Raw genomic sequence first — 66,654 nt, 5'->3', positions numbered from 1 at the left:
TTCAAAAAATGCGGCTCCTGCCGAGCCGATCTCAGCGACAGGGACCGCCACATCCTGTGCGTTTCCTGCCTGGGACAGACACACGCGGACCACGCGCTTTCCCTGGGCGGCTGCCCGGAATGTGAAGTGATGTCTATGGCGACCCTGCGGGCTCGCCTAGCATCTTTCAGCGTGGATCCCGCCCCTCCGCTTCTCTCTTCTGGGCCGTGCCGTAAAAAGCGCCGTTCACAGAGAACGCTGGAGGCATCTGCCGCGAGCGCTTGCATGCCGGATCTCTCCCCGTGTGCATCGCTCTCTGCATCCCCCACCTCTATCACGGCCGGCCAGCCGCCCGCTGTGCATATCGAGTCGGGGGGAGATGACGCAGAAGGGGACAGCTGCTCTCTTCTGGCTTCTGACTGCGAAGGCTGGTCGGGCTCCATTCCGGACCCCGCCCCTTCTCTTCAGGAATCGAGCGGTGTGCGGTCTACGTTTGACGCCGAGCTTCTTCACCTGCTTACGTAGGCCGTGGAGGACCTCGGCCTCGATTGGTCGCTTCCTGACGAGCCTGCACCCAGCAGGCTGGACGGTTGCTTTCTGCCAGGCCGCCGCTCGACGCCTCACACGAGGCCTGCCCCCTTTCTTCCGGAGCTCCACGAGGAGCTCACTAAGAGCTAGAATGCGCCATTTTCTGCCAGGCTGCGCTCTACTGTCTCTTCGACGCTCTCTCTAGTAGACGGCGCGAAAGACAAAGGCTATCTCTGCATTCCTCCGGTCGAGGAACCGGTAGCCACGCACCTCTGCCCACCTTCCACCGGATGGCAGGAGCGCGACCGACTTAGCGCTACGAGCCACTAAGTCCGCTGCTCAGGCCATCGGGAGGAATATGGCGTCTCTCACTGTCACCGAGAGACACTTGTGGTTGACGCTGTCCGACATGAAGGAGTCCGACAGAGCCACTTTCCTCGACGCGCCCGTGGCGCCATCCGGTCTCTTCGGCCCGGCTGTCAAGGGTTTTTCGGAGCGGTACTCCGAGGTACAGAAAACCTCCCAGGCTATGCGGCATTTCTTGCCGAAGCGCTCCAGTTCCACTACGGGCCGCTCTAAGCAGCCGTCCAACCGGAAATCAGCGCCACAGCCTCCCTCGCCGTCAGCCTCACAGCGCCGTCAGCCGAGGGATTCCCAGCAGCGCTCACGCTCTTCCAGCCGCCACAGACCGCCTCCCCCTCAGGGACCCCGGTCCAAGATTGTGCTGAAGGCAGAGCCCTCAAAGTCTTCCTGACCGTGTTAGGAAGACGAAGATGGTCGAGTCCCGCTGCGGCCGGACCGCCATCAAAATCAGCGCGCCTCGCTCTCACAGTCCCCTCAGCAGAGGTGACTGGAGATGTGTATTTCACAGTCAACGAGCCCGTTACACAACACGCTCGCCTGTACCCAAAGGCCATTTTTACGGCCGCCCAAATATATCACAGAAAGAGCATTCTGTCTGTTTATCCGGCTCACGCCGATGGTGTTATAAATGTGGGTCATGTGCCCACTCCACAGTGTTCGCGCCTACATACAAACACGGCCGGTTCAGTGATTCACACTCATTCACGGCCCATATTCATAAACATATGTGTGTTTTGAATGTGGAAAAGGTGCCCGCTGTACAGCGCTCATCCCTACACACAAACACGGGCTGCTCTGTGATAAGCACTCATTCAGAGCCCCCGTCAATAAACACAAAACCTGTCCCGTGTGTAAATCACCCTCTACCAGACACGAGCTGTGTTATGTGTGTGCGAAGCGCGCGCGCCTCCATGAGCGCGCGCTCTCTCTCAGGCGCTGTGAGATATGTGCCACACACACACAGCGACAACAGCCCGCACGTTATTCTCCCTCTAGCTTTTCACATAAAGGCATGGAGGGAGCTGCCGGGCGTGTCAGAATGGGTACAGAACACGGTAGAATGAGGCTATTCACTACAGTTCGCTCGCAGACCCCCTCGCTTTCGAGCCAGGGTCGAAACCACGGTGAACAGCGAAGTAGCACACCTACTTCGCGCCGAGATTGCGAAACTGTTAGAGAAACGAGCCGTAGAAACCGTCCCTCACACACTGAGTGAGTCAGGTTTTTACAGCAGATATTTCCTCATTCCAAAGAAGGATGGCGGTCTCAGACCCATCCTAGATCTCAGACGGCTGAACAAAGCCCTTATGCAGAGATCGTTCAAAATGCTCACGACCAGTCAAATTCTCGCGCAAATTCGCCCGAGGGACTGGTTTATCTCTGTGGATCTGAAAGACGCATATTTTCAGATTCAAATAGCGCCCCATCACAGGCCTTTCTTGCGATTCGCCTTCGAGGGTCTGAGCTATCAGTACACCGTCCTGCCGTTCGGTCTGTCCTTAGCACCCCGTACATTCACGAAGTGCATGGATGCAGCACTCGCTCCCCTGAGACAACGGGGGATGCGAATACTGAACTATCTGGACGACTGGCTTATTCTAGCCCAGTCAGAGTCAGAGTTAATAGCGCACAGGGCTCTATTACTCGACCATTTACGGGATTTGGGTCTCCAAATCAACTGGACCAAGAGTTTACTGTCTCCCATCCAGAGAATCTCTTTTCTGGGAACAGACTTAGAGTCTGTGTCAATGACAGCGTGGCTGACGTCACAGCGCGCGCTGCAGATTCAGCGCTCAGCTGCAGCTTTCAGGACCGGCAGCATTTTTCCTCTCAAACGTTTTCAGAGGATGCTGGGTCTTATGGCTTCGGCCTCGGCAGTGCTTCAACTGGGCTTGCTTTTCATGCGCCCGCCGCAGCACTGCGAGCATGGTCCGCTGGCCGCGTTCGCCTCAGGGTAACTCAGAACTGTGTCACAGCACTGAATCCCTGGAAGGCGGCAGACTGGTATCAGTCAGGAGTGGATCTGGGCATGACTTCGAGACGAAAAGTAATCTCGACAGACGCATCCAACTCAGGTTGGGGCGCCCTCTACGAGGGCAGACCAGTGTTTGGTCTGTGGGCAGCCTCAGAAAGGCGCCTACACATAAACTGTCTGGAGATGAAAGCGGTCGAAAATGCCTTGAGATACTTTCTCCCCCTCCTCAAAGGCCACAACGTTTTGGTCCGCACGGAGAACATGTCAGTGGTGTCATACATCAACCGCCAGGGCGGTCTCAGGTCACGGAGCCTTCACAAGCTGGCGGAACGCCTCCTCTTGTGGGCCCATCACAACCTGCGCTCGCTGAGAGCATCACATGTCCCGGGCTGCCAAAATGTGGGCCCAGACATGCTGTCCAGGGACAACGTTCCCCCCGGGGAATGGTCCCTGCACCCTCAGATAGCCCAGTTACTATGGGACATCTTCGGCAGAGCGGATGTCGACCTCTTTGCGTCGACGGAGAAGGCGCACTGCCCAGTATTCTTCACGAAACAGAGAGATGCGCTGGCCCACGACTGGCCCAGCCGTCCGCTCTATGCGTTTCCCCCGATCGCAATGTTACCACAGGTAATCAAGCGCATCAGGGAGAGCAAATGCTCTGTGCTCCTCGTGGCGCCGCTCTGGAGGAATCAAGTGTGGTTCTCAGAGTTGATGCAACTGACGAGCACGGCCCCGTGGCCGATTCCGGTGAGGAAAGATCTCCTCTCCCAGGCCAGGGGCGCGATCTGGCACCCGCGCCCTGACTTATGGGCCCTGCATGCATGGGCCATCAACGGGTACCCGCTGACCTCCCAGCGGCAGTGTTGAACACAATTACTCAGGCTAGAGCACCCTCTACGAGAAGGCTCTACGCCTCTAAATGGTCAGTGTTTTCCGGCTGGTGCTCGGCCCGAAACTTAGACCCACAGTGCTGTAGCGTTACAGAGGTTCTCTCCTTTCTGCAAGAGCTTTTGGACGAGGGCAGGTCCCCCTCCACGCTCAAAGTGTATGTGGCGGCCATTGCTGCGTTTACAAAACCTTTGCATGGCCGGTCACTGGGTAGAGACGACCTCATTGTTAGGTTCCTAAGAGGAGCTAGGAGGTTAAATCCTCCTCAGCCCCCTCTGGTTCCAGCCTGGGACCTCTCCTTGGTCCTGGATGCCATGAAGGGCGAACCCTTTGAACCCCTTCAGTCCGTGGATTTGCGGTATCTTTCACTGAAGACCGCTTTTCTCATGGCTCTCGCTTCAGTTAAGCGAGTGGGTGACCTTCACGCGCTCTCTGTGAGTGCTTCGTGCTTGGAGTTTGGGCCTAATGACTCTAAGTCATCCTTAAACCGAGGCACAGTTATGTCCCCAAAGTGCTTTCAGATCATTTCACTGTCAGCTCTTCCGAGATCTGAGGGTGAGGACGATGTGAATTTTCTCTGCCCTGTCAGGGCGCTGAGAATATATGTCGAACGGTCTGATGCTTTCAGGCAGTCAGAGCAGCTCTTCGTTTCGTTTGGTGGCCGCACTAAGGGCTTAGCCACATCGAAACAGAGCCTGTCCAGATGGATAGTTGACGCTATCGCTATGGCTTATAGGTCTAAGAACCTTCATTGCCCTCTGGGCGTCAGAGCGCACTCCACCAGAGGGATGGCCTCGTCGTGGGCGTGGTCTCGCGGAGTTTCACTCCATGATATTTGTATGTCGGCGGGCTGGGCCTCTCCGTCTACATTTATCACCTGGAGGTGCCTGCCCTACAGGCTAAACTGTTGTCAGTCTAACATACTAGCTCTGTTCGCTCTCGCTGCAGATCGACACAGACTGTGTGTGGTTTGTGTTATACACAGGCTCCAGATCGGCAGACCAGGTCTTCCTGTCTGTGATCGATTTTCACCTGTCCTTCGGGTTCAGGTGGCTGACAGGCAGTGTTATCATTCTTAGTTCAGCCCACGGATGTACCTGGCTGTTCTACTGTATTAAGCACCCATTCCCACACTCTGGAATGGTTATCACTCCCTGGGCCCACCCCTCGTCGGCCCAGATATTACCACTTACGTTTGTCCCCGGGCACATGCCCTTGGAAACGTGCATGTGGACCTTCTCTAGCACGCACTGCGTTTTACATTGGGTTCCCGTAGCGTAAGCTAGCTTACGCAACACGAGAGTACTCTCGTAAGAGAACGCTCTCGGTTACTAACGTAACCTCGGTTCTCTCTAGATGAGGGAACGAGTGTTGCGTAACCCTGCCGTGCTTGTGCTACTTCTGGTTCGCTTCCGATTGAAAAACCAGAGAATAACCTCACGGGCCTGCTTTTATAGCCTGTAACCACGCCCATTCTGGCGGGACGTGACGCGCCCTCATTGGTCCTTCGTCACGAGCAGGCCCTGGATAGGTTGCAGCAGTTGCTGCTGAGCAACCAATAGGCGCGCGAGTCGCTCTGCCTAGGTCTGCTTATGCAGCAATGCGTTTTAAACTAATGCAAAATTCGAATTCAATTTTTGGCTTCAGTATTCTCGAGAAAAGGGTTTTTCCCGTAGCGTAAGCTAGCTTACGCAACACTCGTTCCCTCATCTAGAACCGAGGTTACGTTAGTAACCGAGAGCGATCCCCATAATGGTGACTTAAAATTACGGTTTTAACATTACGGTTTTCTCCTTCAGTGATTCTGCTTGTTAACATCAGGTGTCTTCAATGTTGGCAATACAAAATAAAGAGTTCTTAATTCATCTTTGACGTCTGTCTGTTATTCAAATATTTTTGTTTAAAAAAAATTAAATGGTTAACTTTTAAGGAATTAATTAGATTAATTGTTGTTCAATTCTAATGTGTTAAATTTAATTAATAATATTGCTTGTAATCTGCACAATTTTATTGAGTAGATATAGCGTATTCATTTTACAGTGTAGGCCTATATGGAAATTAAATTAAACTTATTTTTTTCTAATTACTTTTAATTGAATGAAATTAACCTTGTTTTAAACAAGGGCAGTGAATTTGAAAATTAATAATAAAATATACTAGATTAAAAGATTAAATAACACATTAAAATCAGTGAAATTAACCAGATAAAAACATGTAACATTTACAAGGGGTCAGAATCATTTTTTTCAGTGTATAGAGCAAGAATAAAACCACCTGGCTTAGACAAAATAATTGCAAAATAAAGGTAAACATAAAAAAAATAAAAAAATAAAAATCAGTTATAACAGATAATATGTGGTGTATGGTTATCTTATCATATAGTGTTTTTATTTTTTATTTTTTTACATTGTAAGAACAAAGCAGTGCTTGAAGGACAGGGTCTCAGAACATAAAAATGCTGTTAGAAAACAATAAGGACTATGGTGAGATATTTGCAAGTAGCCAGACAGTGTTATGGCGGCAGCAATTAAAACGGCTTTTTGAGACATTTTTGTATGTTGCACCACATAAGAGAGGATTCTTAGCCGAGACGCAGGGGTCTGCTGCAGTCCATTATTATTATTATTTATATATTTAAGTGTATGGGATTATCTTTTTTAGTTTACTCAGGGATCTCTCAATATACCTACATCCTATGTTATTTTTTTCATCTTCGTTCTTGGCTGAATTTTGTAATGTTATAAAAAAACGATATATGACTGGAACGGTAAAATAAAATGAAAGATTTTATTTTTATACAAAATCTGAATACATCAAAATGGCATAAAACAGTCAATATACAGAGAAAAAATGGAAGGCTCAACACAAAAAGGAAATAATAATAATAATAATAGAAAAAAAAAAAAAAACTACAACAGATTGTATTATACAAACAAATTATAAAGTTTTATTGCATTTTGGTTTTTCATTTTCCTGAGGGCATCTGAGAAGTATTTTAAATCATTTCTGAATATAATAAACAAATGAAGGGGATTTAAATAATCTAAATTTATGTATAAAGTATTTTGCCAATAATATAATGTTCTCCAAAAGAAGCTAGAAAAATGACATGAGAAAAATATGTAATCACCAACATATAGACTACCACAATTTTTCGAATAAGAGAGGGAACCATGTTACCATTCTCATTCATTAGGTCCAGCACAGACCAAATATTTCTACTTAACCAGTCCTCGTCTCTATGTAAAATATATTTGTTATTCCATATAGGAGTATTGTAGGGGTGTACAATTATGTGTGTGTGTGTGTGTGTGTGTGTGTGTGTGTGTGTGTGTGTGTGTGTGTGTGTGTGTGTGTGTGTGTGTGTGTGCCAATTTCCAAAATAATAAAACTTGTTGGTGGAATGCTGATAGTTTCACTGAGAGTTTGGGTAAATTCACATTTGAGAAGAACGTGAATTCCACCCAATTTACAAAACAGAGCTGAAGGCACAACATACCAAAAGCTATCAGTGTTACATAAAAACATTTGAAGTCACTTCAAATAAAGTCACAAAATATTCATACTCGAATTCAATCACATTCAAACCACCTTGGTCATATGACTTGATAATGTCAGATTTAAAAAATATATATAATCGGTTTGTGCCTCTAGATAAAGTCATAAATTATTTGATTACTTGTTTTCATAATAGCTAAAGAGGGAGCAAAAGCAGGATAAATCAATATAGATAAATATTCAACTTTGGATAAAATAATTCTTCCAAAAAATGATATATATCTCTCTGCAACCAGCAATTCAAGATTTGTTGATTCAAGTCTGTTGCCTTTTTGCATTTTATTTTCAAAATTAAACTAAAACCAAACTAACCTTCAAATCTCTGGTAATTGAAATACCTAAATATTTAACAGGCTCTTTAACCGTGATGTTAAACAAAGAAGTAACTTAAATTAAAGATGTCGGTTTTGAAACCAACGAATGACGTCATCAAAGCACGTCCAAAATAATTGAGCGACGGAAGTGCTTTTCGCAGAGTGTGTGTATGTATGTGTGTATCGTTTCTAAAGCGGGAACCGGTTTTATGGGAGTAATCAAATATTTCCGCGGCAGTTAGTGAGTTTAGATGGTTAAGATATTTTGATAGCATATTGTCAATAATTTAGATCTTGCACAGGCCTATAATTTAATTGTATTTTCTGAAGGCTAACGTTATTAAAACCCATCGCACAGTTTGTGGTTTAATGCACGTGAACATGATAATATGCTTTTTATAACCTGGCTATGATATTCATTTCAGGCACCTTCAAAATAGTAACTTAGCCGTTTGTTAACGTTACCGTTAAATTGACTTGAATCGGTGTTACGTTAGGTATTGTAGATGATCTTTGTTGTCACGTGTTAATACTATATCGCATGTTCTGTGTATAGGATCTGATTCATTGCTGTTTGATCTGCTCTTAACGGACTGAAATGAGTTTATTCGGGACGAACACGGGTTTTGGGTCCGCGGGAACGGGTGTATTTGGCACCACCACCACAGATAGTCATAATCCAATGAAGGTAAATACAGAAATATAATATCCGTACATATCTTATATTTATATTATTATATGTGCATGCTAATTAAATTGAGGTGTCGTTAATAGGATGTTGAAGTAACATCGCCACCCGATGACAGCATAAGCTGCTTGGCATTCAGTCCTCCTACGATGCCTGGGAACTTTCTCGTCGGAGGCTCGTGGGCCAATGACGTAAGCCGTTGACATAGTCATTTCTCCTATCCTAAATATAAATTTTCACTTGTGTTTCTTTCTGTCAGTATTTTTATATTTGTACCACATTGACTGTAATTTCCACTTACAAATATGTTATTGCATCTTCGTAGTTGTTGAATAACCCTTCTTTCAGCTTGCAACTGATACATTTGCTTATGTATTGTTTAACTCAGGTGCGGTGCTGGGAGGTTCAAGATAATGGTCAAACTGTCCCTAAAGCCCAGCAGATGCACACAGGCCCAGTTCTGGATGTGTGCTGGAGTGATGTAAGATCATGCGCACACATAGCCTAATTATTAGTGGGTAATTTTAACATCTTAAAGACTTCCAACATTCCAACCATCCAACATTATTCACCATAAAGTCTATTTTAAAGTAAAAATATATGGGAATCTTACTCACTGGACACATTTTTGCAAATGCACAAATCGTTCTTGTGCACAATCTCAGAAAACGAAGACATGCACTGATTTGCACAAAAACAAACTTCTCATGCTGGTTGCTCAGATTAGGCATTTCATTTACACAATAAAAGCCACAATACTGACTCAGATTAGACATTACATTTGCACAATTTAAAGACATCAAAACTGCATGTAATCCTAGGCTGTTATGCTTGTTTGCTTTATTTCTGGTTTTGGGTCAGAGCTGGCATATAATTTTACACAGAATTTGTTTTTTCACTTCGCTCTAAACTGTTCTACTGAAATGCAGAAGAATTGTTGTAATCCATTTAGGATTTCATAAATTGAATGGAGGTTCTTAATTATTCTAAATAAGAAATGGATAGTTTGTTGGACTTTTTTTTTTGTGCCTTGCATACAATTTGGTACTCCTGTCAGAAGTCAGAATCTTGAACCAACAGAGTCCTATTTTCCATATTCTTTTTATTACTAACTGACATGATACATCCTCTCACCCAATTCTGCTTCTGTGCTTTGTATTAACAGGATGGCAGTAAAGTATTTACAGCATCCTGTGACAAAACTGCCAAAATGTGGGATCTGAACAGCAATCAGACCATTCAGATAGCGCAAGTAGGAAGTTAATTTGTTCATTTTATATTCTTATGCTTCTGCATAATGGGCTAATTAAAGTCAATTATTAGCAAAGCCCGTACCATACCTTTAAGTATATGTATTTCAGTTGTGTTGGTTACATTATGATTAACAGGCTCTACAACTTTTTCCCTTGACCAGCATGAAGGCCCAATCAAGACAATTCACTGGATAAAAGCACCAAACTACAGCTGTATTATGACTGGCAGCTGGGACAAAACACTGAAGGTGCTGGAACCCATCTTTGATGAATTTAGGGCTGCACAGTTGAAATATAGTCTAAATCCTCATATGGCCTAGTGCAACTTATTACACCACAAAAAGCATGCCAGATTCACTTCTTCACATTCGCATATTTTATAATTTATTGACCAAGATGTATTTAAACTGCAATCCTTTGGTGGAACATTGTCCAGTGACAGTTCTTTTTGGTCAGTTCTGTTTGTCTTGGTCTGAAGATCATAAAAAAAATATTTTCATCAAATTGGGCTTGCAAGTGTGCTTGGATCTCTTTTAGTCCAATGTATCTTAAGTTGTAGTTGTTAGTTAATTGTATCACAGTTCAGTGTAAAATCAGATCAAAAGCATGCACATCCAAAGCAATTTATTGCTCAAATTGGGTGCTCGACAAGAAAATTAATAAAAAAGGGAAAAAAAGTCGGCACACCATGGCTCCAAAAATATGAACTTTTAATAATAGACTCCCACACAGGTGGTAACGTTTCGAGCGCGTAGGCTCTTCGTCAGACAATTAAGAGCTAAACACACTCACAGGTGACACCCCCCCCCCCCCCCCCCCCCCCCAAAAAAAATACAAATAATAATTATATAATAATAATAATAATACCAATGTCACCCAGAAAAACAAATAAAGGCAAAGGAAAAAATACAAAAGTAAATGCATATTAAATGTGAGAATCAAAGTAAACATACAAAATTACTATCCATTTAAATAATGATACCTGCATAAACCAAAATAACATCATCAAGAACGAATCTTAAAGAAATGGACGAATATCAAATTCTTCCATTTAATCCCCTAGGTGCCATAGTATCTAATGTGTAAATCCAGAAGGTTTTGCGTTTTAGAAGTAAATTATTGATGTCCAATTGATGTGACAATTTCGTGCAAAACGACTAATGTAATTTACATGCTGCGCTGCCCTTGTGGCCTTTGCTATGTGGGCAAAACGAGTAGATCTTTAAAAAACCGCATTTCAGAACATCGTTGCGCTATCAGAAATCGAGATTTCAAAAGTCCGGTCGCTCAGCATTTTGCTACTTTTAGACATTCTGTTTCTACCTTACAATACCTAGGTATAGAATTGGTGAAGTGTCCACGGCACGGAGGGGACATCAATAATTTACTTCTAAAACGCAAAACCTTCTGGATTTACACATTAGATACTATGGCACCTAGGGGATTAAATGAAGAATTTGATATTCGTCCGTTTCTTTAAGATCACTTAAGTTTCTCAAAGATTAATGTCACCTGTGAGTATAAAGGCGTGGTGTGTTTAACTCTTAATTGTCTGACGAAGAGCCTACGCGCTCGAAACGTTACCACCTGTGTGTGAGTCTATTATAAAATTTTCACATTTTTGGAGCCATGGTGTGCCGACTTTTTTTCCTTTTTTATCACAGTTCAGTGTGAAGTATCTGACAAAATCGCAAAATGATATTTCTTTGACCAAATGTTGCAGCCTCAGTTTCTGGCAGCTGTTTCTCTACCTCTCTATTTTTTTGACAGTTTTGGGATACACGTTCCCCAAACCCCATGATGTCCCTGCAGATGCCAGAGAGGTGTTACTGTGCAGATGTGGTAAAGGAGTGCGATTTGAATTATTTGTTATAGTTTCAATTTAGAAGGTTATCTGTTTCTTTCACTCTTCCAGTGTAATTGATAGCTTGAGTTAATTTTGTGTGTGTGTACTTGACTAGCAAAGTGAACCTCTTTCTATTTTAACATCTGAGTACATGGTACATAAACTGTATTTTTTCTGAAATTATTTCTTGAAATCATTTTATGCACATCTCTGTTGTTTTGTAGGTATATCCAATGGCTGTTGTTGCTACAGCAGAACGTGGTCTTATTGTTTACCAGTTGGAAAATCAGCCTTCAGAGTTTCGACGTATAGATTCGCCTCTGAAGCATCAGGTCCGTATTAGTTAATTTCTAAGCACTGAATTTTTGAAATAATTGATTAGAAAAATTCATGACTGCAAATTTTATAATATAATTTTATGAAGACAAAAGGGAATATGGTATTACCATTGCAAAAACGCCCAAAACAGCAAAAAAAAAACGTCCGAGCAAAATACAGAAGGCGTTAGTAATTAAATTATTTTGGTGTGTAAGCTCAAAAAACATCAAAGTTCAACAAGGAGAGGAGCTCGGACACATAATAATTTTCTTACAAAAAACAACAACTTTATTTAGAAGCCAAATGCAAAGATGAAATTTTTTTTATTTGAAAACATACAATACACATGACGATGTGAATCAAAAACGCCTTGTCTTCGCATTTGAACTCTAAATAAAGTATTTTTTTGGTAAGAAATCTTCTACTATTATCCGTGCGAGCTGCTCTCCTTGTTGAAATGTATTACTATAGCATAGAAATAATAATAATAATAAAAATATTTTGTATTTTGTGACAATGTAATGTGAATATACAATAAATAAATACTGCAATAAATACTGCAATATATCTAAAAAGACTGTACATTGATTAGGTCATATGCCATCTTTTTTGTCCATCTTTTTTGTCTCCGGAAAACGCGATTTCACGGCAATTCAATTAAAATATACTCCAAGAACTCATATGTGTGTGTGATATGTAACAAATGCACAAAACATGAAATCCTGAAATCTATATTTTCTGTAAAGTCAGTGTCATTTTAGTGCTTTCTAACACCATTTAAGAAGTAACTAGGGCTGGGTAATTTTATTCGATTCTCATTTTTATGAACCAATATTGATTCTTTGGTCTGCCCGATCAGTTTAAGGTGAGAATACTGATCCTTGGAAATTAACAATTACAATAGGGTTTCAGGGCTACGCGCTTGAACCCCCAATAGTAAAAATCCTTACAATAACAATAGGGTTTTGGCACTTCATGCTTGAACCTCTGAGTGAATTATCATTATTCATTACTCACCTTTTGGTTCTCTCATATCTTGTAACCACCTGTTACTTGCCAAGTTTAAAAATATGGAGGAATTAAATGATTTGTTCACTTTCCAAAATTTTTTTGCAGATAATTTACTCACCCCGATGTCATCCAAGATATCCATGTCTTTCTTTCATTAGTCGAAAAGAAATTACCGGTAAGGTTTTTCAGGAAAACATTCCAGGATTTTTCTCCATATAATGGACTTCAATGGCAACCAACTATACCAATGTTCAAAGAAGGTTCAAATGTCTGTCTCAATGCAGCTTCAAAGTCTCGACACGATCCCAGTCGAGAAATAAGGGTCTTATCTAGCTAAACATATATGTATATATGAGATATATACTTTTTAACCACAAATGCTCGTCGTGTACCATCTCTGAGATGTGCCACGCATTGCGTCATCACGTTGGAAAGGTCACGCGTCACGTCATCTATCTAAGTTATTTGCCTGTGTACTCCGGTTCAAAAAGGTAGGAAAGGGCGAAAAATTCCATCTCATTTTCTCCTCCAACTTCAAAATCGTCCGACATCTTTGTTTTATTTTATTATTATTATTATATATATTTTTTTTTAATTTCGTGACCTTTCCAACGTGATGACGTAATACGTGGCGCATCTCAGAGATGGTACAAGACGGGCATTTATGGTTAAGTGTATAATTGTTTTTGTTTTTTTAGAAAATGACCGATCGTTTCGCTAGATAAGACCCTTATTTCTCGACTGGGATCGTGTCGAGACTTTGAAGCTGCATTGAGACAGACATTTGAACCTTCTTTGAACATTGGAATAGTTGGTTGCCATTGAAGTCCATTCTGTGTAGAAAAATCCTGGAATGTTTTCCTGAAAAACCTTAATTTCTTTTCGACTGAAGAAAGAAAGACATGGATATGTTGGATGACATCGGGGTGAGTAAATTATCAGCAAAAATTATTTTGAAAGTGAACTAATCCTTTAATTAAATTTGAGGATTTTAAGATTTTTGGTGGATAACTACTTTAGTTGTTTTAGTTTTGTGTGAGGAATACTATTGTATGGCTTCAGATGACTTTGAATATAGCACATAAGCTTTATGGTCTACAGTACTTCTATGGGTGTTTTTTTTTTTTTTGGGTCGTAACATTTTTCAATTTTGGGCAGTCTCTTGCTTAAGTTCACCAAAGTCTCTGTAGTTGCCCTGCATAACTTCTCTAAAATGTTTGCTTTTGTTGTGTTGTTTTATTGCCCATTTCACCTTTTATATTGTTTCTTTCTTCTCTGCAAAATGCAGATACTGTTGCAAACAGTGTATTAAACTTGTGTGTTTTGTTTAACAGCACCGCTGTGTGGCTATATTTAAGGACAAGCAGAGTAAACCTACTGGTTTTGCACTGGGCAGCATTGAGGGCCGAGTTGCCATTCACTACATAAACCCACCTAACCCGTAAGTCTGTATCTGATCTGCTTTATACATTTAACACAGAATATCTTTTTATCTAATATATATCTTTTAACCCAGAGCCAAGGACAATTTCACCTTTAAGTGCCACAGGTCAAATGGAACCAATACTGCAACACCCCAAGATATTTATGCTGTGAGTTTTCTAGTTTTTGAGTACTTTTTTTAAATGCAATGCAAATTTTGCTAGAGTATTTCGTCTAGTCTAAGGCTGGCCAGTGTTATATCAAAGACAATATTAAAAAAATAATACCTTTTGCCTAATTTGCCTGTTGTTCAGCTAACTGAAAATGGTCATGCTGTTTGTTTCTCTGTTGTAGGTAAATGCTATCTCCTTTCACCCTGTCCATGGCACTCTGGCAACAGTAGGCTCTGATGGGCGCTTCAGTTTCTGGGATAAAGATGCCCGCACTAAGCTGAAGACCTCTGAACAATTAGATCAACCAATAACAGCCTGTTGCTTCAATAACAATGGGAACATATTTGCCTACGCCTCCAGCTATGACTGGTCTAAGGTACATTCTCAAGTAATATTTAACATTTGTATGTTATTAAACATCAGAAATAATATGAGCGTTTTGGACAGTAAAATAAAATAACTGATTTAGTTTTTTCTAACATCAGATAATTTACTTTAGATTAGATTTTAGGTTTGTTTGTTAAAGTATAAAAATGTTTAGTATAGTATTATTGTCAGTTAGGATATCTGGTAGATTAAGCTTCACTTAAGCTCCTATGGTCAATTTCATAGCAGTGTATTTTTAATATGAAGGGCAAATATACATTTATACAATATTTATGCTTAGGAACCATAATTTTTATGTAATGTCAAAAGTACAGCGCCTTTCTTAAGTTTGCCCCAGATTCTCTTAGTCTCATATGGTTGGATGCTTAACTTTGAAACTGGTTTTATAATATTGAATTCAACAACAGTGTGATGGTTTATCAGCTAGAAAGCAAACATTATTGCATTGGAGACAGAACAGTAATGCTAAAGTGATCTGGAAAATATGGCATTCATGAAAGAGACTGCAAAGGATTTGCTTTTAATAGGTTTAAAATTGACTAGTCTATGGGTTGCCTGAATGAGTAGTTAACACAAGACACATTCTTGTATTCAAAAATAGCTTGACAGTGCAACGGAATCAAACAGAATCCAAGGATCTTTAGCCACATTTTTAGAAGTTGGTCTTTTGAATTGTTGGCACACTGCCCTAATGCAGCTTTCATGGTAGGACATTAAAGGGATGGTTCAGAGTAATTTCAACCTAGCTCAAGGTCATGGTGCAAAGGACCCTAGGTTGAAATTACTCTGAGCCATCCCTTTAAGTGCAAGTAAGGCACAACGCAATGGCCAAAAAGATACAGAAAAAACAATTGTATAATCAAGTCGACTATTGTACTTGCTCCTCGTCTTTTAAGCATTTTAAGGACTAATCATATACAGAAAAAAATTAGTGATAAAATACAGCTGGACTTTTCAATCCCAGCATTTAGCATCATTGCCTTAGATGTTCACATCAATTACTATAACTATATAAGCGTCCACACCAATGCACAAGAATGTTTAGTTTATTAGTGTGTGCTACAGGCATGTCATCTGGGGGTATTCCAGATAGCAGGTTATGTGACATTCCCGGTTATGTTTGTGGATAACCTTAAAGGGATAGTTCACTTTGAAATTAATTTTTGGTATGTTTTAGCTTACCTCAAGGGCATCCAAGATGTAGGTGTCTTTTTTTCCGCAGTAGTTTCAATTTTGATATTTTTAGGTCAAACCGTTCTTGTCTGTCAGTCATATAATGCAGGTCTATGGTCATTATCTCAAAGAGCATGCACAGAGTCCAAATTAAAACAATTCCCCGTCGTCCAAATTAAACAATTCCCCATCGTAAGTACACATTGATGGCCTAAGACACGAAACGAGCGGTTTGTGTGAGAAAACGAAAAGTATTTATATCGTTTTTACCACTTATACGCAGCCATGTCCGAGTGATCTGATCTGACGTGTGCGCAGACTGGTGCATAGATATATACACACTAGATGTCGCCTTGTCTACGGCAGTTCATTGGAACGAATGTCTTTAAGGCGACATCTAGTGTATATATCTATGCACCAGTCTGCGTACACGTCAGATCAGATCACTTCGACATGGCTGCGTATAAGAGGTAAAAACGATATAAATACTGTTCGTTTTCTCACACAAACCGCTCGTTTCGTGTCTTAGGCCATCAATGTGTACTTACGATGGGGAATTGTTTAATTTGGACGACGGGGAATTGTTTTAATTTGGACTCTGTGCTTGTGTTTTGAGACAGTGACCATCGACCTGCATTATATGACTGACAGACAAGAACGGTTTGACCTAAAAATATCAAAATTGAAACTACTGCGGAAAAAAAGACACCTACATCTTGGATGCCCTTGAGGTAAGCTAAAACATACCAAAAATTAATTTCAAAGTGAACTATCCCTTTAACTTTTGTTCCAGTCAGAGTTAGTTTACTTATAACATCTTCTTCATTTTACTCCATAATTAATTTATTATATTCTCATCTCACACTTCAATGTTCATTCAAAATGTTTTTTAATAAAAACGGGACATTGTCTATATAATGTATTTCTATAATAAAATAGATATGTGATACATTTCACAACAAACGTGGAAGTAAAATGGCTAAACATAAAAAATATTTTTTTACAGCCATATCTTTGCAAGCACAGACTGTATTGATTTAGTTCAATCTTACTTTTTTTATTTATATGTATATTTTATATATTTAGCATTAAAGGTGCATTGCGCAAGTCTCTGAGTTTTTGCAGAACTATGCCCCCTCTGGCGGCAAGCGAAACTGCAGCCAGAAGTGTGCACGCTCACGGACAAAAGTTTTCTTTTTTTTATCTTACGTGGAGTTTGCGTTGGTGTTTGAAATGAACTACAAGCCGGTCTCTTAGAATCCATCTTCTACGGAGAATGGCGGTTTCTACACAAACCTGCCAGACAGCCAGGTGAGCGTGCCGTGAACGCGCATGACGTCACGCCCAGTCTAAAATTCCGGCCCGAATCCCTCTTATTTATTTTACCTTACAGGATTATAGAGACAATCTCAGTGATCAGAGAAGGGCTCATTCAGCCCATCAGGAAATTGTTTAAGCATGTATGGGTTAGAAAACGGGTATTTTTTTAACATGAAAAGTTGCTTAATGCACCTTTAAACAAACAATATAATTCGTTCACAGTAATAAAAAAACTGTTTTAAGATTAAAAAAAAATAATTAAAAAAAATGTGCACAACCGCCCAGTAGGTGGGAATATGCAATTAGAATACAAATTGTCATTAAATGGGTAGTTCACCAAAAAATTTAAATTGTCATTTACTCACCCTCAAGTTGTTTCAAACCTGTATGAATTTCTTTTTCTACTGAACACAAAAGTAGATATTTTTAAGAATGTTGGTAAACAAACAGTTGATGGGCCCCATTGATTTTTTATTTTATTTTTAATTTCCATACGATGGAAGTCAATGGGGCCTGTTTGGTTACTCATATTCTTCAAAATATGGGTAGATTCGTTTTCCTGGTATGAACTGTGAACGGGCCTTTAGAATGTTGATTTTATGATTTGGTGTTGTCTTTGTTACTTAGATACAGTTACGATAAAGGATGAAAGTAAGTTCTATGTCTTAATACTGAACTCGAGTGAAAACCAGTGTGACCTCTGCTAATTTTTTTCCCCCTCTGTTTTGTTTGACAGGGACACGAGTATTACAATCCCCAGAAAAAGAATTACATCTTCTTGAGGAATGCGGCTGAGGAACTGAAGCCTCGGAACAAGAAATGGTGAGAGCGGGATGTCCATTACTGTGGAGACTTTCTTTCACTGTGCAAGGGCCGGTGTGCTTTCTGACTTGCGTAGACTTTGTGCAGTTGTGATGCTTTCTGAGTTCTATGGTATCTCATGATGGATAAATAAGTTGCCCTTGGCTTAGTGGGATAAATTCTGAAGGAGCACAATTGTTTTTAAAATGGTATACAGAAAGGAGATTTTACTTAAGTTCAAAATTAAATGTTCAGGATTGAAGTGTATTACGCATTGAGTATAATGGTGAATCATTTGTTTACTAGTGGAAAGCCACTATATAAATCAAAACCATGTTAGGAAAGTAACTATTTACTAGGAACGAATCTTTTTGTTTTGCAGTAATATTCATAAATCTAGCTGTGATGTTTCCATTCTATTTCATAATTCAGTTTATTTTAGTTGTTCTCAGTTAGAATGCCAGGGCTGCTAGGAGCCCTCGACAAACTTCTAGTTGAGACATAAAATAACTTGTATGATTTAAAATTTGTTTTATTAAAATGAAAGAAGCTAGAAATTAGGATGTACAGCATGAGCTAACATATTTTATTTTAGCTGTCCACTCAATTGTTGTTTTACAGAAGAATACTGTTCTTGAAACTTCTGGGGCCTTGTGTGCGTGCACAGAATGGGCTTTGAAAATTGTGTATGGAATTTCCCATGCACATATTGGGATAAAAAAAAAAAATAACTTGACACTTGTTCACATAGCCCACACTCTGAACTCTGTATTGACTCTTTTACTGGTATGTATGCTAATAAGTGACTCCAGTAGCCAAATAATGAGTTGAAGAGAATGATTCAGTACTTCCACTTTTAATTTAATGCTTCAATTATTATGCATGGAGTTAAGCACTTAAATCTGATTTGTTCGTCTAGGACTAAAATCTTATGTAAATAATTGAAAAGTCATAAGATACAAAATGGAAAGATTTGTAATGGTTGCTTTACTTTTGAATGATTTTTCTCCTGGTCTTCTGTAGAGAAGTGTGTTATTCAAGACTTTGGCTTCATGGCTTAATTTTTCTGGAAAACGTTTTCAGTCTAAAAAATGTCATTACATCAATCTGTGTTGCACTTTTAATTTGATCAACGTTAGATGGCTTTGCAAGACAGACAGTATAATGACATGCTGCCGCACATGTTTGGGAGTCAATCAGACCATTGGTCTTAAGAAACGTCTGTTGTTGGATGTCTGGATTGGTCTGATGACACTGTACAGCCACACACAGTTGTGCTGTTTTGTGGTAGCATGTCCAGATCTGTTCAGTGCATTGATCTGAAAAATACCATGAAATACGAAAAAGTCAGCAGTGTTTATGCTCAAGTAGGATGCAAAGGAAACTGTATTAGTTTTAGCATTTATAGTACTTTGCATGTTTTCATTTTTTTTAAGTTCTCCACTTTTTATTTTAAAAAACATTTGTTTCCAGCAAAAATATTGAAATATATTTTTACTGTAATACAATACCAAGGTGTGATTTAAGAAAATTACATTAACAGTCTGTCTGCGTTCCTTTTCTTGTGCTGATAAATTGAATAGTATCAGGTGTTTGGATGATTGTGTGTGGATATTATATGCAGAGGAGGATATATATGAATTTTGGTCTCTGATCTACTTATTAGATAAATCTCTTAATACAAGAGAATGATCTGTAAAACTTGGAGCCATTGGAATTGGCCTGTCAGAGAATAAAGATGTTATAATTCAGCGTTATGCCTCTCTTGACCATGTGAAAACTTTACTTTTGTTCATGGGGAAAAGAAAACCAAAAATAAATTTGATTTGAAAAGCAGAATGCTGTATTGACTGACGCCTGCCCCTCCTTGTCTTTAGATTCGTCAAGCTTCACATCACATCTTGGAAGACCTGCATTAGTGTGTAAATATGGGAGAGAGACCTCAATTTGGCTAACACCTGGACCAAAGGCATGGCAATGCGTAATTTTTATGGACCAATCGGAAGGGCGCCAACTGCTCATAAGCAATGGTGATGTGAGCAGTGGCTTTTGATATGATTAAGGAAGCCATGCTTTAGCATTTCTGGTGTAATTGATGTACCTTTTTTTTTTTTTCTTCTTCATGAAGTTCTTCATTACTTGCAGCTCTTATTTCTTGATACTGCCTTGCAAAGGAAATGCATTTTCACCATTTGCTTTTCTTTCTCTTCTTGGTGTATAATCACATTATGTAACCAATAATAAATCTATCTCAAGCTTTCTCTGCATTTTGACATTGCACTTGTCTTATTGTCTTGCAGGTGGGAAAATGATGCAGACTTTCATAAATATAATTTTGTAGTTTTGCATAAACTTACTTTTGAAGCAGTAATGTTAATTGTAAACAATTCAACCACTGAAACTTGTTAGTCAAGTGGTGCAACCAACATACTGGGGGGAAAACATCTTAGAATTCCCTGACACCCTCATGACTGTCAAGATCTGTTAAAGTGCCGCTGCATCAAAGGTAAAAAAATGCATGCATTGCACTGCACATCACCTAATTTCTCAAATAATCTGAAAATGGTTTGTTCAAAGATTCAGTCTCTCCAATCCCCTCCTTTCCACCAGCCTACTCTGCTCTGGGTCAGATGGCCCTGTTGTGATTGGTCTAACTCTTTCAGCATGTGTCGGAAAAGAAATGCCCATTACCATCTCTGAATTTCACCTGGGGCGCTACCTCAACTCTTGCATACACGGTGATATGAACAGTAATGATGGCGACGTTTTTTTCTTATCAATTCCAGTACGAGTCCTTATCCTTTTAAAGCGCATGCAAAGTGGTTTTGCAGTGCTAAAACAGTGACTAATTGACATAACAGACCAAGCTCTTCCAGTCCTCAGCTACAACTACAGTGTTTGAGGGCGGGTCAAAGTAGATGTTGTTCGTGGGCAACCAATGAAGACCATAGGCTGGCATTATGCAAATGTGTTACATTATTACATAGATATGTAACAGTAAGACTGGAATTGCTGATGACTATTGGCAGTTCAGAATCGATTCTTTGTTTTAGGAGGCAATAACTTTATTTGTTGTGCACTTTGATCTTTAAATCTTTGCAGACCTTTTACATTCACAAACAGTTATATTACACATTAAGTGAAAGGCAATATTTGAAAAAGCATAATATGGGCACTTTAAGTGTAAAGATAACTATAACAGCAACTATATCCACACCAACAAACAATATCATTGTTTATTATAAGCGAGAACTGCAGTTTTGTTGTCTGCCACTTTAAATGCTAAAGTTCTTAAAGCATGATGGATTCTGACTGGCTGTCAATGTTTTTATCTTTGATTAGCTGGAAAAAAATCGTTCTGAAAGTTACATCGCTTCACTGTTCACTGCCGTTCACTGCCATTCACAATCCTCTTCTGTGGCCTCATGGGATAGTAAAGTGTCCATCGTACTCAAACTTCAGAATCTCGCCGAAAGTAGTTGGTCACCAGGGACGAGTACTCTTTTATGAGTATTGTGAATTCTGACGTACTACTTCTGACTTTTTGTCTAGTACTGTGAATACTATGAGTACTGTGAATGCAAACATATTACTTATGTCACAAGCTGCGTTCTAAATGATGCACTATGCACTTATACACTATGTTCTTATGCACTATATACTCAACTCTGTAGTGTATGAATTTTAAAAGGTTATTTTGTCATTGAGCATCGGAGTCTGAGAAGCCCCTGCTACGTAATTAAAGCTTGAGTGCATGAGGTGTCCAATATTCCATACTTTTTTTTCTTTTTTTTTAACTAAGTGCATCATCTGGTATTTGACATGTTTTTAAAGTGAATTTAAGGCCTCGGCTGGGCAAGCTGGGTCGGTGCGTACATGTGGGGTCACTTTCCCTGGGGTGTCCATATGGGTGGTTTGTGAGGAACCCACCTTGTTTCAGCACTGTTATATCCACACTGTTGCTGTGCAGAAAGTGCCCATCTTGATTCAAGAGGCTTTGTTCTTTTTTGCCAAGGAGGAAGTTGATCATGCAGAAATACTTTTTGTCACACATCCTATAAAATACAGAGAAATGACGATGGACTTCATGGATACATATTTTCAATATGTTGAAATTGCTTGTTTCTGCTAAATGTGCAAGTTCCGAGTCTTTTCTTACAGTTTTCTTACCTCCTCTCACTTTCAAGTCCATGGCGACAGTGGCTTTGCTGAGGGTGGACAAGTGATGTTTGTGTTCTTTACTTCTTGGACGACTAGCGAGAATCTGGCAAGGACTTGCAGACACTTTCTACTGGCGCATCTAGCAGGTTTGGGACTAGTAAATTGGTGTTTTTACACAGGAGGTGTCCTTTCTGGGGATATAACTTGATTCAAATATGACGACATCTTGCTTCTCAAACACATATTAAGTTCACATATGTACACCTTCTTTTAGCCAGGCCTCAGGCTGCAACTTTGTCTTTACTAGGACATCTAGGAATTGGGATCAAGTGTCCTGGCACAAAGTTGTCATGACAGCTGGGGAACTTGTGCAACGGGCAACAAGTATATGGTACCTGGCATGCCATATGGCACATAAATTGCCTAAAATTTCTGGCTGTATTCCTTGCTCTCAAGGCCTTTTGCTACAACTTATGCATGGCTGGTGGAAATGGCCTCGGGCCTGTACACAAAATCTTTATGTGTAACATCTGAACATGTAAAAAAAAAAAAAAAAAAGAAGCTTTTGTATAAATAACCTTTCGTACCTGGGCTACATGTATATGACCAAATTTAAAGGCAAATAATAACATCATGATCTTCTTGCGAGAAAGTGTGTGATGGTAGGCCTATACAACAAAAAATGGTTTTGAAATAAAAAACCTTGAATTAGTAAAACTTTTGAGGATAAAGACAAATAAAGGTTATACACCAGAATCAGAAGATATTTATAGAGATTTGCTAAAAGCACAATGATGAACAGAGAATTTTAAAAAAGTTTGCTTTTCTGAGGTTAGGCTTTTTATATCGTAACACGTTATGAAAAATAATGACATATAGCCTGACAACATCTCATCTGACCGCAGATACTAAATCAGGACAACCCGTTTTTCTCAGGCACTCTTTACTGCGTCTGACAGAAGTATAAATATTTTTTTATTTCAAAATAAAAGTCTTGCATCAGAAAGTATTTGGAAAACAGTATGTGACACAAGAAGTATGTCCGAATTCACAGTACTCATAAAAGAGTAGGCAAAAAGTACCTGGATGACCTACTACTTCCAGTGAGATTCTTAAGTCTGCAACTCTGCATATGATGGACACTTTACTATCCCATGAGGCCACAGGAGAGGATTTATGAATGGCAGTTAAGCGACCTAACTAACGCTGTTAGGTCACACGACAATGACAACATGACAAATCTTGTACGTTCAGATTACATTCATACTATTGTTTTACGGTGTGTACTTTACTCTTAACACCTTTTACCTATTTATTTATTATTCTCAGGTAAGGTAAAGAAAGTCAAATCTGACTTAAACCGTAAGCATTCAAAAGGTACTTACAATTTGGTCAGAAGACTCCTCTGTGGTATGTTCTCATTAAAAGTCTTCCAGCATCATAAATCTAAGTCTCAGTAGGCAGATTTTGTAATCAATTAAATTTCTTTTAATTGGTTACTTTTCTTTTTATAATAAACAAAAATATAAAAGGCGAAGACAACTTAATCGTTTAAGTATAAAATACAGTAGTCATGCTTTGAAACAAAGGTGTAGTAAGCTCTGGGCTTCTTATCTTCTGCTTGGGGTTTCTTGTCCCCAGCTCTGGGCTTCTAGGCGTCGGGGGCTCTGGCGTATCAGTATCCCCCGAGGCAGTCCGTTCATCAGTCTTTTATACTCCTTGTTTACAACTGGCATTTGGTTGACACTCCTCCAAAGTTTCCCAGATCCTTCTCCAGTCAGGTGCAAGCGGTCCACCTCTTCATGTCCTTGAACTACAGTAAACTCAGCTAAGATGGCTGAGTTCATTTAAAGTTCTAGGAGTCCTCTAGCGCACACACATAATCGCACTTTTCTGCTCCTCTTAACATGGGTTGGCACAGTCACATATACATACATAACCAATTACTGTACATCTATGCCAAAACAATATAAGCCATCTTTTACAAACAAAATAAATAACAACATTGAATGCAATGCATTACACTGGCTAAATATGTGTAACAAAAAGGCATCTATAATAAACAAGGAGGCAGGTAATTGCATTTTCTTGATATTGTACAACACTATATAGAACTTTTTTAATGGTTGTGAAGTAATTTCTTATTCAAAATAAGTACCTACTCGAGAGTATGCAATTTCGGATGCAGCCACTGAATTACGTTTGTTGTGGTTACTTTGACTGCACACTCTGTGACCCACTCAAAACTGTCGAGACCCACCAGCCACCAGTTGAGAAACACTGGTTTATTGGGTATCAGTGAAAGGATACAAGAATATCACCCTGTAAAAGACGTTCTTAAGAACTGCTGGGAATATGAATATTCACAAGTAGCCAGTTTCGGATTGGATGCTAATAATGATGCACAAAGAATGGGAATTTTTGATTATGAAATTAGTCTGACAGTGGCAATATCAGCTATACCTCCTTGGTTATTCCCAATGCCATTGGTCGGTCTGCACTTGCTGGAAGAAATAAATTAGCATCAGAGAATGATCTCATAAGATTTGTTGGTGAAACAATATTTAAATCAAGAGTGAACCTATTGTAAAGAAATATACTGACGGCTCAAAAGATCCTGAATCTGGGCATACACCTGCAGCAGAAGTCATTTCACTACTGGAGTTTAAAATAGGTAAAAGAACATCTAATTTCTTATCTGTTTACTCCTCAGAACTTATTGCTATTCAATTGGTTCATTTGCTACAAGTGGTTATTTGCTCTTCATTCTTTATCAAGCCTTATAAGCCTAAAAAGGAAAATCTGACGCAAGACAGGATATTCTCAAAGATCCCTGTTCAGATTTCAATATCTATGAATAAAAGTCATCTTTTGTGGATTCCTGCTCACGTGGGGGATTGTGGGAAATGAAATGGCGGATGAGTTGGCAAAAAAGGCTTTAAAGTATTCAATAATAAATGTTAATGTACGTCTGGGGAAAGCTGGAATGAAGGGGTTAATTAAAAAGATAATTAAGCATACATGGCAAGAGTTGTGGACACGGAAATTTGTGACAAAAGAAGGGATGACACAATAATGCCATGACTCCAAATTGGACACACAGCTTTGAATCAATCACTTTTTAAAACTTGAATTGTGCAGCAAATGTGGATTAGCAGAATCAGCCGAACATGTTGTTCTCAAATATGCTGGTATAACAAAGAAAGATCTCAGCTCATAGAAGAGGTTGTAGAAAAGGCTGTAATGAAAAGGCTGACATTTAAGAATTTAATTAAAAAGTGACCACAGCTTTATTAGAGTATAGAATTGAGGTGTTTTTTTTTGTGTTTGTTTTGCTTTCCTTTCTTTCCCTTCTACGTTCTACATCAACGCTTCACACTCCACCCCAGTGGGTGGCGGAAATGCACCAAAGCTGGTTTGCCAACCACCATTAAATAGAAAAGAAGTAGAAGAAAGAAGAAGAACATTTCGCACGGAGTCGGTGCACACTGTGGACAAGATGGTTGCCTCTATGTGGCGGATCAGCGGGGCAGTGAATCGAGCTCTTGTTAAAGCTCGCTACGTGAGTATTGCATGGCTTTTCATTTTAATACTGGCTTTAGGAATTTCAAACATTACATTTAAGTACGCGCATATTAAACAGTTGATCACCATGCTCACAGTGGCTGTCATTGGCCTTGTCAATGCCGGAGAGCTAGCTGATGATAGCTCCGTTACACTGAAGGTTAGATCTCTTTCTAGTGTGTTAGAGCTTCGAGGATCAAGACACGAGTTTTTAATAGTTCTGTAAGCAAGTCACTTTGTAACTCTAGAAAGTTAGATATTGCACTTTTATGTTTCTTTTTCTTCTTGGTTAGGGAACATGAAATTTTACCTGACAAGGTCATTGAAAACTTACGTCATCCTGATATAGAGAATATTTTAATCGGTTTATATTGCCAAACTGTATACCTTTATTAATTTTTGTGACTTTTCCCTTTAGTCAATTTTAATCAAATAACAAAAATACGTTAGATGGAGGCATGGAGCGCTGTCTCCTCAATGCAGCATCACACAATTACAACAAAACAGCATAGAATATGGTTTGACGAAGAGCTCATTTATTTTGATTATTAGACTATTAGAACATTCTATTATTATGTGAGTCCGTGACCTATACGAGTGTCAATAGAATGAAACTGTTTAAAATATATATATATATATATACATCATAACTCATGACAAGTTCTTAAATGCTGTTCGTTCATTTTGGTTTCATATAGTTTAGAAAAAATATACTATGATAATTTTTTGTTTTATGTCTACAAAAATTTATTCAAAAGTATTGTGTACATGTTAATCATTTAAAAATACCCCCCCCCCCCCACACACACACCACATTTTTTACATTTATAAAAAAATGTTTTTTACATTAATACATTTATAGACATAAAAGAGGTAAAAGGTATGAGAGGTAAAAAGGTGTATGGGGTAAAAATAAAGGATATAAATAAATCTGTTGCAAGAGCTCTTTTCTGTCCACTGTGTTCTGTTTCTCCTGATTATATTTTCTTTTTATGAAAAAGAATCTGAAATTGTAAGACAACAGATACTGTACACTTTTGATCTGTTCTCAGTTTATTAAACAATATATCCCACGAATGGCTAATTTACCGTACTGAAATTCCCTATGAATCTCTAGATTTTCTCCATAAATTCTCACATCTCTTTTCAAGATTTGTTTCTCCCACTTCTATTCCCTGTTTACTGTAATGCTTCTAAAGTGGTGAAGTGCAATCAGAAAACATGAATGTATGAGTACAGAAACAGCCGATTCAAATACATAAATCTTAAACATGAACATAGTATAACGTTCATATTCATGGCACATCTATATGCAATATACTTAATTTAAAAATACTTGAGTTGAATTTATATCACTTTTTCTCTCTCCTTGTACATGATTCATTTATTTTATATGACAATAAAATAATAATAAAAATTGTCATCGTGTCAGAAGTAGGGAAGCATAGCTATTTTTATTTTATCTTATTTAAAACACTTTCATTAAGTCATTGTTACATTTATAATAAAGACCTGTCTTATTTTACATTGAGTGAAACATTTTCTTTCATGTTTCATTTTAAAAGCTAATGGCTGATTTATCTTTTATCGACTTTTTTTCTTATAAAATCCTTAATTGCTTAGACACTGAAAAGTGTAAACACAAAACTAATCTCTAGCTATAGGCCAAATCAAACACTTTATTCAAATCTTGTTTTATCGGCCAGCTCTAGTTCATTGCATTATTCTGTGAATTATTATTATTATATATATTTTTCTTGCTTTTTAAAATTGATACAAGAATGTGCACCATATTCTTATGTCTGTCTTTTTATTTTAGCCTCTTCTGCTGTCTCTGAGACGAGGACAGGCCTCTGTATCATATGCTCAGAGCCTGCTCGGAGTTTCAGAAACTCGTCTCACTACCTTAAGCAATGGCTTGAGGATTGCATCTGAAGAGACCAACCAGGCCACTTGCACGGTGACTTGCTTTTTTTATAGGCTAATATAGTCTGTGTGTTCATAAAAATAACAGGAACTGAAAAAAGCCTAAGTAACTGTCCTTTTAACTTTTCCATTTACAAATGAACATGTTTAACTAAAAGGAAATCAATCTCAAAAGTACTGAGCACTGCTAACTTAATCCTTTGTGCTTTTCATTTGTCTGCCTTTTGCAGGTCGGCCTTTGGATTGGTTGTGGGAGCAGATATGAGTCTGAGAAGAATAATGGTGCCGGATTTTTCCTGGAGCATATGGCATTTAAAGTATACATGATACCTTTACTCGTTCTCTCTAAATTAATAATGTTACTAGGGCTAGGGTATTGCTGTTTCACAATACGAGTTATGATGCGTGTCAGAATTATATCATGGCATAATGCATTATAATATATTCACATCATTAAATTTTGATTGTTGCTCAATTTTTTTATTACAGTCTAAGTTAAATGTTTGCATGCAAAAGTGCAAATTCATTGAAATGACACCTTTTGAGGAATGGGGCTGGGCAAAAAAAAATATTTTGAGATTAATCTTTATTTTTATTTTTAATGTGGTCGATTCGATATCGATTATCAATAGCCACGAGTCGTAATGGGTGCTTCTCATTTCTTATTTGTGCATCCTCGTTTCCTTCCCTTGCTTCCTTTCCTTGCGCCCACCCCCTTAGGATGCTAGGGAAGGAGACACCTGTGTATCCTCGCTCATGACTCCTTAGGAAGCTTCCTCGCTCCTCAATCCTCATCTCCTCCCCTCGTTTGCATGCTATTTTAAGCATTCAGGCGAAAGAGAACTCTAGTGCACTGTGTGTGCAGTTTTGTCTGTGCAGTGCTCACAGCTGAGCGTCTCAGAGATCATGCAAATAATAAAATTAATTATTTCACGTCTCCCTGCGCTTAAAAGGACAAATTCACACAAATTTATCTCAAAATGCCCGCCTTTGCGAGTATCCAAGTAAACATAAGTCGGTTATGGCTTAAGTAAAGAGCGCATGTGTATCATTTAGGGGTGTCCCCGACTAGGGATTTTCATATTCGAATCAGAATCGTCAAGTCTTGCCTATAGTCGACTAATAGTCGAATCATGTGTATGGGGCTGGGGCGGGGCTTTAACATTTCAAAGCCACGATGTACAGAATATCACACAAAGATATTGAAAAAAATGTATAAAAACACTTTGGATCAATAAAACTAAGAAATAACATTAATAACTACAGAAAGTCCACACTGCAGACAGGATTTGCATTTCACATGCAAAAAAATAAAAATAATTAATCGGCTAAATTACCTGTGCGACAGGCTCTAAGTACAGCACAACATCGATGCACCGAAAAAATAAACAATTAATTAAATATGAACAGAATATACCTTTCTAATAAATAAAAAAACGAAACGAAATAAATCAGAATCAAGTCACAAGATGAGCAAATGTGTGCAAAATGCCTAAAGTGCAGAGGAACATATATTTAAAGCACAAGCCACAAATAGTTAGATTAGATAACCCTGACAGATCAATAAATAAAATTAAAATAAAGAAATTATAAAAAAAAACGATAGTAGCCAGATTTTTCAACTTTGTCTTTTTAACTGCAGAAACAACAATAAATGCTAAACTGGAGCGGCAGTCTTTTTAGCTAAAAATGTTCACAGCATCCAAAAATCTAATTAGAACCGGCTGAAAAGTTTTGAAACCACTTGTACCCTACCTGATCGAGAGAACAAATCCAGTCTTTCACTCTGTCTGTGTCTGTTGGAGTCTTTTGCGCGCGCGGATAAAATACATTCTAAAACACTTAACGTGAAAAAACGTTTAACGACTCAATCTCCTAAAATAGTTTTTATTTGCACTTCTGCCGGCCAACGTTAACAAGTTGGTTTTCCACAGGACATTCTAAAATGCTTAACGTGAAAAAAGCTTTTAAAACGCTTAAAAGGCACTTTAACGTGGCTTAATGTACACAGTAGCCTACACACTTTATGTGCAGATGAACCCAGAATATGAACGCAATGCGTTCCTCCTATATTTTTAATTTAGCTATTTTAGGAGATTGAGTCGTTAAACGTTTTTCAAGTTAAGTGTTTTAGAATGTATTTTATCCACGCGCACAAAAGACTCCAACGGATACAGACAGAGTGAAAGATTGGTTTTCCTGATGCTAAATCCAGCCTTGGAGAATATCCTTTCTGATGGTGTACATCCACACTTTAGATTTTCTCATCCCAGACATTAAAGATTTAAATCCTTGCCGCCAAGACGCTCCTCTGTCGGTCACGGATTGAAAGTGAAACTTAAATCTGTCACGGGGTGTTTGGATTTATTCACGCACGTTAAAAAAATATTTATTAAAAGCTTCTTTCTTTGCACATTTTTATATACAGCATTATCATAATAGGCTGAATATTAACGTATTGACAGAAAACCGGTAGTTCTATGTGAAATCAGACATTGAGCGCCCTCATACAGCCAAAGTGGCATGATCCTCGTTTCATAACACCTCTGCGAAGATTCGACCGTGAGATCGGTAGTCGAATCAGGCTCCTCCAATCGAAGCATCGAATCTTCGACTATTCGGGGTCACCCCTAGTATCATTATATTGGGTCTGTGCATTAGTCTTAAAGCAACCTAGTATTCCTGCAGCTGTCGGTTATTTAATGTTAATCAAACTACAAAAGACAAAGAACTCGCTCCCTGCTCTTCACTGAATAATGTTTTTATAACTTTAATAAGGATTAACCTATAATTAATTTGTACAGTGAAGATTATATGCAGTTATTTTACATTTGATTACATTATTCAATTTCTGTACCTGAAAACTACTGTTAGACCTACCTAAAAAAAAACTTAAAAGCACTTATTTCATTTGTACCTTTCATAAATTTTATTTATTTGTGTTATTGAATGCCTTGTATTTTAATTCTTTGTTTTTTTATTATTTTTATTAATGACTATTTACTTCTTTTTAATCTTTGAAATTTATATTTGTAGTTTTAGCTGTGGTATAAAAATTGGAAAAGAGAATTGTTAAATTTCACTGGTATCTAAAATGTTGGGTGTCATAACCTTATTTATTACAATACAAGGATACATTGCTCAAAAACAGCAAAAACAATAACTATTTTATTCATTTATTACTTTCTTTGTAGTGGGGCCAGTGAAAATGGAATGATTGAATTCAATTAATCGAATGAAAAATCGAATCGAATTGAGATCTTGTGAATCGGAATTGAATTGAATCGAATTGGGGCATCTGAATCGATACCCAGCCCTATTGAGGAAAAGCATTAAGTTAGTAACCATAATAAAAAATATTTCAGTAACTTTGCTAGCACAGTATCTCTGTGTGAACATTTAACTTTTGGAATTGCATTAAAAAGAGATGGAATGCTAAAAGTTAGTTATATTATGCATTTAAGACTCATGTTCTAAAACGGCAGCATATGCCACATCAGTTGTCAAAAGAAAAACTCTCTCTGTAATATATCTCACTAAATGATTGTTATAGTCCTAGTTGTTTCAATTTTCTTTTATGTTCTTCCTGAATGTTTTTTCTTCCTTAATGCTGATTAAACGCATTTCTACTCAACGAAAACTATAAATGCAAAACTAAAAATACAAATCTCAAGCTATTGGGACAAATCAAACAGTTTTTTCAAATGAACATGCATCAGATATTTTGTATACATTTGCAATATTTACTGTAAAAAGATTTGAATGAACAAATATAGAACCATAATTGAGGGAAAACTGCTGTGACTGAAATATTCAACCAAATACAGTAAGAGTCGGTCAACATATTATTCTAATGTGAAATTTCTGCTCAGTTCAACGTGTATCGTATACATGGGAAAGAATATGGTCAATGAAAGAGCAGCACAGGTCTCATCAGAGGCTAATGTCCTTCTTGGCCTTCCTTCCCCTCCTTTTCCTCATTCACCTCTTCTCACTTGTATCGTTGTCCAATTTGAACACTTTCTACTTGGTATTCAAAGCTAAAGAACTTTTTTGTAGCCACTTTTATACATCTTAAGATTCTAACATTTGCATTTTGCTTACTAGTTTTCACATGGTGATAACTGACCTGAGCTCAGGTTGTTGACATTTGCAATAATTAATGAATGTAGTATTTCCTATGAGCACATGGTGTATAATTCAGAATTTCTGTTTATAGTGGGGGGAAAAAACATGAATATTGTTTTGTGAAAATAGCCTTCCTTTTAGAATGCTTGCACACCACAACCCATTCTATTAGCCAAACAATTAAAAACCGTTTCACTAATTTGCATGCTTTCCTTCGTATTCCAAACTATTCTTGGATCAAGGGCACAAAGAAGCACCCACAGTCTGCTCTTGAACAGGCAGTGGAGTCTATGGGAGCTCACCTGAGTGCATACACCTCTCGGGAACACACTGCTTACTACATGAAGACCCTTGCCAAGGACTTGCCTAAAGGTTAGAGAACAAACAACTGAACTATTAAATAGACCCATTTCTCAAACAGACACAATTTATTTATGCTAATGTAAATTAAGATCTAAAATGGTATTTTAAGATCTTACTAATGATGTCTCTTTATTGTGTTGTTCCCTCTAGCGGTGGAGCTGTTGGCAGAAGTAGTGCAGAGCTCATCTTTGAGTGAGGCTGAGATGGAGCAGCAGAGGAGTGTGGTGCTAAGAGAGCTGGAAGAGGTGGAAGGTAGCTTGCAGGATGTTTGCCTGGATCTGCTTCATGCTACTGCTTTCCAGGGTACTCCTCTGGGCCATAGTGTTCTTGGTCCCTCTGTCAATGCCAGGTATGCACACAGCTTCCAGGATGCAAGATATTGTATTTCATGTTTCAAATGCTTGACCCGTGTGTCATTCAGATTGAAAGACGTCATGTAAATACCTCAGTCGATCGGATTGAGCTTGATCCGAATACATTTTTGAAAGGTGTGTGTGTGTGTAGACCTGAAATAATCCAATCAATAAGAAAAAAAACTGAGCATGTAAATGCTTGAATACAACTATCTTCTTAATCGGTTTAAAAAATACCTTGAGCACATGCGCGGTGCTGTGATGCGTATATGTTTACAAGAGCCCTTTTATAATAAGATCTGTTTACATAAGTTTGACTTTTTACGAGCATGCATGTTTATTTATGTGTTACGAATTGGTCAGTGGAGGAGACTGATTATTTCCAAAATATTTGCAAAAAATCTCTTCTGACATATTTGTCAGCTTTCCTTTAAGGCATGTCATCAAGGGCAAAAAAACGATCATGCTCGCGGTAGCTGTGGTGACATTTATCTGGCTCTCAATGCAGTGACTAGGGGCACTGTGCTGAAGTTTTTTTTCCGAAATGCATAAATGCACACACAAATGAAAATATGTGAAACTGCAAAGTTTAGGGTTCATATAAACAAAACTTTTAGTATCTGAAATCGGATTGGATTAATTTGGATTGATGAAAATAAGTGCATGTAAATAGGGTTGTCAAATGAACCAGTACTACCGGTACCAGTCGATACCGGGTATATTCGATAGATGCTGCATTCAAATACTGTCATTCGTGTTTGTTTGAGTGCTCTCTGAGCATCAAAGATTTCTATTTACAGCATGATTTTGACAAGCGTTGAGCTTTGTAGCCAATCACAATCATATTTGTTCAGACCGTGAACACAATGGCCTATCAGAGGAGCTAGTCAGTGTGTTAGTATGTCAGAATCCACTTGTTACCACTGAAAACGTACAAGTTTTTGTTCAACACGAGCCGCACACTGGCAAATCCTTTCACTTTAACCAGCAAAGTGTAAACACGTTTTTGATAGTGCAGAATTCAGTGAACTTTAGAGATTGACAACCTTATTGATTATAAAGAGAGGGCTCTTCTCTTGCTTTGTTTATTACCCATTCACAATTTGAGTTCAGTTTAGTTTAGTTTTTCATGCTGCTTAGTACATTGCAAAGTTTCTGGATTGACAACCATATTTAAATGCGCAATTGAATCGAAAACTGCGATGAAGGACAGTGATAACCATAGGATGACACGAAACGGACAACATTATTAAAGGGATACTCCACCGTTTTTTCATATTAAACTATGTTATTCCCTTAACTAAGACGAGTTGATACATACCTCTCTCATCTCAGTGCGTGCACTTAATCGCTCTGGCGTGCGGCGACACTTTGATAGCACTTAGCTTAGCCCAGTATATTCAATGGTATCTAACAGCAATGAATTTAGAAGTGACCAAACACATCAACGTTTTCCCTATTTAAAAACAGTTACACGAGTAGTTACACGATCAAGTAGGGTGACACAAAATAAAACGTGGCACTTTTCTAAGCGGGTTAAAAAGGATAACTATAATGCATGGCGGAATAGCACTTTTGGGAATACTTCGACTCGGCGCAGTAAAAAGTCACGCCTGATCCTCTTCCTCTCACTTCTGTCAATAGTGGGAAGAGGATCAGGCGTGACTTTTTACTGCACCGAGTCGAAGTACTCCCAAAAGTGCTATTCCGCCATACATTATAGTTATCTAAATTCATTGCTGTTAGATACCATTGAATATACTGGGCTAAGCTAAGTGCTATCAAAGTGTCACCGCGCGCCAGAGCGATTAAGTGCACGCACTGAGATGAGAGAGGTATGTATCAACTCGTCTTAGTTAAGGGAATAACATAGTTTAATATGAAAAAATGGTGGAGTATCCCTTTAAAATTACTTAATTCAACATTTTTGCTCTGGTACCAAGAACAACCCTACTTGTAAACATACCCAATGAAACATGTTCCTAAAGGAAATAATGTTTTTTTGTTTGTACTCTGAATTTTCAAGGACACTAACTCGTAATGATTTGGTGGAATACATCAATAGCCATTATAAAGCTCCTCGCATGGTCCTGGCTACAGCTGGAGGTACTGCTCTTGAACTATTATCAAACTTGAAAAGCCACAGACAGCAAAGTTTATCGCTTAAATACTGTCGTTCTGCACCGCTGTAGGAGTGAACCATGATGACCTTGTGGCTCTGGCTAAGCAGCATTTCAGTGGTGTTTCTTTTGAATACGAGGGTGATGCTGTACCTGTTCTGTCCCCATGCCGTTTCACTGGGAGTGAGGTATGAATTGCGTGTATGTGTGAGAGAGCCTAATTTTTTTGCCATTACTTGACTTGCCGTTGGTCTGATCCTGTCTTGCTTTCAGATTCGTATGCGTGATGATGCAATGCCACTAGCACATGTTGCTATTGCTGTAGAGGGAGCTGGAGCTGCAAGTCCTGATATTGTGCCACTCATGGTTGCCAATTCCATTATTGGCAGCTATGACATCACATTCGGAGGTGGCAAGGTTAGTTTATTACATTGGTTAAATTTCTTTCTCCTTAACTTTTTTTGTTGTTGCATGTATTGAGTAGAAGTGGGATTCTAGGTACCTTGCGATTTGATTCTGATTAACTTAAGGGATTCTTGATTTCTCTTGCAATCTTTTGCAAGATGGCTCCTGGAAAATTCTAGTATGAGAGGCTTTCTTTCTGTTTTAATGAAATGCAGCATAGAGCAACCTTAAAGGACAAGTTCGGTATTTTACACTTAAAGCCCTGTTTACAGATCGTTTCTGATGAAATAGAACGGTTAAGATAAAAATTTGGACACATGCTGCTGTCCTGAGAATTTTAGGTTTCTTTCGCTTTCCCCCCCACCCCCAGAATGGCTGCATATGGGCACTGGAACAATCCTTCCTAAAAACGCATTAAACTTTCGTTTACAAAGACGTGAAACTCACCGAGTGGTCAGGGGTGTTCACTGATATGCTCACACAAAAATCGCTGCAAAAGATGCTTTCCAACAGGTTTTATCGTAGTTTTTGTCCAACTCCATTGACTTGTATTGGATGTCCATTGACTTGTATTGGATGTGCTGTGAGGTACGGTATTACTCCGCCACCAACTGGGTTGGAGTGTCTATTTTCAAGCTCTCAACGAATGGTTAAACACCTGTTGGAAAGCATCTTTTGCAGCAATTTTTGTGTGAGCATATCAGTGAACACCCCTGACCACTCTGTGAGTTTCACGTCTTTGTAAATGAAAGTTTAATGCATTTTTAGGAAGGATTGTTTCAGTGCCCATATGCAGCCATTCTGGGGGTGGGGGGGAAAGCGAAAGAAACCTAAAATTCTCGGGACAGCAGCATGTGTCCAAATTTTAATCTTAACCGTTCTGTTTCATCAGAAACGATCTGTAAGCAGGGCTTTAAGTGTAAAATACCGAACTTGTCCTTTAAACTTGGCCATTGTAAATAAGTTTGTCTCTCGATTTCTCCATGCACAGGAATGATGTAACTGATGATTATTTTCATGCCGTTATACTATTTTGTCTGAATAGAAAAAAATAATAAAAATAAAAAGCTTTTTATATTTTTATAGCTTTTTATTAGGGGTGTAACGGTTTACAAAATTCACGGTTCGATACGATACACTTGTGTCACGGTTCGGTTTGATACGGTTCGGTACGTTTTTGATACAGCAAAAAGAAAGAAATGCCAGAGAAATATCCTTGATTTTTATTTATTTTTTTATTCTTTTTTTTTATTAAAACTAACACAATAAAGTATGATTTTTTTTTTTACTTTGAGCAATTCTAGAGCTATAATTGACTCTTCTTAGGAGCATAAAACAAAACAGCTCCTTGGAAAAAATGAAATGTAATATTGTAGTAGTTATAAACAGGTTTATTTGAGTTCAGATTAACATTTGAGGGCAGCAATTGTATTCATAATGTCAAAATAAAACCGACGTAATGTTACTTGAAAGCATTATAGCCTACTATTCCTGCCAAACTTCCATGGTTGCAGTCAGTGTTACTACAGTAAATCCATGGTGAATGTTGCTGATCTGTGGACACATAGTTCATTCATGGCACAATGTTTCTTCCTGGTTTCCACGCGCTGTTTGATCCGTTAATAACGGAGAAATGTGAATGTTTCTCACTAGATCTCGCAGCGATGTTATTACTTCTGTGGCGAATTCAAATGCTTTCTTTAGGCTATTAGCGCTGTGTAGTAACAGTGTCGCATGATCCCGATCGGCTCGCGCTGCACTGGTCCAAACTGATAAACGGTCCTTCAACCACACAATAACGAGCAGTTTCGTTCCGCTTACATTACGTTTGCCATTTGATGTTCGGGCAATGTTGTGGCCGACGTCTCTGTATGAGCGCGCGACCCGCCTACATTTGAAATAACGAAATTTTGGTCGGCAGGAAAAATGGTCCAACGTACCGAACGGTTCAATACGAATACGCGTATCGTTACACCCCTACTTTTTATATATTACGTGCTACCAGTGAATTTGGGCATCACAACATTATAGTGTACAATATGGAAAAAATATATATTCTTGTTTTTAAAGAATAAACTTGTAAGTTCGATGACAAAATTAATCTACGGGTAAAAATAGGGAAAATTAACATAATCAATTAAATATCCAGTATTGACCAATGTATGTTCAATATCAGTACATTGTATTGTTATTGGCAACATGCAAAATAACTGATATGGTACCAATATAAAAGCCTGAGCTTTCAAATACTGTCAAGTACATCATGAAATTGATGCCATTCAATGTCCATAATGTGTAAGTCTACTAGAAAAAGTAACTTGAGCGAAGTATTTTGCTGAATATATTCAATATACTTTTACTTAACCTGTTAGTGATGTCTTATTTGTTTATGTTGTCATGAAAAATGGTTTGCAGACACCTTTTATAATAGTATTTGTTATAGTTTTTATTTTACGTACCTTCTCTAGTTTAAACTCTAATGCCGGGCATAAACAATGGAAATAATTTTTAATTGTAAATTAGCTAAGCATGGTACAAATTGTAATTTATCAAGTAAAATGGTGGTTGCATTATGATCATGTCTTTATTTGTATGTTGTATACAGAACTTAAGCAGTCGTCTTGCTCGCCTGGCTGCAGAGCTGAACCTGTGTCACAGTTTCCAGGCTTTCCACTCTTCATACAGTGACACTGGACTGCTGGGTATTTATTTTGTTACAGACAAACATAAAATAGAGGACATGATGCATTGGGCTCAGAATGCCTGGTAAGTCACTGGCATGCCTTCAGCTATTCCTGACAGTATATACAATTGTCATCTGATGTGTTATAGTCCTATTTGAGGTGATCAATTGATGTTTCTATATTACAGGATGAATTTGTGCACCACAGTGACTGAGAGTGATGTGGCTCGAGCCAAAAATGCTTTGAAAGCTAGCTTAGTGGGACAACTCAATGGTAATAAACTCAAACATACTCATTACCCATACACAGTCTATACATTCTCTCTCTTTGCATCAAATCTATGTATTTAGCACAGATTCAGTTGTATTTTAGTACAAGTGTGGGTATCTGCAGGTTGGAGTAATGAGCGTGATGATGTGGAGAATCTTTATCATTGGTCTTAAAAGCTGTCTGTCAGGGTGTGGGGTAGGGTTAGGTTTTTTTTCTGTAGCAATTCACTTTTTGGCACGACCATTAAGGTCCTTGCACACTGAGTCCGAAATTTTTGCACGTAAAAATGTGACCTCACGTTGTGTCAATCATGTTTGCACACTGCCTCTGCCCATCAAAAAATAATTTGGATCGGGTTCGTTTTTTTAATTATTATTTTTTATTTCGTTTTTCGCATCCGTAGCAAGCGTTTAGAGAGGTGTTTTGACAATTCAGAGCCACCGAATGCCGAAAACGAAAAAACGCATATCAAAATTTTGGACTTTGTGTGCAAGGACCTTTACCTGCAGCTATCCCTGTCTCTTTTAGTACGGTGATCATTTTGTGTTTTTTAAAGGTACACTATGTAACTTTTTTCCATCTAGCGGTTAAACAAAACTGCATGCATTTTGCGGAAAAAACATTTTGGTTGTGCTTCAGCTCTGCGTGACTGCAGATGATTATGGTTATCCTACTGTTCATTAAAACATTCACTACTAGGCCTTAAGAGATATAACCAGTTTAGATGGAAAAGATCTCAAGCTGACTCGCCGAAGACATTACTGTAGCCTACACCCATTAATAGACAGTGCATCCTTGAAAATAAATTCCAGCACAGCGCTACAACAACCATAATGAAATGACTTTACAATATATAATCCTTTACAATCAACTCTGTTAGAGAGCTACATATGGTAATGTAGAATACAATCTGTGCATCTCTATAACAGCATCTCCGTTTCACAACGTGTACATTTCAAATTCCTCAGTTCTTGCCATCTCTGAAAAGCCAAACCAATGTTGATTCTTGTTTTATTATAAAGTCTGTCATGTTCTCTTCTGTCCTGCAGACTAACCTATGCCACTCCCACATCACACAACTATCAAAGTACCCGTTTGGCATCTCAGAGTCAGACAGCTGCCTTCTAAAAATCAGCATCCTTAGAGACAATTTGTACAACTTGTAATGTCAGTGGAGAAAGTCATAGTTCATCGTAATATACATCATTTACATAATTCACCCGCTATATTTATACATTTAGCAATATTGTAACACACAGTAATTTGTAATTGTAGCTTAACTGGAAAAGAACAATAAAAAACAAATGGCATTGTTATTGGCAGATACTCAGGCTTACTGTATCTATCTATATTGGAAATAAAAAGTGGTATCGAGCCAATCCTTACTACTAATATGACAAGCACATTAGTTTTACTCAAGCTATAGCAAGTATTTGTGTGAAAAAATACCTTTTTATGTTTTTTTTTAAACCAAGTTAGTCTCATGTCACTGAGGATTATTTCAAAATCTAATCTGCATTGTAGTTGGGCTTGTTTCATTGTGATTGTCTGATATTATCACAAGTAATCGCTTACTACTACTTGACACATAATCCGAATATTTAAAACTGAATATCTTTACTTATCGCTGTTGAAACAAGCCCAAAGACAACGTAACACGTTGCCTCACAGTGTGACGTAACCTATTGCAAAACACGCTTTTCTTTTTGGTCAAATACTATACACGCAAGTAATTTCTGGTGCTCACATGTATTCTATAACAAATTTTCAGTTAAAGGTATAGCGGAGGATCTTTCCAAATTTTAGATAAGACCCGCCCTCTCCACTTTTTGAAAAGTTTGATTGATTCACCAGAATGATTGACAATTAGGAGGACCAATAGTTTAGACTACCCACCAGGAAGTAAAACATCCTCCGCTATACCTTTAAGGTATTGGAGAATTTCTCTTTATTTTTTTATCCATTGTCCAATAATATATTATGTGCACCAACAGTAGGGCTAGTAATACAGATTCTTCACCTTTTTTTTTTAAACTAATAATAATTATATACATTTCCCCTTTCTATCAGACTACTTCTATCTATAATATCCTTCTTTCTGTTCTCAGGAACTACACCTGTTTGTGATGACATTGGCAGGCACATATTAAATTATGGTCGCCGCATCCCATTGGCAGAGTGGGATGCCAGAATTGAGGTAAATTGTCCACGTTAACAATCCCACAGTGGATGAGTGACTGCACTGTTTGAGATTAATTTGAAGATTTTAAGAATGCAATTTTGTTTTGTCTTGCTAGGCTGTGACTCCCAGGATTGTCCGTGATGTCTGCTCTAAATACATCTATGACAAATGCCCAGCTGTGTCTGCAGTCGGTGAGTCCATTTATTTTTATATTTAATATACATTTTTATATTTTTTTGCAATTCTACATTGAAATGAATAAATGTGTGCTTCTTTTTTTATATTAGCATGTCATATAACTGATGTCATATAAATGTCTGCATATGTTTATTTTACCATCTGCTCTCATGATTCCTGAACTTTTTGTTCTAAACTTAATCAATAGATAAGCTTACCATTTCGATTATCAGATTAATCAATTTGTAATCATTAACATCCCTAATATGGTTATTTTCTGGATCTAGCTGCAGCTTATTTATGGACAGTTGGTCCAATGATTAATTCTGCTATCAGAATTTAATTGATAGAAATTGCTACACGTCCAGCCCAAATGCTGTGGTATTGAAATTAGTATTAAGAGTCATGAAAATTCACTTGTATTATTCTTTTTTTTAACCTTTCATACTTTTCTTTCTCTATGCAGGTCCAGTAGAGCAGCTGCCAGATTATAACAGAATGAGAAGTGCTATGTACTGGCTCCGATTTTAATTGTTCCTTGGGCTGTCAGCTCTGCAATTTTTGTCCTCTGTCTTATTCATACCCTTATCTTGTGTGAATTTGATGGGTAGCATATTTGTCATCTCTTTCCAAAGCTCAGATGAAGAGGAATAATTTGGTACATATACATCTGGAATGTCTGACATGGGGCAGAGCTATTTATGAATTTGTGGTTTTATTTGTCCTTTTTGTATATAGCAATAGCTCTCAAACCAACTTCAAATAAAACCCTGTCACATCTAGTGTTTATTTGATTTGTTTCAGTTGCTTCATGAAAAAGTAACTCATTCAGCTTCTAAATGGGCTGTAAACTTATTTGTGGGTTAAGGAGAGAAGGGAAGGTGTATTTGTTAAAGAAATAGTTAAAGAATATAGGATGTTTACGTGACCTCTTTTAAAATATTTTAAGGATGATTGGTTATTTTTGCTACTATCAACACACACAAGCACACATACGCGCATTAGGGAGCATTCTGAGGATGTCAATCTAGTGATTCTGTCAAAGGAGCTACAGTTAAAAAAATCAGATACATTTTGATGCAAACTTATCCACACTTATTTTATTGTACAGGGACTGCAATATTTGATGTGACAAATGGAGTGACGTAATCAAATATTTGTGCAACCGCAGATTACACAATCTGTAAAGCAAACACTTTGACTTTGATTTATTTAAATAGTTAACTCTAAACTTAACCTAATTTAACGGCGAATCCACAAGGTAACGCTTTAAAAACAATGGATTTAAGATCAACAGTTGACTTGGCCTCAGGAGGTCTGGTCCATGTTTCCTATTTTTTTTCCTCAGAGTAAGGAAAGTTAAACATGTATATCTTTGAAAAAAATTAGAACTGCTTCTCTATAATCAACCACACTATATAGCCTGCCACATACGAAATTGAGTCAAAACCAGTGACCGCTTTTTATATAGAACTAGTCTAGGACTCAATTTTGCATTTATGCATCATAAAACATTCTAATATTTAAAAAAAAACTAAATATAATCAATTCAGCAAGCTTGGGTGTAAGGATTACACACAAATACATGTGAAGGGCAGTTGATTTACAATAAATAAAGTTACAGAATGTCTGGGACAGCAAAAGCACCAGGATCTGTCTCTCACGTTCAAAATGTACTAATACTATAAAACTCTGTAATCAGTCACAGCAGCATTATTTCCAGCAAACAACGATGTTCGGATCATTCTCCAAACGCTCATCTAACTCCCTGTAACTCATCCCTGAAAATGCATGAAAGGAATAATGTCACTGGTTTAAAGGAAATTTCATGTGAAAAAGCAATAACATACATAGCCTACTTAATACTTGCCAGTTTTGCAACAGATTTCATCATAACTATGGCAACCAGTGTAAAGTCTCGGTGGACGACTCCTATCATCTCTAACAACCTTGACTGGATACTTCTGCAGGCGCCGAATTAGACCTTTCATCAAGCCAAACTGAATCAACTTCCTGCAACAACAACATGTATACAAATTTTTTTTTTAAAGAATATTTTATATAGCAAATTTTCTTACAGCTCAAACTGGTACTTAACCAACAGCTAAATGAGCCAAAAACATTCTTAATATATAATCTTTACATATTGTTCTTCTGTAGTACAGAAAACAAGACTAGCATGCCTTATTAGTTGCATGTTAATTTGGGGAATTTAAGCGTGAACCACAATCAAATTCAAATGGCCTTGCCTTTCATCCACCCTCTGTAGCTGGTGAGAATAGCGGGAACAGAGGTCACGCACAGTTGTACCTGGGGTCAAACCACAATACAACTGGAACACATCCCTGAGACTTGTCCTCTGGCCTGGTGACATGCACATAGTAAAATGTCTACTGTGAACTAAAACATTTCAATCTCATACACATACATGTATATTTACAATCTCTGTACTTGCTCACCTAGCTTACTGACGTAATGTAGACACTCTTCCTGAAGGCACTTCTTATCTATCAAGTTTTGTACTTTAGGTGTTGTGCAGTAAACATTTGAGTACTGTAGAATATGAAAACCAAAAACCAAAGTAAGAAAAATCATTTAGAATAAAATTTAGAATAAACAACAAAAACTTACCTGAAATATGGATACCAGAGTTACCACTTCATAATACCTGTGAAACAGTACCATTGTTCAGTCCATTACTCTTTAGCTGCTATTACATGTAAGAAATATGTAGTTTTTGCAACACAACTATTGTAATGATCTATTAATCGTTTTAGTGCATTTCATTTGTACAACTTCATCAGGTGCTAGATTTTCATGCATTCATCATTGTATCATTCATCAGTGATGCCTTATGTCAAGAAGTATTTCCAAATTACAAAAATAATCTGGGTTAAATACAACTTGAACTCTGTCAGCAGCATCTATGGCATGCATTTGTACCAGAGTTTAAAAGCAGAAATGGTAAAATGCCAAGCAAAACCAAAGGTGCCAGAAATGTTTTGTATTTGTTTGATTTCCTTATCTACACTCCACTCCACATTTTACACTTCCTCCTCCGCGTTCATTGGAGAGAAATTTTGCACCAGGCTCGAGCCATGAATGTGTTGTCCCAATATCAATGATTATCAAAAAACATGTTTAACTTTGAATTTAGCATAGCTACGCTGAGCCAAAATGAAAGTAATGGCTGTGCCATGGTGATATGAATGGTAATAAAAATTTAGAATCATAAAGATGGCTCTATGAGGGGAGATGTATATCTGATAACATATAGCCACTTAGAGGTGAGCAATTTTAAAGCTGCAGTCCGTAGCTTTTTGGGGTTAAAAATTATCCAAAATAAATTTGAGCAAGTACATAACCAGCCAGTGTTCAAAACTATCTGCTTGCCTTAGCTCGATTCTAAACGGTAAGCGTGTAATAATGTATTTAATTCCAGTGGAACTGGTGGATTTCCGCGGGAAATTCGAGCATGTCTTTGCGTCATTACGTCACATCTGTATACATAAAGAATATGGCTAGTAGGCTATATTGCGTGTGAGAATGTTGGAGGTGGAGATTTATAGCCTTTTCTCACAGCACTTTATATAATTAAAATCAATTTGATGGCGGATCCAGAAAGGTTCAAACGACAATAACCAGTGACAACTGGAGATTCACCCGAACAAACGCGAAAGACTTCGGAGAAAAAAAAAGAGACTGCAAGGGCATTAAATGTAGTCACGCAATGCTGATGTTGTTAACATTAACAATTTGAGAATAAAGTATAATTTGCACGGTTTGACGTGATATGATAAGCAATCGTTAGATTTAATCTGCGCGATTTACTGCAATGCTTTTTCCCCTTGGTTGGTCAGAACAAAACTGGATGTTACTTACTTCTTCAGACGACATTTTTTACGGTGAAAATTCTTATGTTGGTCAAGGCCAATTTATACTTCTGCGTCGAGTGTACGCCGTAGTGTATGTCGTAGGCTACGCACGTAGGCGACGCCGTCGTGAGCATTTATACTTCTGCGAATGTCTGTGTTGCTCTGCAGTTACACCGCCGAAACGCTAGTTGGCGCGGGTGGGTTTTAATGTTCCACTGTGTTTACATTCCTCGCGGCTGTTTTGAGTTTAGGTTTCTACGAGCAATGGCGACTGAAGGAGTCATACAGATGGCTGTATTTCCGCACTTCTTCAAGCAATCTCTCGGTCACTTGGTCTATTTCCATGGCTCTTCACTGATCTTCGGAATTTAAAAATGGCGGGCGGGCGGTGCAGAGTGCAGAAGATCATTCCGGAAATGCGTAGGAGGAAACGCGATGCTATCCAGCCGACCAATCACAGATCTTGCGGTCCGCGTCGCCGCGACGCGTAGTTACATTTTTGAGGAGGTGCGCGTCAGGGTACGGCGAAGGGTACGACGTATGGTACACGTCAATGCGTATGCTACGCCGTACCTTCTACGCGCACCCGACGCAGAAGTATAAATTGGCCTTCATACTTCCAAAAAGTAGAATCTGTGATTCCGAATGACAGTATCCACACCACCAGCGCGGTGATTGACAACCGCACATTCTCCTCAAAACATTGGATTCATCCGCGCTGTGCCATGCCGAGGCACAACGCACGTAAAGTTGATAGTTCCGCGAATAACTGCAATTGCAGATTTCGAACAGAGATGGCGACAAAGAGGAAAAACTATGTACTGCAGCTTTAATTAAACTTAATGTTAATGAAAATAATATGAGAAAAATAACCCTGCTAATTATTATTAATAATGCATTAGTGTTTTTGAAAAAGAAACATCTTTCGTAATGTTACATGTAAATGGAAACTGCCATTTAAGCTGCGCGAGATAAACAGTCGAAGACTAGGTTGCACCAGCTGTGCGCAAGTTATAACTTAGCCTAGTTTTGACGTAAATGGACACTAAGTTACGACTTACGCACTTTCTAAATATTTTTGAGTTGCACCATTATACTTAGTTGAAGCGTAAAGGCCATTGCACACTGAGTCCGAAATTTTCGTATGCGTTTTTTCGTGTTCGTCAGCCTTAAAATTCGTCACGCACAGAAACCTTGCACACTGAGTCCGATGCGTAATTATTAAACCTTTGCGGAAAAAAACGCAAAAAATACAAAATGGATTCGTCAAGCAGTGAGGATGATTTTGTTGCCCTCTTTCTTCTTAAAAAGAGAAAAAAGAAAGAGGAAATATTGGGTCCATCCAGTCCTGAGATTGCGCCGAGAGGAAGGAGAGTTTCACCTGCTTATCAAGGAGTTGCGAAATTATCCCGAGCGATTCAAAATTTACCTCAGAATGTCAGTGGAACAGTTTGATGCTTTGCTAGCGATACTGGAGTCACATATTAAAAAGACCACCAATTTCCGTGAACCAATCGATCCTGAACAGAGACGGGCAGTATGTCTAAGGTATGGGCGCGCGCGCACACACCCACACCCACACACACACGCGCAGGCGGCCGGCGGAAGCGCAGGTTATATTTTATACCCAAATAATACATGATTAGTGATCGAATTGGCTGCTAAATCCATTGTGGATTTTGTCGTTCGCTTGTAGTTGTACGGTGGCTCTGAATTGTGAAAAAACCTCTCAAAATACTGGCTGTGGATGCGAAAAACGCAGAAAATCGAACCCGATCCGAATGTTTTTATTACGGACGAAAGTTTCTTAGACAGTGTGCAAGCGTGATTGACATAACGTGAGGTCGAATTTATTTTTTTACGTGCGAAAATTTCGGATGCGAATTTCGGACTCAGTGTGCAATGGCCTTAACTCTACGTATAAACTAAATATTTACGGCAGCCTCCGATCAGGAGTAACGGATGGAATAAAATATCACACAGACTGAACTGCATCAATAAGCTCTTCTTTTACCTGACAGACTTCAATTCTTTAGACATATATGATTATGCTGACATTTACACTCACTTACATTTTAAGAGAGAGAACATTATGTGAAAAGATTACTTTGTTAGCGGCTATCTTTAACACGAACCCGTCCTAAACAGCGCGCCGCTGTGTGCATTGGCCCATGTTGTGCATGTCAAATATCAGTCATAATCAATAAACTTAATTTCTTATGTTTTTTGTATCAATATTTATTTATTGATTCCTTATTCATTTCATTTCAAATACAGTTTCTGAATGTTATGTACATATAAAAACACTTATACTATTCATTATCAAGTATCGTATTTAATGGAAACTTATTTTTAAGTAACGTGAGGCAAAAGAATGAAGGATAAACTGAAATTCACAGCATTTCAACACAACATCTGCTCACGTATTTGAAGGCTGCAATTGGATCAGAGGCTAAAGGCTGATTTATACTTCTGCGTCGGACCTACGCCGGAACCTCTACGCTGTAGGCAACGCGTTGGTTCTCTTTCATAGGTTCACTCAACGCTGCGGATAGCGCAGTGGGATATTCTCTGAATGTGCCGATTGTCTGAAGCCCTATAGAATCACGCCAATTCATTAGCTGATAGCGCCCGCGCAATCTGGCTTCGCCCCGACACTCTTACGTCGCATCATTACATATTCGAGCGCGCCATCTGCTCCTCAGATTTCTCTGCCTTCAGAACGAAGCGGTCACGTTTGCCCTTCGCTCGTGATTTTTCTGAGCTAAAAATACGACTTCTGGATTATTCTCGGCGCTTCTGCGACTGTTCAAGCGGAACTCTGTTTCTCCTTACGGTGAAGTTGCCATGGAATACCGACGCTGTACTCCGCCATGTGCTCGTTACATCGCTAACGACGACCCACACAGTAAGTGTGTTAAATGTTTGGGCTTTTCACATGCGCGCGCGGCAGTCATAGGATCGTCTAAATGCAAATTCTGTGAAAATTTGTTGCTCAAAACCCTCAAATCGTGGCTCGCGGTTTTTGAGGGGGAATCATTCGTCTCCCCCTGTCGCGCTCCCGAGGCCTCTCGAGGATCCGCGACTTGGGGTTCGGATGTAGAGCTTGAGGATGTGGAGTTCGAGCAGACGAGCCCCGCTCTTTCTCTCCCTCCCTCCGGCATGCGCGAGGCATGCCAGTCGAATTTTCACACGATTATTTGCGCCCCAGCCCGGGAGCACGCGACGCGGTTTCTTTCGGGCTGGAGGATGTACTTTTTACCGAGGATTTCGGGCCTACTCTCGCCGACGAGGTTATCCCGCCGAGCGGCCAGGAAGCGCGGCCTACGCGGAGCTCGTTGACGTACTTTCGCGCGCTACGGAGAAGCTCGCTATTGATTGGCCCGACGAGCCCCGCGAATCTCAGTCGTCGAAACTCGACGAGAGACTTCTCAGTGGCCCTAATTCTAGGCCTCAACGGAGAAAGCTGCCATTTTTCAGTGATCTGCATCACGAGATTTCCAGATCCTGGAAGCAGCCTTTCTCTGCGTGCCTCACTAATGCGGCAGCTTCTAATTTCACCAACCTAGTAGGTTCTGTGGAACAGGGCTATTCCGCCATTCCGGTGAATGAGGAGACTTTAGCCGACCATCTTGCTCCGTCGTCTGCGCCGACCTGGAAGTTGCGCCCCCTCCTCCCCTCTAAAGCATGTAGGACTACTTCCTCTCTCATTGGGAAATCCTACATGGCGGCTGGGCAGGCAGGCATGACCCTGCACACTATGGCCATTCTTCAGGCCTACCAAGCGGACATCCTGAAGGAAATGGACGAGGGCGACGGCGTGACCCCTGAAGCGGTCAAGGAGCTTCGTAAGGCTACGGATTTAGCCTTAAGAGCCACCAAACATACCGCACGCGCCATAGGTCGCTCTATGGCTGGTACCGTTGCGGTGGAACGCCACTTGTGGCTTAATCTCACGGAGATCCATGACAAGGAGAAGGTTTTCCTCTTGGACGCCCCCATTTCTCAAACAGGGTTGTTTGGTGAGGCGGTCAACACGGTGGTTGAGAAATTCCGCTCCTCCAAATCCCAATCGGCCACGTTCAGACAGGATGGTTAGGGAACCTTCTGCTCCTTCCCCTGTTCGACCCAGAGAACGTCCCTCTCATAGACCGGAGTTCTCTTCCAGGAGGAGCGAACCGGTACATCCCCCACCTACCACGGTTTGGGGAGGCCGCGGTCGCCCATTTCCCCGTCAACGGCCTCACAAGCGCCTCCAGATGAAGCGGTCCGACAAACCGACCGCTCCGGCGGCCCAGAGCCGTTCCTGACCCTCCGGTCGGAAAAAGGAGAGCTCCTCTGCTTCCTCAAGGTTGGGACAGACCGCGCAAGCGTTTCTGCCCACCTCCCAGCTCTCCTTTCCTTGCCCTGTCACCTTCGCCACTCAGAGTGTCTCGAAGTGCAGGCCATTTTTCACCATAACTACTCAGCCCGGCGCGGGAGGAAGGAGACGCTTTTTGCTTTCTCCCCTCACCCCCGACACTCTCTATAACTGCCGGTCGCATCCTCGGAGGTACTTTTCGTTTTCCTCCGGAGCAGGCAGACCTGGTCACCATGACCCCAGCATCGATGCCTCCCATCACGTGCCAGGACGCCAAGGGCTCTCCTGCACAGTCAACTTCTCTACCCCACGAACGTCAACACGGCACCCTCACTCGTCTGCATTACATCATCCCTCTTCCTCTTTCACATTTCTTTCAAGAATGGGAGCGCTTACCAGGGGTATCGTCTTGGGTTCTTCGCACAGTTCGGTTCGGCTACACTCTTCAGTTTTGCCGCAATCCCCCCTGTTTCAACGGGGTCTTTCCTACTGTAGTAGACAGCACCACTCAGGCTTCTGTACTTCAGCAGGAAATTTCATCCCTCCTTCTCAAATGAGCAATAGCGGGTGGTGAAAACCGCCCAGCGCATCACTGGGACTCCACTACCTGCCATCGAGCACATCCAGAGGAAACGCTGTCTGCATCGAGCTCGCAGCATCCTTAAGGACTCCTCTCACCCAGCCCACAGACTGTTTTCTCTCCTGCCCTCCGGCAGGCGTTTCAGGTGCCTCCGGACCAGGACCAGCAGACTAAAGAACAGTTTTTTCCCCAGAGCTGTCTCTTTATTAAACTCTAACCCTCATTGATCCCACTCCACCTCATATACTGATTGACTCTCCTCTCCCTCCTCACACCTGCCTCCATTTTGTTATTTGCAATACTATAATGTTCATTTGCACTGCTGACTGTTATTATAGTAACAACTGTTTACATATGCATCTTGCACTACTACCTTGACTGGAATATGCTCAATTTGCACTGCCGACTGTTTATTTACAGTACCGACTGTTTACATATACATTTGCAATACCGTACTTTAACTGTAATATGCAATTACTTTCCACTGCACTTTCACTCGGATAGCTTCTGTCCAAACTTTATTTGCACTACTTTAAATCCATTGTTATACTGCTCATTTTAGCCTAACTTATACATATATCTATTTGTAAAATTCTGTTTATTGTAATAGCCATCTGTATATTATGCTCACATTCTGTTTATAGTAACAGCCATCTGTATATATATTCATAGTACATATCTATCTGTAAAATTCTGTTTATAGTAACAGTCATCTGTATATTATATTCAGTAAATATCTATCTGTAAAAATTCTGTTTATAGTAATAGCCATCTGTATATTATATTCAGTACATATCTAGCTGTAAATTCTGTTCACAGTAATAGTTATCTGTATATTATATTCATAGGACAAATCTATCTGTAAATTTTTGTTTATAATAGTATTCAACTCTATATTTATTCAGTACATATCCATGTTCTGCACTTATGGAACCACTGTATATCCTGCACTTGCTGCTATTGCACTTCTGGTTAGACCTAAACTGCATTTCGTTGCCTTGTACCCGTACTTGTGTAATGACAATAAAGTTGAATCTAATCTAATCTAATAGAGGAGGTTCCTTCAGGGGAAACCGAACGGCGCTTTTACAGCCGTTATTTCCTGGTCCCGAAGTAGGGCGGCAGTTTGCGTCCCATACTGGACCTCCGCAGACTGAACTTCGCCCTTTACAAAGGGATATTCAAGATGTTGACGCTGAAAGCTATCATATCTCAGATTCGGCCAGGGGATTGGTTCGTGACAGTAGACCTAAAGGATGCTTACTTTCACATCCAGGTTGTATGGCGACACAGGCAGTTCCTCAGGTTCGCCTTTGGAGAAAGAGCGTTCCAGTACAGGGTCCTTCCCTTCGGCCTCGCTCTGGCCCCGAGGACATTCACGAAGTGTATGGATGCAGCTCTGGCCCCATTGCGGCTCCAGGGCATCCGTATTCTAAATTACCTGGACGATTGGCTCATTTTAGCCCAGTCCAGGGAGCTAGTGACCCACCACAGAGACATCGTCCTGAGTCATATCCAGTCTCTCGGTTTGAGGTTGAACTCGGAGAACAGTGTTCTTGCTCCGGCTCAAAGCACCGTTTTCTTAGGGGTGAACATGGATTCCGTTCTCATGCAGGCCCGCTTGGCTCCTGCACGGATTTCCAGTCTGACAACATGCTTGGCCCGTTTTTCGCTAGGCCATCATGTGTCTGTGGGCACTTTCCCCAGGATGCTGGGCCTAATGGCCGCGGCCTCCTCCGTGCTACCGCTGGGCCTGCTCCACATGAGACTCTTCATGTGGTGGATGAAGCTCTCAGGGGTTCGGCCCTCCGGGCCAACCCTTCGCCTACTGAAGGTATCGCGCAGTTGCTTTCGAGCCCTGTCAGTTTGGCGGGACCCTCTTTTTCTTCGGAAAGGGGTCAGCATGGGTACGGTATTTCGTCGCCAAATGATTACGACGGATTCCTCTCTCACCGGCTGGGGAGCAGTTTTCGAGGGCAGACCAGCGTGTGGGGTCTGGACTGGCGAGACTCTCTCTTGGCACATAAACTGCCAGGAGTTAAGAGCCGTTTTTCTGGCTCTGCATCATTTTCTACCTCTTCTGGAGGGACACCATGTAATTGTCAGAACAGACAACATGGCAGTGGTGTCTCATGTGAACCGGCAGGGGGGTTCTCGGTCGCGCACCCTAGACAGGCATGCGCGTCACCTTCTCCTGTGGTCTAAGAGAAGATTCCTATCTCTGAGAGCAGTTCATGTCCCAGGGGTTCTGAACCTCGCAGCAGATTTTCTGTCGAGGCAGAAACTCAGATCGGGAGAATGGATGTTGAACCGCCAGACGGTGGCCCTGATATGGGAGGTTTTCGGAGAAGCGGAAGTGGACCTCTTTGCATCTCAAGAGTCGTCCCAATGCCCGCTTTGGTTCTCCCTGAGTCCCCCGGCTCCATTAGGGATAGATGCGTTCGCTCACCCTTGGCCAACACAGAAACTCTATGCCTTCCCGCCCATCAAACTGATCCAGGCGGTCTTGGCCAGAGTGAGAGAGAGCGGAGTCCGCCTCCTCCTGGTAGCTCCGTTCTGGCCGTCTCAGCCATGGTTTTTGGATCTAATTCCTCTGCTGGAATCTCCCCCCTGGAAGATCCCGGTCAGGGAAGACCTGCTGTCCCAACTGCAGGGCAGGATATGGCATCATCGCCCAGACATGTGGAAGCTGTATGTTTGGCCGATCAGAGGCCGTTAGCATTAAGTTCTGATCTCCCAACTGACGTTCAGGAGACCATTGCGAGTGCTAGAGCCCCTTCTACAAGGAGGCTATATTCTTCCAAATGGAAGGTTTTTGAGACATGGTGCTTGAGACATGGTGCTTAGCACATGATAGGAGCTCAGTTAACTGCCCTGTTGGTTCAGTACTGGAATTCCTGCAGGAGAAGTTTGCTTCTGGAGCAGCTGCTACCACTCTCAGAGTTTATGTCGCAGCTATTGCAGCACATCGGTCAATATCGCAGCTATTGCAGCTAGGGGCAGTCATGTCCTAGTGGTTAGGGAGTGGTACTGGTAACCCAAAGGTTGCTGGTTTGATTCCAGAGCCGGTGGGAAATGACTGAGGTGCCCATGAGCAAGGCACCTAACCCCTAATCGCTCCCCGGGCGCCACACAAGGCTGCCCGCTGCTCTGGGTGTGTGTATCCACGTTTGCAGTGTTGTGTGTTAACTACTCACTACTCTGCTCCTAATGTGTGTGCATTAACTTGGATGGGTTAAATGCAGAGGTCAAATTCCAAGTATGGGTTACCATACTTGGCCGTCACTTTCACTTTCACTTCACTTTCACTTCACTTCACTTTCACATAGGGAATCGGACGAGATTTCCCTGGGGAAACTAAGGTTAGTTTCGGCCTTCATGAGTGGGGTTAAGCGCCTGAAACCGGCTCGCTCCCCTAGAGTTCCCTCATGGGACCTTTCTGTTGTCCTAGAGGGTTTGACGAAGGCCCCCTTTGAGCCCTTGGAGTCAGCTCTGGAGCGGATTCTGACTCTCAAGGTTTCTCTTTTGTTGGCTTTGTCCTCATTAAAGCGGGTAGGAGACTTACAAGCTCTTTCTGTTAGCGAGTCTTGCTTGGACTTTGCTCCTGGCTTGGTCAAGTTTTCCTTGAAGCAGAGACCAGGGTATATCCCCAAAGTTCTTTCCACAACTTTCCGCTCGCAGGTGGTTAACCTTAACGCTTTCCACCCTCCTCCATTTTCTTCTGAGGAAGATAGGAAGCTTAACTTGCTCTGCCCAGTTCGTTCTCTTAAGATATATGTAGACCGCTCAGTCGGTTGGAGGAAATCTAACCAGCTTCTGGTTTGCTTTGGTGCTGGCCGCCGTGGGCTTGCTGCATCAAAGCAGAGGATTTCTCACTGGGTCACAGAAGCTATCTCGTTGGCTTACGAGGTGCGTGGCTTGCCTTCACCTCTTAGCATTAGAGCACATTCCACCAGAAGTGTGGCATCTTCTCAAGCTCTTTTTAGAGGAGCACTTTTGGAGGACATTTGTGTTGCGGCAGGCTGGTCCTCTCTGCACACTTTTGTAAGGTTCTATAATTTGGATCTTGACATGACCCCGGGTTCCCAGGTTCTTTCTGTTTGAACTCATCTTGGTCGTTGTCTCATTTATGTACCAGTCATGGAAAGCGCTCTAGCTTGGCGAGTTTGGTAGTCCGTTCCCACTGCGCTATCCGCAGCGTTGAGTGAACCTATGAAAGAGAACGTCTCTGGTTACTTATGCTTGGCGTGATGAATTGGCGTGATTCTATAGGGCTTCAGACAATCGGCACATTCAGAGAATATCCCACTGCGCTATCCGCAGCATCTCGTTCCCTATTCAGAGAACATAGGTTACGTAAGTAACCAGAGACGTTTTCATTTATACTTCTGCGTCGTTGTCCGCGTTGACGCGTAATTACACTTGCAGAGGGAGCATGTGTATGGAAGGCGAACGGGGCCAAAAGTCTTTAAACGAAACGCGTGATTTTTGACCGCGTCATCACGCACTGTTTGTCTGCGTTAACGCTGCAATTTTTTACGCGTTTTTTTGGTACGTGTAGACACGCCCATTCTGGTCGTGTTAAGGCATCAGTTATGGTCGCGTTTCATTTCTCAACGCGCACATTATAGCCATGTTTGAACTTGTAATATGTTTTTAAAGCAGACTTACTTTTAGATTTAGCCACATTTTATTGTGGCCTTTTTTTTTTTTTTTACTGATATCTTAACTGCTAGAGTAAATTAATTCATGTTACATTGTAAATTAAGTAAATGCTATATATTCCATATTATACAATATAATTTATTTATATGGGTTATTAATATGGGTTATTAAATGTTTAAGTTATTGGCTTATCATTTTCAAAGTATATAACTTACACAGCATAGGCTATATTTATAACTGAACACACACACAGAGAGAGAGAGAGAGAGAGAGAGAGAGAGAGAGAAAAAGAGAGAGAGAGAGAGAGAGAGAGAGAGAGAGAGAGAGAGAGAGAGAGAGAGAGAGAGAGAGAAAAAGAGAGAGAGAGAGAGAGAGAGAGAGAGAGAGAGAGAGAGAGAGAGAGAGAGAGAGAGAGAGAGAACTTTATTCACTTTAACATAATAATGTTTTTGTAATTTGGTGTTCAACCCAAAACCTTTTATTATCATATTTTTGTCAGAGCTGTTGTGTAAACAAATTAAAATTAAAATCAAATAAGGCAGCAGGTTAAACTATGTCCTCAGAACAAGAGTAGCCTAAAGTGTCTGTTTTATCGGTAAAAGCCAATAACCAACTGGATATACAAACTTCTTAAAATTTATTTTCAGTTTGTGACTCACAAGTGGTGATAAATGTTTTTAAAGTCTATAAACTGTAACTGTTTTAAACACAAATTGAGACAGGGGCTGCGCCAGAGAATTTTTAACGCATGTGCTGAGATCATTGACAGGGGGAGCTGCGCAATCATATATATATATATATAGCCTATTAATAAATGAGAAACTTGGCCACTAAATATTTAATATTCAATTATTTTAATGATCACAATTAAAGTTTTAATTTTATTAAATTGAACAAGCGCAACATTCAGCATTCAAGCAAATATTCTAAAAGATGTATTATTAATAATAATGTTATTTCAACATTATATCTTGTTTTTTCGACATAATATGTGTGCGTGCAACAAGCAAGATGTGCATTTGTAAATCCGGTGACGCGTGTATTGATTTTTATTAATAAACTAGTGTTCTCTGTGTCAGTGTCGACTGCAAAGATGAAGTTGACGATCGCCATCTCTGTAGTGAGATGGCCTATAGAGAGAAATGCACATAATGGATTACATAATTAGAGAGTAGCCTTTTTCTGTTCGTTTTGAATTATTTCGTTTAAGGACATTTCAAGCTTTGGTAATTTGATGTATTTCTCATGTCTGTGTGAGGCATACACTGAGTTTCGTTAAGTTAGGATGAGATGCGCTCCAGTTAACGTGCAATGCAAGTGACCGCGCGGGCGCCTCCATGATTATATTGTCTGTTATATTGGCTTCCTATTTATTAAATCCAGGCAATTGGTTGATGAAAAATTGATTAAAATTAAGATACAATTTATACAAAACGAAATTCACATTAAAGAAAGGCTTTAACAAAACTTAATGAAGTGGTCAAAATCATGTCTCAATCAACCTTTCCATGTCTCTCGATATATTGCGCATCCTATCTTACTCGTGCTGTTCACTTTTTTATAAATCAACATAAATGGAAACAAAATATGAATGGAGAAATGTTCTGCTATGACTATGAGTTTGTTTGTTTGTGCTGTTCTGTCTCTGTGTGTTTTACAGTAAACATCATCTTGGATGCTGCAGGCTGATGAGTGCTATAATGAAATTAGTAAATTATATTTTAAATATTTAATATATATTTAAAATATGTAATATGTAAAATATGCTCGACATTTACGCGTGTCCGGGCCAAATGGATTTTTTTGAAGAGGCAAGTGAAAGAGAATTTTACTTGCCCGACCAGACAAATAGCCTGATTAAAACGTCACTAACAAAAAAATTCTATTCTGCATTCATTTAGTGTAAGTGGCGACTGATAGTGAATACAATAGCCTAATATAATATATAGGCTTCTGACGATAACAAGTTTCTGCGAGCCTAATTTGGAAACAAATGAAACATTCAAAATGTGTTTTTATATTTATAACATATGATAGGCTACAGTTACAGTTCAATAAACAAGTAATTAATATTAAGTCAGTTGAATGTTAGATACAATATATGTTCTATTTCAGCAGCGAAAATAGTTCCACAGCGCATCTCAAAGGAAAACTCAACTGTGTTTCATTACCGAATGATTCAGTGTTTTGAACGAATCAGTTGAGTCAAAGATTAAATGAATTCCTATTAATTTACAACTGCCTCATCCCTGAATGAATCAGCCGTTTGAATGAATCGTTTGAATAAATGACTCACTCATTAAGACGGTCGCCTGCCGCCTCCTACTGGCGGTTTATAAATATTATTTCTATGTACAAATAATATTTCTTATTTGTATATTCAAAAAATATTTTAAATAATCTTATTACATTATTTAATGCAGTTTAATTTGATTGGTACAGCCCTTTAGCATCTTATTATTCTAATGAAAGATGAAGCATAGGCCTATATTTAAAACTATTAGGGAAAATGCCCTTTATAAAGATTAAAATATCATAAATATACCGATTTATGTTAAAGCTGACTGAACAGTGATGAGAATACTGATTCGTAATATTATATTACATAATTATATTTACAACACACAAAAAAAATGTTCAAACAAATGTTTTTACTTGGACAAGTGAATGACCGACCGAAGGACAGATGAAAAGGCTTAATATTGAGCCCTGGTATATATATTTTTTATTATTATTCATTTATTTACCCATAAACCTGTCTTTAGGAAGCCATAAGTTACAGTGGCAAAAATAATTTGTGAAACATTTGGGGGTGGTGGACAGGGTTTAAATTAAGACAGGAGTTTGCCTTAATCTAGTTAAACGTGCATTTCAATTATTTTATTCCACAGCTGATGTGTGCAGTTTTTTATTGCTTACATTAAAAAAAATTCTCTTGTTTTGTTTTTTAATTGCAGTCTTTTTCTTCTGCCATTCATGCTTATCAGCGCTGTGCAATCTTAAGCTTTTCTTAGTTCAGCTGCACACAGTCTACCATTACGACATCGTTCATGAATAAACATGATGTCTGAGGCCATCCTTAAAAATATTTTGGTTTGCAGTAACAGCAAAAAAAAAGAAAAAAAGGGACGGTAGGTAGGTCTATATTTTTTTATATATAAAAAATTATATATTTTTTATTTTTCAAAAAAAAAATCGCGGTCGGGTCGGGATACATTTTTCACCTATGTCTAGGGGCTGTTTACACCAGGCCACTTCATGCGTTTTCTAAGATCGGATTCCAATCTGATTTATCAAAACGATTCCATTTTTGATCATTAGCTAAAATTTCGGAATCAAAGCCCGCAATAAGAGAAAGCGGAAACAGCCCTGGTAAGATCATTTCGTTTCTTTACATTTAATGAAGATGATTGTGTGTTAAGCGTCTGCGACTTACTTTCACTTTGATTTGCGATAGTTTGCACGTTGATGCAGCTTCTCATCTGCGGCGAGTGTGTTGCAGTAGCGTCGTCATATCTGACTAAAACATGACATATAGCCTATAACACGCTCTCGCATGTTTATTTTTTAATAAACCATATTCAACAACATATAAAAATGAAATAATCTTTAGAGTAAAGCCGCAGCCATCATTACCAAGCGCGAACCATTGACAGTGAATGAAACGAAGCGAACTTAGCTTGCAGGCTGTAGTGTGATGCGTTAACCAATGGTGTAAACATAATCATAGATGACGCGCCACGGGTTTTTATTTAAAAGAAAGAACGTAGCTTATGTTTGTATGTAGGTCTAGGCAATTTATATTCACAATACTTAATAACTAATATTATTTTATTGCATTTGTATTAGTTGTTTTAAGAGTTAAAAAAAAATCGGTCGGTCTTAACGCAAGTTTACAACCGGCAAGTCGGTCGGACTAAAAGGGAAAAATAAATAAATAATTGGGTCGGTACTAAATTGACAGGGTCGGTCGGGTTACGGCAAACAAGAATATTTTTAAGGATGGCCTGATGTTTGTATACGTATATACCAACGTACCATCGCGTCACATATGCAAATATAGTCTCAAATACAGCAATTTCATTGGCTGCTGTGCGCATTGTTGCGTTAACGCGGACAAACGGTGCGTGTTGACGCGGCCGAAAATCACGCGTTTCGTTTAAAGACTTTTGTCCCCGTCCGCCTGCCATACATGTGAAACCCGAGGGAGCGGTCCTAGCAGACCAATCACAGCGTTTGCGTCCGCGTAGAGTTGACGCGTTGTTACATTTTTGGAGAGGTGCACGTCAGGGTACGCCGAAGGGCACGCGCGCTACACACAGCCTACGACGTAGCTACGGCGTGAGTTTGACGCAGAAGTATAAATTGGGCTTAAACGTCATATTATGCGACTACGCATTACTTTAAGGAGAGCTTACGCCGTAGCTACGTCGTAGGCTGTGTGTAGCGCGCGTACCCTGACGTGCACCTCTCCAAAAATGTAACAACGCGTCAACTCTACGCGGACGCAAGCGCTGTGATTGGTCTGCTAGGACCGCTCCCTCGGGTTTCACCAGGGGGGCAGGGTTTTATATTATTTTGAAGTTTCCCCGGGCGCCGCCATTGGCTAGCGGACCATCACCTGCTGCTAGCATCCCATTGACTCCCATTCATTTTGGCGTCACTTTGACAGCGAATAACTTTACATCTAAGGCGTTTAAAGACTCCATTTGTCCGTTATTTATTTCTAAAGAAACACGAAAATGTATAAAAGGCTCCATTACCTTGTATCTTACGTTATGGCCCCGTAGATGCAGTTTTTGTAAAAATAGGGTAACGATTGCGTCATAACCACGCGACTCTCTGTCGCACAGTAGAGAGATTACCGTATGGACAGGAGGAGAAGCTCGCGGGCAATCGGGGGGACGTGGAGGCAAAATGACAAAGTAATTAATCAGAATACTTAGCACACGTTACTCCTGCTCCTAGCTCATGGACACCTCCTACTCACGCTCTCCGCCACCTCCTACTCACGCTCTCCGCCACCTCCTACTCATGCTCTCCGCCTCTGCAAGTTTCGGAAGGGAATGATTCAGATTTCTCTCGGCACAGCTACTAGAAGACAGACGGGTTGCTCACGTCACATCTACGTCGTCAAGCTCAGTTTGAGTCTGCGCAGTACGCTCGACCATCAGGAAGTTAGTTGTTCTAATTGACTTCATTTTTTTCCGTTGAATCCAATGGGGTCGCTGTGTCCAGTTTATATACTGTCTATGGGTTTCACATGCTCCCTCTGCAAGTGTAATTGCGCGTCAACGCGGACAACGACGCAGAAGTATAAATGAAAACCAACGCGTTGCCTACAGCGTAGATGCTCCGGCGTAGGTCCGACGCAGAAGTATAAATCAGCCTTTACGAACAAATGGTGCAACGGAATAAAGTTCAGAGTTAGTTACAAACTAGCTAGTAGTTACTAAGCCTCTAGTGTGGACTTTACGTTCCAATTTAAGAAAGAACTTACGAACGGCTGGTGCAACCCTACCCTGAAGCGCTTTGGAAGAGGATTCACTTACTCAACCTTATAAGAGATTAATCAGAGTTATACTGCAGGGCTGTTGAATACTTGAATCTGACTGGTTGACAAACGTTCTAAGGTGTGCAATTATTTTCAGGGAAACGTACGGTTTAAGTAGTTCCTGGCAGGTCTTGATCGCATTACAGTTCCGTAAAAGAACAAAAACCCACAACAACACTGACACAAATAAACACAGTAAACAATAGGATAAAAACGACAAATTACTTCCATGTTTTTTTGCCACAAAATTAAATTTTATTATGTGCGGAAAGCACATACTCTCTTTCTCCCACTTGGACGATTTTATCAGTAAAATAGTTTAACAATTTAAAAGCTTCATGAATTTCTCACTAGCGAGGTAATAACGGCTATGTTCTTGGAGCAGATAAATTTACAGTTTTGCTATTAGTAGAGACGCTGCTTCCGTTGAGAGACGCACCAGTAAAAACGGAAAAGTTTTATGTACAGATGACAACTTTATCAAAACGATCCCCATTCACATGGATCCGCAAAAACGACTAATAATGCTGTATTATGCATGCCAGACAAGTTGTTGGACATGTCACTTTGTTAAGAAAGTCTACGTGCCTGAGCACACGTATGCATTCTTTTACTACAGTGCGCACAGATACAAATGACATAATTTATCTTTTTTTTTTGTCTGATTTTCATTCTAAGGATGTTATTCTTGATAATACTGTATTACTTTGTCTTCTGGGTGAAGCATTCAGAAATATTCACTGTAATCCCAATTTTATAATGTTCTCCTCTGATATAAAGTCCCATTTTACTTCCTTTAAGAAAATGTCAAAACCTTTGAACACAAAGGCTTCGAAAACATGTATCATCCTTGAGATGTATATTGTGTTGATTTGTGTAATTCTTATAACCACTTGTGATGATGTCCATATGCCACAGCCCCCATTATTTACTGTTAATATCTGTATCCTTTCATTTGCAAAAAAAGCCTATAGACTAAATACGCAATAGCCTACGCATGTGCATGACGTCACCGAAATTAGTCCTACACACAAGAGCGTTTTCAGGACAAAACCTGACAAATGTTTTGAAATATAACACCTGAACAATGTTTTAACAAAAGCCTTGGAGCTGTCAAAAAGTTTTTCTGACAAATAAACAAGGATATCTGGGTGCATCTATTTTTTGATTTTACAGCAAAAAGTTGCTGTTTTATAAGAAAAATCTGAGAACAAATTCAGTCTATGGCACTTCTCATTCATTTCTATGGTTTCTGCAAACTTATAAGCTGTCTTATTTTGAAGGTTCTGCCCCCCGGAAGTCACATTTGTGGAATTTATTAACGAGACAATCTTGACATATGTGGCGGACAAATGCAAGTGCTCCTCCAAACATGAATCAGCACTGTGTATGCGCACATATTTAATGTCCTCTTCAAATGAAATATTCATGTGCAAATAAGGAGACTGATACAACGCTATGACTGACTGATCATGAATGGAATGACATGATGAATTATTCTGATATACGGAAGACAATATACAGAAGAAAAAAGCAGTCCTGAAATGTCAACTAGGCTCTTCCCTGTGAAGGCCTCCCTCCCCTCCCTTTACCTCTCTACAAATAAAGCGTTGTCGGGATAATTCCGGTTCGCATGGCTACGTGGAAGCGATACAAATTCTGTATTATAAATGAAGGCCAGACAAGTAGTATGTTGAGGGTTGATTTGCAGGGAAGGACTACACATATATGCACACATATATTCAAACGCACATACCTATAGACTGAACTCGTAATACGCATTCTCACTGGTTCGCGTTTTTTAAGTTTGCGCAGAAAGAACTTAAGAGTTTTCTGTTAAAACGGTGTCGTGTTAGCTAAGTTAGTAACTAATGATCGTTGCGACGGAAGTGAATCAATCAAACTAACTTTAGCTGGACAATAACTTTATTCTAGAGCTGCTATAATGTCAAAACAGTCTCTGTTGCTTTGATTTCCTGTTGAATCTACATTGTTGAAAGCACTATATAAATGAAGATGACAATGATGCAAACCGAAAATTCAAAGAAGATTGGAGGAAAAAACTATGCCTTTATTGTTTCTGTTAAACTGATGTGTTATTTGTTCAGAGTACACATAATGAAAATATTATTAAAATGTTCTAGACCAATAGCTCTGGATAGTTATAATGCTTATTTGTTGATATTTCTAAGAATAATTTATCAAAACGTATTTGATTTGTTGATAGTTTTTAGAAGTCTCTAGTGATATATATTTTTTGTGATTTTGTTGTTATAGGATTATATATATTTTTTATTTATCAAAGTGCACCTATCTAAGTTGTTTGTTTTTCTATGCTCATATTAATATTCACATTAATATTCATTTGTTTGTATAATGTGTGTGTATGTTTACTATGTTTAATTGGTTGTTGTCTCCTCTCTTCCCACCCTCTATACTCCCACTTTTCCACAGCTTTACACGCCCATTTCTGGAGTCTTTTTTCAAATCTGAGGTGTGAATGACAAATGATAAAACGGGGGTTTTATGACACTTTCAATATACTTTTGTTTACTTATATACTTTTTCCAAAATAAAAACTGCACTGAGCCAAAGCCAGCAGAAAACAAATGCAGTAGAGAGTTAATCTGTATTTAACAAAGAATATTATTTTTAATAGGTTATTATTGAGATAATGACCGCAGCTCAAAACAGGAATAATATCATACTTACAATAAATTCTGAACAGCAATCCGCACCAAATTAAGCTCAACATCGGCCTCAGCAGAGATCTTTTGAATGTGTCGATACCCATCTACAAAGGGTAGGATCTGCAAACAAAGTAATCAAAATAATTATAAAAAATTATATAAATGAAATATTTCTGGTAACAAATTATATTTGAAGACAGTATGCCAAATAAAATAATATTATACCTGTATCACACTGCAAGTGAGCGGCACACAAAACAATGGCTTTGGTCAGTATTACTAACAAAATTTTTGTGAAATCTTATTTGTAATAGATCTAAATTGTAACATCAAACCTTGTTGTATAACCAAACCTTGAGTGTTATAAACTGCTCAGATTTGTCTTGTTTCAAAAGTACAGTGTAATGTGACAGTGTGTTAATTTCTCCAAGCCGGACAATAGAACTATTTCAAACAATGGATAAATTTTTCTTCTTCTTTTTGTTTTCAGACATACTCCATAACAAACACACTACAATACAAAATGCAGATTTTATGAAATTGATCATTTCTCCTGCTTCTAATGTGAACACTCTTGTATGGAAGCTTGTTTACGCCACAGAATAAAACATTTTAAAAGATAATTGCGACTTTTTATCCCACAATTGTGAATTTAAATCTCGCAATTCTGACTTTATTTCTCAGAATTGCGAGATATAAACTCACAATTGCATGTTATAAAGTAAGAATTGCAAGATATAAAGTCGCAATTGCGAGAGAGTTTATATCTCGCAATTCTTCCCTTATAACACTGAGTGTTATCAAGTCAGAATTGCGAGATATAAACATGCAATTCTGAGGGAAAAAAAGCCAGAATTGTGAGTTTATTTCTCGCAATTGCGACTTTATATTGCGCAATTTTGACTTTATAACTCGCAATTGTGACTTTATATCACGCAATTCTGAAAAAAAAGTCACAATTACCTTTTTTCTTTTTTATTCTGTGGCGGAAACAAGCTCTTTTTGTTAACATGGGTGGCAAAAACAACAACAAAAACACCACGCTGCTCATGCATCTTTTTTAATTATTAAGTCAAATAAAGACAGTAAACAGTGGGGAAGATTTTTTGTAGACCTGTTGTGTGGTGAGATCCCATTGTGACTTTATAAAGTGTTCTTTATTCTTGGTAAATACTGGTACATCATACTCCTGAACAACCTGAGGATCTTTCCTTTGTTCAATTAGCTTCAAGTGGATGGTGTTAGAGTCATCTGTTATGAGAGAGGGAGATAGGGTGATTATAAAAATGGCAAGAATCACTGACAGGGAAACAGAGAGATAGAAAATACATATATAACCAATAGGTAGGGTGCAGGCTCCTGTAACATTAAGTTCCTCAAGAAGTGTGGACAGGATAGGCAACAGCTTCTGTTTACTCTCCTCGTTTGAAATGAATCCACTCTCAAGCTAATCAAAACATTTTATGAAATGGTTCAGTGTTAGACCAACTTTTGAAGTACAGAAACTATAACAGAAATACATATTAAATGATTTTTTACCTCCAGAGTTGTGAGGTAGCCAGACAGTTTTTTGACAATAGGTTCTAAAGCACATGTTTTTGTCCTGGCATCACAGACTAAACCCAAATTGAAGAGCAAGGCATTCCGGCTGTACTTCTTATGCTCAATGCACACTGGACAGCCAATCAGTTTCTTCTCCATGGCAGTCCTTAATCAGTTACACAGATAAAACACAACCAGGTCTTTATTATTCACTCTAAAAGTCAATTTACACCAAATGTAAAAATCACAGATGTAAGTTGTATTTAAACCAAGATGTAAACCAGGAACACACACACACACACACACACACACACACACACACACACACACACACACACACACGTCAGGTTCAATGGTTGCAGCTAAATACATTTAAAGCAAATCAGTTTACTTTTCAGTCAGTTTAATTCATAATGTCCCAAAGTGGGGAAAATGTTTAACCATGGAAGTAAAGCTCCAATATACATGAATGAGTAAAGACTGAAATCTGAAAACAATGGTTTCAGAATTTATGCGTAAGCTTGAAAGATTAATGTAGTTTGAGTAACTTGAGATAACTTCTGCTGTTGAACCTTAAACATGCAAATTATCCCTCATGTTTTTGCCATACTAGGATAATCGTCTTATTGAAATGTGGATGTTGCCACCTAAGTAGTTTTTGTAAACATTTAGTAATTTACAAAATATTTTTGTAAATGGTCTGTGTGTATATATACACACACACATACCATTTATAAAATTACATACCATTTATACAAATATTTATTATTGGACATTTGCTTGTAGATTTTCTCTTTTTGAGTATGCACTTTTTCGTTGCTTAACCAATCCAAATATAATTTTTTTTTTTTTTTATTAAACTTACTAATTAATTTTTAGATCCACTGAAGCAAATTGAAAAAAATCAAAAGCCTCTACTTCTTGTTTTTGACAAGAAAACAAGCAGTACGTTCAAACTATTTTAACGTTTTATTTTTTAATGTGGAGCATGTTCGCTGAAGACAACAAGTCATAATACGGACTTATGCACACGCTTATAGCGGATAGTTTTTAGTTTATTGGTGTTTGTGCTCTAAAACAGTCTAAAACAACAATGCAAATACAAATAAAATTGCAGTGCAGCAATGAGATGACTTAAGTAAAGTTTAGTACGTACACGGTTATGAGCTTGTTCTGCAGTTCAGGTTTGGTGATGATGTACACCTGCACAGTATCAAAAAGTTCCCTCGAAATATATTCTTCCGGAACCTTCGATCAAACACAAATTGTATATAATTTGTTTCAATATAACCGGATAAACATTCATTTGCTTGTATGCATAATGGCAGTCTCGTTTGCAAACACAAAACCAGCCTGTAAAACATGCTGTACTTATTCTGTTTCGCTCAAAAATATTTATTTCTATGACGTTACCTGATATGTGATCTTTGGTCCTAACGTTGGATGAAATTCACTGAAAAATATACAATCTATTCGTCTGTATGTACCCATGTTCAGTAATGTTGATGTACTCTTCTTCAGTGTGTTCACGGAAGGGTAACAAAATAACAAAATAGGTTTATACCGCCACCTACTGTGCTCCTCCGCCACTGATTTCATAGTGACTGCCTATTTTTTCTTTTACTGTCTATGATTTTTTTTACAGACTATGGTGACTACTTGCACAACTACATTTCATCAGTTATGTAATATTTCTGTCAGTAAGGTTATTTTTCACTCTGATGTCTCTGAAAATAAAAAGCTAGATGATATATTAAACTTTTTCTGTATGATGATGGGTAAATACCATATTCACAAAGCAAGATACCTAGTTGCAAAATTTTTGCTTATGGTTTACAGTTATTATTGTCTTCACTTCAAAAAATCCCCTCCAATAAAAAAGCTTCGAAAACATCCTGTATTATAAAACAAGTTTTATATAAATTGTAAAAATATTTTATTTACTGTTATTAATTACTTTCATTCTCTCTGTATCCCCACATGTTCATGTTCTTTGTTTTGTATTATTTCCATTGTACTGATTTATATTGTAATGCAATAAAAAAAATGAAATAATAAAAATAAATAAAAAACTTGCACAACTACTTCCGCGTTCTAGTTAGTACATATCGGGAGTTTCCGGTTAGAGCGTTCAGTCAGGCTACATGAGAATGCGGATTATCACTATGTTTTATGGCTGCCAATTGATTAAAACGTACTCGGTTACTAACGTAACCTCGGTTCTCTCTAGAAGAGGTTCTCTCGTACTTGCGTAAGTATCTTACGCTAGGGGAAAACCTCTTTTCCTCGAGATATTGAAGCCAAAAATTATCCTTAATTTTGCAATAATGTAAAACGCATTGCAGCAGCATGCAGACATGGGCGAGACAGCTCCCGCGCCCATTGGCTGCTCTGCGGCAACTGCACCAGCCTATCGATAGAGGCCCCTCATGACGTCAGAACCAATGAGGGTGCTTCGCGCCCATTACGTCATGTCCCACCGAAAGCGGGTGGGGCTAGGGCTATAAATACGGCCCAGAGAGGCTGGTTTGGTCAGTTTTTCATCGCTGAAGCGAATCAGAACGTGACGCATGCACGGCAAGATACGCAAGTACTCGTTCCCTCTTCTAGAGAGAACCGAGGTTACGTTAGTAACCGAGTACGTTCTCTTACGAGAGGTTCTCTCGTACTTGCGTAAGATATCTTACGCTAGGGGAACACAGTGTAAAACGCCGTGCGTGCTTGAGACATAACACTAAAGTCCCAAGGGCAGGTGCCCAGGGCTCATACAGTGCCTAATCACAAGGGACTCACAGAGAATCCGGGAAGAGGGGCTAGAATAGCATCATTCCTGTAATATAGAGCTCTGATAAGAGCATATTATATCAAGTGTTCCACACAGCCAGGGCGAACTCGGCCTGGACTGATAAATATGGGGGACTTACGCACTGCCCACAGAAGTATACAGACGATCAGTGATCGACGCTCTAGCAGTTTCAGCATCCTGAGCCGATAGCATCGGGCGGGCAATACTGAAAAATTAAACCGAGAGCAACCTAGCTTGTAAAGCGGGAAC

At 39.3% G+C, this 66,654-nt stretch overlaps 3 protein-coding genes and 1 long non-coding RNA gene across 10 annotated transcripts; 2 read left to right on the top strand and 2 right to left on the bottom strand.

Annotated features, from left to right (window-relative positions):
• Positions 1–7,265: 7,265 nt before the first annotated feature.
• On the top strand, positions 7,266–20,267 carry rae1 (ribonucleic acid export 1; the record flags this gene model as incomplete). 5 transcript variants are annotated; one of them, XM_082190308.1, is made up of 13 exons in its annotated part: positions 7,268–7,849; positions 8,165–8,296; positions 8,383–8,487; positions 8,685–8,777; positions 9,462–9,548; positions 9,711–9,797; positions 11,320–11,391; positions 11,620–11,727; positions 14,059–14,165; positions 14,241–14,316; positions 14,501–14,695; positions 17,936–18,021; positions 19,878–20,267. In XM_082190308.1, coding segments are annotated over exons 2-13 (1,107 nt in total). In that variant the 5' UTR covers positions 7,268–7,849; positions 8,165–8,206. The 5 variants fall into 5 exon arrangements, with proteins under 5 accessions (XP_082046433.1, XP_082046432.1, XP_082046430.1 ...); XM_082190307.1 differs by lacking the exon at positions 19,878–20,267 and having other exon boundaries at positions 7,266–7,776; positions 17,936–18,025; XM_082190306.1 differs by lacking the exon at positions 19,878–20,267 and having other exon boundaries at positions 7,266–7,780; positions 17,936–18,025.
• A 1,943-nt stretch (positions 20,268–22,210) lies between these two features.
• On the top strand, positions 22,211–41,120 carry uqcrc1 (ubiquinol-cytochrome c reductase core protein 1). Its single transcript, XM_082136877.1, has 14 exons — positions 22,211–22,307; positions 25,551–25,723; positions 27,545–27,685; positions 27,882–27,968; positions 32,022–32,151; positions 32,293–32,491; positions 34,522–34,601; positions 34,688–34,803; positions 34,889–35,032; positions 37,626–37,786; positions 37,892–37,977; positions 40,083–40,171; positions 40,272–40,347; positions 40,800–41,120. The coding sequence occupies exons 1-14, from the start codon at positions 22,226–22,228 to the stop codon at positions 40,862–40,864; spliced, it is 1,629 nt and encodes a 542-aa protein (XP_081993003.1). The 5' UTR covers positions 22,211–22,225; the 3' UTR covers positions 40,865–41,120.
• Positions 41,121–41,420: 300 nt separating this feature from the next.
• nprl2 (NPR2 like, GATOR1 complex subunit) lies at positions 41,421–65,169 on the bottom strand. 2 transcript variants are annotated; one of them, XM_082136950.1, is made up of 11 exons: positions 65,013–65,168; positions 64,756–64,847; positions 63,597–63,765; positions 63,396–63,504; positions 63,172–63,308; positions 62,080–62,177; positions 42,965–43,001; positions 42,793–42,886; positions 42,583–42,697; positions 42,204–42,346; positions 41,421–42,114 (listed from the first exon to the last, which is right to left on the bottom strand). In XM_082136950.1, the coding sequence occupies exons 1-11, from the start codon at positions 65,088–65,090 to the stop codon at positions 42,047–42,049; spliced, it is 1,140 nt and encodes a 379-aa protein (XP_081993076.1). In that variant the 5' UTR covers positions 65,091–65,168; the 3' UTR covers positions 41,421–42,046. The 2 variants fall into 2 exon arrangements, with proteins under 2 accessions (XP_081993076.1, XP_081993075.1); XM_082136949.1 differs by having other exon boundaries at positions 63,172–63,504; positions 65,013–65,169.
• LOC309474504 lies at positions 54,092–62,068 on the bottom strand. 2 transcript variants are annotated; one of them, XR_014197339.1, is made up of 3 exons: positions 58,839–62,068; positions 57,821–58,792; positions 54,092–56,880 (listed from the first exon to the last, which is right to left on the bottom strand). It is a non-coding gene; the product is annotated as an uncharacterized lncRNA (long non-coding RNA). The 2 variants fall into 2 exon arrangements; XR_014197338.1 differs by having other exon boundaries at positions 54,092–58,792.
• Positions 65,170–66,654: the final 1,485 nt, after the last annotated feature.

Source organism: Leuciscus leuciscus, assembly GCF_965113295.1.
Source record: "Leuciscus leuciscus genome assembly, chromosome: 14".
Taxonomy (NCBI): domain Eukaryota; kingdom Metazoa; phylum Chordata; class Actinopteri; order Cypriniformes; family Leuciscidae; genus Leuciscus; species Leuciscus leuciscus.
Note: the sequence above shows the minus strand (reverse complement) of the source record. Positions and strands in the feature narration are given on the sequence as shown.

What these genes read in the sequence shown, in the direction of transcription:
- uqcrc1 (XM_082136877.1), top strand. Translation starts at nt 22,226, where the DNA reads ATGTTTGTGTTCTTTACTTCTTGGACGACTAGCGAGAATCTGGCAAGG. An exon ending in TGCCAAGGACTTGCCTAAAG is followed by an intron (nt 32,152 to 32,292) that starts GTTAGAGAACAA and finishes TGTTCCCTCTAG; the next exon opens with CGGTGGAGCTGTTGGCAGAA. An exon ending in GGTCCTGGCTACAGCTGGAG is followed by an intron (nt 34,602 to 34,687) that starts GTACTGCTCTTG and finishes GCACCGCTGTAG; the next exon opens with GAGTGAACCATGATGACCTT.
- nprl2 (XM_082136949.1), bottom strand. Translation starts at nt 65,090, where the DNA reads ATGGGTACATACAGACGAATAGATTGTATATTTTTCAGTGAATTTCAT. An exon ending in GCTACCTCACAACTCTGGAG is followed by an intron (nt 63,505 to 63,596) that starts GTAAAAAATCAT and finishes TGTTTTGATTAG; the next exon opens with CTTGAGAGTGGATTCATTTC. An exon ending in CTACAGAGGGTGGATGAAAG is followed by an intron (nt 42,347 to 42,582) that starts GCAAGGCCATTT and finishes TTGTTGTTGCAG; the next exon opens with GAAGTTGATTCAGTTTGGCT.